The 72,089-nt window shown below is 33.6% G+C and overlaps 4 protein-coding genes across 5 annotated transcripts; all 4 read left to right on the top strand.

Annotated features, from left to right (window-relative positions):
* The first annotated feature begins 36,091 nt into the window (after nucleotides 1–36,091).
* On the top strand, nucleotides 36,092–38,830 carry LOC139840082 (ceramide synthase 1 LOH3-like). Its single transcript, XM_071830302.1, has 7 exons — nucleotides 36,092–36,243; nucleotides 36,770–36,999; nucleotides 37,097–37,252; nucleotides 37,629–37,814; nucleotides 37,989–38,173; nucleotides 38,264–38,339; nucleotides 38,485–38,830. Exons 1-6 carry the CDS (start codon nucleotides 36,103–36,105, stop codon nucleotides 38,296–38,298), a joined length of 933 nt encoding a protein of 310 aa, XP_071686403.1. The 5' UTR covers nucleotides 36,092–36,102; the 3' UTR covers nucleotides 38,299–38,339; nucleotides 38,485–38,830.
* Nucleotides 38,831–39,741: 911 nt separating this feature from the next.
* LOC139843882 (uncharacterized) lies at nucleotides 39,742–41,810 on the top strand. 2 transcript variants are annotated; one of them, XM_071834058.1, is made up of 2 exons: nucleotides 39,742–39,861; nucleotides 40,745–41,810. In XM_071834058.1, exon 2 carries the CDS (start codon nucleotides 40,767–40,769, stop codon nucleotides 41,553–41,555), a length of 789 nt encoding a protein of 262 aa, XP_071690159.1. In that variant the 5' UTR covers nucleotides 39,742–39,861; nucleotides 40,745–40,766; the 3' UTR covers nucleotides 41,556–41,810. The 2 variants fall into 2 exon arrangements, with proteins under 2 accessions (XP_071690159.1, XP_071690160.1); XM_071834059.1 differs by having other exon boundaries at nucleotides 39,802–39,880.
* A 1,168-nt stretch (nucleotides 41,811–42,978) lies between these two features.
* Nucleotides 42,979–45,379, top strand: LOC139845022 (peroxidase 11-like). Its single transcript, XM_071835239.1, has 4 exons — nucleotides 42,979–43,188; nucleotides 43,551–43,742; nucleotides 43,827–43,992; nucleotides 44,955–45,379. The coding sequence occupies exons 1-4, from the start codon at nucleotides 42,979–42,981 to the stop codon at nucleotides 45,377–45,379; spliced, it is 993 nt and encodes a 330-aa protein (XP_071691340.1).
* A 7,531-nt stretch (nucleotides 45,380–52,910) lies between these two features.
* Nucleotides 52,911–53,875, top strand: LOC139840952 (uncharacterized). Its single transcript, XM_071831193.1, has 2 exons — nucleotides 52,911–53,421; nucleotides 53,532–53,875. Exons 1-2 carry the CDS (start codon nucleotides 52,911–52,913, stop codon nucleotides 53,873–53,875), a joined length of 855 nt encoding a protein of 284 aa, XP_071687294.1.
* The last annotated feature ends 18,214 nt before the right edge of the window (nucleotides 53,876–72,089 follow it).

Here is a 72,089-nt window from a genome sequence, read left to right as displayed (position 1 = left end):
ATATGATTTTTGTTTTAAGATCTACTCCAATTTATTTATTTATTAGATTGTTTAGAATCGATTAAAGTAGATGTTAATTATTTAGTTAAATTTAAAATCAGAATTCAGAATAAAATCAGAAGATTAAGTAAATTATTCCACACAAAAAAAAAAAAAAAAACCACTGTAGCTACAGTGCGCTACAGTGCGCTACAGTAGCTACAGTGTTTTTTGGAGTATGTGGCGGGTTGTGGTTGGAGGGTGTTGTCCATATTTAGTCTTTGTTAGTTACTGTATTAATTTTAGTATACGATTTTTGTTTTAAGATCTACTCCAATTTATTTATTTATTAGATTGTTTAGAATCGATTAAAGTAGATGTTAATTATTTAGTTAAACTTAAAATCAGAATTCAGAATAAAATCAGAAGATTAAGTAAATTATTTCCAAAAAAAAAAAAAAAACCACTGTAGCTACAGTGCGCTACAGTGCGTTACAGTAGCTACAGTATTTTTTGGGGTATGTGGCGGGTTGTGGTTGGAGGGTGTTGTCCATAATTAGTATATAGTATAGAAGATTAAGTAAATTATTTCCAAAAAAAAAAAACCACTGTAGCTACAGTGCGCTACAGTGCGTTACAGTAGCTACAGTGTTTTTTGGGGTATGTGGCGGGTTGTGGTTGGAGGGTGTTGTCCATAATTAGTATATAGTATAATGATCAAAAGATTAATTGAGTTATAAAAGGATAAATGAAAACAAGATGATGGATGATTTAGATTAGGTCTTTGCATTCTTAAAGCCTCGTTTGGTTAAAAGAATGTTTTCAGAAGACAAGAGTTTAACAAATTGGTGTATACTCACATTTGTATGTGTTAGTTTAAAGTAGTTCTTATGGTGTTTATGTTAGGTGTATCAATGTATTTAGTGACGAATCTAGGATGAAAATTTAATGGAGTCCTAAAAAAGTTTTCAAGACTAGTTATATTTTAATGGTACTTTAGTGGTTTTTTTTTTTTTTTTTTTTGAACAGCTAGCGATTTTTTTGGCATCAGTAGATCATTTCTTTCAACGACCCTCATCATTTGCACGTAACACACACGTTCGGGCGAAAACCCGAACCCGATCGACGGTACCCGGGAACACATCCATTCGGGCAGTGGTTCCGGGTAGGGGCCCGTGAACGAATCCGGTAAAACCTCCCTACAGGGTCAATATATACCACAATTATTGGTGTTCAATTGATTTAAAGAAAATCATGTCATCCCTAAGGATCGAACTCATGACCTCTCCTTATCCCATGACACAAAGTACATGGGGGAACCGTTGGGCTATGCCCGCGAGTTCACTTTAGTGGTTGTTTACTTCCGAAAAAGTATATATTTTAAAAATATATAAGGTTCTATAGTTGAATTTAGTGGTGTTCTGTACAATTTGAAGTATACATTATATAAAATATTTTTTCACTAGTGAGGTCATAAGACCCCACCCGTAAGGTGTAAACTCGCTCCTGAATGTGTTAGTCTAAAGCATTGCCACTTATGATCTCGGTTGTAATACTTGATTATGGTGGTGATAATACCATAAGATTTCAAAAAGTAAAAGAAATGTGTCAAAAGAATTAAAATTTGAAGGAATTTGAATGGAATAATTTCCATGGAATGTTACTGATAATGTATATATAATAATAATAATATAAACTGCAAATTTACATTTTGCATTTCAATTTATGTTTCAGTTTTAAACTCACGTTTCTGCTTTCATTTATGAGATTCAGTTTTCAATTTTGTGTTTCGTGTCTAAGTTTTAATATTACATTTCATTTTCCAGTTTCATATTTCTGCATTTACCTTTGCGTTTCAATTTAATGTTTTAAGTTATTAATTTCGTGTTTTATGTTTTTTAATTTGTCGCTTCAATTTTCAATTTCGCGTTTCTATTTTTAGTTTTGTGTTACAATTTTAGTTTGCATTTCATTTTTCATTTACCAATCTTAGTTTCCGGTTTCATGTTACAATTTCAACTTCGCTTTTAATTTTCAATTTCGCATTTTCAGTTTTCTCTTTTGAATTGCATTTTTTAGTTTCTAGATAAGTTTTTGGTTTCACATTAATGTTTTTAGTTTCCGGTATTGCATTATGGATTCCAGTCTCGCATTTTCTAGATTCGAATTTCAGATACGTATTTCAATTTTCAAATTAGAGAAACTGAACACTGAAATGTCAAACAAAAAACTAAAAGCTGAAATGCAAAACATAAAACTAGAATGCGAAACTTGAAAACTTAAATTCAAATGCGAAAATAAAATACTTAAACGCAAACTATTAATCTTAAACGTGAAACTTAAAATTGTAACGAGAATTTGAAAGCTAAAAACTGAAATGATGAATGTTTAACAAAAAACTGAAATGTGAAATACGAAATTGAAAAATGAAAATGAAAGGTAAACTGAATTGCGAAACGTGAAACGCGAGACATAGATTAATCAACTTAAAAATGAAACACGTAATTGAAAATGAAATGTGAAATTGAAAACTAAAGCACGAAACCGAAATGTAAAATGCAATTTTGAAAACAAACTAAAAACCAAACGCGTAACCTAAAACATAAACACGAAATTGTAAACTGAAACACGTAAACGTGAAATTTTGAGAAAAGATATATTAATTTTAGAATAGTCTTTATGAGATTGAAGCAATCATACTTTTAACGTACTGACAATTTCATAGATGGTGGAACGTAAAAATTACTACGAAATTTAATTCCTTCAAATAATGTGAATCAACCATTTCATAAAATTGAATTCAGCGGAAACCATAAAAATGGGTAGGTGATGGCAATCGTGGATATATCTAGTAAAGAATGGTCAAAAGCAATAGAAGATATAACGTGAGGTTTGGTTTTAAGGTGTGGAGTGAACAGTAGATACGAAGCTGAGTATATAACGACTCTCATTTTTCCATTCTATATTTCTCATTTTTCCATTCATTACTTTTCCTTATTAAATGTCCAATAAAATAATTAAACTTAATAAGTAAACTTTAATCGATAAAGGTTAAGCGTTAAGAATTATAAAATACGATAATTAACTTTGTACAAGTTAATAACAATAATAAGCTAATAAACTTTTGTGAGTAAATAAATAACTATAAAGACTTGTGTATTTAAAATAAATAAACTTGGTGTTATAAAATATCTAGATTGTGTTATAAAATATCTAGATTGGATGTTAATTTTATTATTATTATATTTCTTGCATAGTAATATTTTATACTATAAATAGACATGTATGGTAACCATTTAAGGTGCACCATTTCTCTTGAAATATCAATATCAATATTTCTTCTCTCCTTCTTCTCTCTTTTTCTCTCTTTGTTCTTATAACCATTAAAGGTAGTTATAAGCCTACTGAATTATAACACGTTATCAGCACGAAAAGCTTAGTGTAATTAAAAGATATCTCAAACGATCACGAATCACTAATCAAGGTATGAAATTATTAATAATTTTCAGACTCGAATATATCAAATTTTGGACTACTAACATTTATATTTATGTTATTTAAGTTATATATGGTCGGTTATACCACCTGAATTATATTTCTGTAATCTAACTTTTACTAACTTCACTAACATTTATATTTATGTTATTTAAGTTATATATGGTCGGTTATACCACCTGAATTATATTTCTGTAATCTAACTTTTACTAACTTCACTAACATTTATATTTATGTTATTTAAGTTATATATGGTCGGTTATACCACCTGAATTATATTTTCTGTAATCTAACTCTTATTAACTTCACTAACATTTATATTTATGTTAATAAGACCTCATGATTGTACGCAACACGTCATTTGACAACACGGTACTTTATGTACGCAACACGTCATTTGACAACACGGTACCATGGGTCGAGATTAATTCCGATCAATACGAATACGACGGGGTCTTTATATGTTATCTAACATTTATGATTACTTATGCAATTAATCATTATTTATTTCATGCATACTAATGTTTATTCTTAAATTTATAATTTTAAAAGTTAAAATAAAAAAATAGTTTGTATTTTTATTAAAAGTAAATCTTAAAAGTTAAAATAAGAAAAAGTAGTTTGTACTTTTATTAAAAGTAAATCTTAAAAGTTAAAATACAAAAAGTAGTTTGTATTTTTATTAAAAGTAAATCTTAAAAGTTAAAATAAGAAAAAGTAGTTTGTATTTTTATTAAAAGTATATCTTAAAAGTTAAAGTAAGAAAAAAAAGGGGATGGTAAAATGGAATAGTTTTTTGTCAAAAATGAAGTATTGAAAATGAAGTGGTCTCCTTCTATAACTAAAAAAATATATATACTTTTATCAAATGAATTTTTTTGTGGCCGACAATTTCAAACACGAGTCCGTGTTTAGTTTATCAAGAATATCTCTTGCTTTGGTGAAAGGTCACGATCACGATATCAGGTGTTGTGAAAGAATTAAAAAATTGGTCAAGTGGCCTTTTAAAAACTAGAAAAAAAATTTAAACAAAATTTTTTTTTTTATATTTATAATTTACGGGTAACGTAAAAAAAAGGAAGTTTTTTTTAAAAAAAAAAACAAAGAAAGTGTTTAAATGAGTTTTACAAAAAGGGGGAAAGCAAAGTAAAAAAAAAAAACTTTTTTCCAAACAAAGGTAAATGAAAGTAGGACTTAATACAAGAAAAAAGTAAACATCTCCTAGACGTGATAAAATCTATCAATGATAAGTATTAGACTTGATGAGCTAAATGTGACAAAAATGTTTCAACATGTCTTATGTTAATTTTCTAAAATAAGTTATTATTATTCCGAGTTTAACACATATACATATGTTAATTAAAAACAACCTTTTTGTTCTTATGTAGTGTTGGGTTGCAATTTTGGTTGTATGCCATAATTCCATCCAGTAGAGTGACAATAGAAAACTTTTGATGATAATCAATAAAAAACTTTTTTCCAAACTTGTCAAATGTTTTGTTAAAAACGTGACCGTTGAAAAAAGGAGGTTGAATAATAAAACTTAAAAAACAAATTATTTTTTTAAGAGTGTGCATCAAAATGGCCCGTTTAATAATGGGGAGTAAAAATATAGTCAAATTGTTTCAACGAACAAGGGTTCAATTGAATGTCTCTTAAAAAAAATCTGCGGGTACGGGTGATGGATCCAATGGATCCGCATCCACGACCCGCGGGTGCTATCCCTAATTGTGACAAGTACAAATCAACTAAAAGTCTAAAAAATAAATGCTCTTATAGGGACCAAATGTTCACAATAATTGCCTAAGCTAGATATGAAACAAATAGTTCATAAAAAAAAAAAAGGTCGTTGTGCGTTTTCGGGATGATAGCCGAAATACACTTACAAAAGTAGGTCAGCCGTCAATTCTTTATGGCCATATCAACGTAGATCAATAAAATCATTTATGGTTTTGATAAAAGATTAATTAAAAATTAATTGTTTTTTGGTCTTGGATTCTCGGTAACAAAAGCAAAGGTTGTTTTTGATTGCCACAACAAACAAGACAGAGGTTGTTGACTTTTGTTGTTAAACATGGCACAAGTGAACAATAACAATAGATTATTGTTTTTGAAAAGAATAATGATGCGTTAATTTTATTGTATAAAATAAAATTAAAGAAAATGGTTTTCATTGATGACTATGAACAAACGCAAACAAAGTGTTTGTGGTATTTGGTGATTAAAAAAAAAGTGCATCTAAAGCTTCTACTGAAAATAATATGCATCTAAAGCTTCTACTGAAAATTAATGTGCAAGGTACAACGTATAACTATATGGTCAAATTCATTTGAGCCTTCGGAGTCACAAGTATATGATGTATATATATATTACTCAATTAACAAAATAGTAAATCTAAATTAATTCATATGAATAGTAAAATGAAATTAATTAATTTACTATTCACATAAAAAAGCACATATGATAAAAAGCGCATCGCATATGATAAGCGCATATGATAAAAAGCGAATATGATGAAAAGCACAACGCATATGATGAAAATCGCATATGATTAAAAGCGCATATGGTGAAAAACACAGCGCATATGATTAAAAGCGTATATGGTGAAAAGGATATATGATAAAATAAAAAAAAACACATATGGTGATTTATAAAAATAAAAAAAAACACATATGGTGATTAATGGAAAGCACATATGGTGATTAATGAAAAGTATATTGTGAAAAAGAATCACAAATGTTTCTTGAAAGAATTCAAGGTAAGATATATGAACCAATTCATCCATCATGTGAACCATTTTGATATTTCATGATTCTAATAGACGCATCTAGCAGATGGTCTCATATTTGTATGTTATCAAGCCGTAATATGGCATTTGCAAAGTTTCTTGCACAAATTATTAAATTGAGAACACATTATTCTGATTACACCATTAAAAGGATGAGACTTGATAATGCTGGTGAGTTAACATCTCAAGCATTTAATGATCATTATATATCTACAGGGATTGTTATTGAACATCCAGTTGCTCATGTGCATACACAAAATTGGTTTAGCTGAATCAATAGATAAACGCTTACAGCTAATAACTAGACAATTGATAATGAGTACAAATCTCTCAATATTTATATGTGGACATGTAAATTTACATGCTGCGACATTAATTCGCATTATACCATGTGGAAGTCGTAAATATTTTCACTTAATACTTGATTTTGGCCAAGAGCCAAATATTTTCTACCTTAAAACATTGGTTGTGCAGTGTATGTTCCAATTGTATCACCACAACACAATAAAATGGTTCTTCAAAGAAAGATGATAATATATTTTGGATATAAAACATCTTCAATCATAAGATATATTGAACCCATGATGGGTGATGTTTTTACAGCACGTTTTGCTGATTGTCATTTTAATAAAACATTGTTCCCTAGATTAGGGGGAGAAATAAAAATAAAAAATAAAATGATGCTTCATGATGTGAACATCAATTAAGGTATATTGAACTCGCACAAAAGAATGTGAAACGAAAGTTCAAAAATAATGCATATGCAAGAACTTGCAAATTAATTACTTTATGCATTTACAGATATAAAAAAGTGACTAAATCATATATACCAGCGATAAATGCTCCAGCTCGAACTGAAATTCCAAAAGCTGGCAATAATGTCACTGTTGAGTCTTTGCCACGCATCAAACGTGGAAGATCAATTGGTTCCGAAGATAAAAATCCTCGAAAAAGAAAATCAGCTGATAATGAGGTAAGAGAAAGTGTTCAAGAAGAACCACAAATCAATATTCCTTCTGCAGAGGATATTGATAAATGTAAATACTAAAATTGCGATAAATTATGCAATATTATGGAACCGAAATGAAACTAAAATCTCTATGAGATATTTTCATATAATGTTACAATGACATCATGAATAAAGATGATGATCTGGAACTAAAATCTGTCATTGAATATACAAAATGGACATGATTGAGCTCAATGGAAAGGAGCAATAAGAGCTGAATTAGAATCGCTCGATAAAAGAAAAGTTTTCGGATCAATCGTTATCACTTTTAAAGATGTGAAACGTATGGGATACAAATGAATTTTTATCCGAAAAGAAATGTGCAAATGAAGTTACAAGGCAAAACTAGACTTGTAACTCAATATTTTCCACAAAGACCAGAAATGAATTAGGAGGAAAAATTATCCTCCTGTAATGGATACAATTACTTATTAGATACTTAATCAACCTGGTAGTTATTTAAATGCATCTCATGAATGTTGTTACTACTTATCTGTATGGATCACTTAATAGTGATATATATGAATATACCTAAAGGGTTAAGGTATCATAAGCATCTAATGTAAAACCCAAGGGAATATATTCCATTAAATCACAAAGATTTCTAAGTGGGTTTATACAAACGGGACGTATGTGGTATAACCGATTAAATGACTACTTGATAAAAAAAAGGGTATAAATATAAACTTATTTTGCACGTATGTTTTATAAAAACAATGTTCGGATATGAGATCGTAGTTGTTTATGTCAATGTTCTTAACATCATATGAACAAATAAAGAGATCTATGAAATCATTCAACTTCTAAAGAATTATTTTGAAATGAAAGATCTTGAAAAAACCAAGTATTACCTTGGATTGCAAATTGAGCATATGCCTAATGGTTTACTTGTACATCAAACAACTTATACCGAAAAGATTTTAAAACATTTTTTTAAAGACAAACTCATTGTTGTTAGATCACTCAATATTGACACTGATCTATTTCATCCCTGCGAAGATCATGAAAATTTTAACAGATCGGAAGTTCTATATTTTAGTGCAATTGGGGTTCTTATGTATCTTATAGATTAGACAAGATCTGACATTTCTTTTGCAGTTAATTTGTTGACAAGGTTCAGCTCAACCCCTACCAAAAGACATTGGAATGGGATCAAACAAATAGTTTGATACCTTCGGGGAACTACTGATTTATAATTATTTTATTCTAACAACTCGAAACAAGATTTGTTTGGTTATACAGATGCAGATTATTTATCCGATCTACATAAAGCTAAATCTCAAACTGGATATGTATTCCTAAATGGAGGCACCGCAATATCATGACGTTCTCAAAACAAACACTTGTTGCAACATCATCAAATCATGCCGAAGTGATTGCATTACATGAAGCTACTCGGGAATGATTTTAGTTAAGATCAATGATACAAATCATTATTGATTCTTGTGGACTAGAACGCTATAAAAGCGTAACAACTATCTATGAAGATAATACAGCTTACATAATACAAATGAAAGAAGAGTATCAAAAATGACAGAACAAAACATAAATGCTGACGAGGCGCTAAAGCTATAAACGGTCTTAACGGTCATAAGTTTGATGGAAAAGAATGGTATATTGGTAAGGCTCAGAAAAAGACTGAAAGGGAATAGGAACTGAAACAACGGTTTGAACAAACCATGAAGGAGACTGTAGACAAATCACGAGGGCCAAACTTGTACATAAAAGATTTAGATGATACAGTTTCAGATGAAAACCTCAGATTTTTCTCATATACTCAAGATATCGTAAAAGACAACCAGATTAAAATGAGATACGTTCAATCAACAACTCTACTGATCTTTATACCAAAGCACTGCTAACTGCTATTTTCAGAACACACGTTCATAATATTGGCATGAGGCATGTTCAGAAGATGTAACAACTCAGGCGTTGCCTACTTGAGGGGGAGTCAACTTTATGCTGCACTCTTTTTCCCTTAGCTAAAGTTTTATCCCAATGAGTTTTCTTTAGCAAGGTTTTTAACGAGGCAGTACTAGTTATTCTCTAATAAAATTGTCATCCAAGGGGGAGTGTTATAAAATATCTAGATTGTGTTATAAAATATCTAGATTGGATGTTAATTTTATTATTATTATATTTCTTGCATAGTAATATTTTATACTATAAATAGACATGTATGGTAACCATTTAAGGTGCACCATTTCTCTTGAAATATCAATATCAATATTTCTTCTCTCCTTCTTCTCTCTTTTTCTCTCTTTGTTCTTATAACCATTAAAGGTAGTTATAAGCCTACTGAATTATAACACTTGGATAATTAAGGAGTAATTAAGCTAAACTAAAGTACAAGGTTTAAAGTGAAAAATGTAAACCCTAATCTCCCTAAACCCTAGCCGATTTTTAGAGGGTAAAATTACCCTCATACCCTCCAAATTTTCGGCACCCATCACCACCATAACCTCCTCATCAAGCCTACTTGTTCCCTAAGTAATTCCTTATTAAAACCTAATTCTAGAATCCTCCTATCCTCCCTATAAATAGAGACCTAGGCTAAACCATTCCATGTACCAAATCACAATCAAATCCCTCACTCAAAAATCTCTCTCTCCCTCTCTAGATTTCGGCCAAAACCGAAATCCACCACCACCCATCGAAATCCTTGAGGGTTTCCAAGAAATCTTCAAGTGTTCTTCGCGTTCTTCGTGTTCTTCAAGAATCTTCAAGGTGTTCTTCAAGATATACAAGGCTTTGATCTTCCATCTTCATCAAGTTCTTCTTTTCTTTGTTAATCTTCTTGGATCTTCAAATGTATAACATAAACCCTAAACTATTTTCATAAACTTTGATCTTTGTTAATTCGTATGCATATTATAAACATGTTATACATAAGTAATTACATAAACACCTAGATCTATACATGTAAAAAAAATATATATATAAATATATACATATGTATGTATAATGTCGACTAGAAAAAAAAAGGGGAAACTTTGATTTTAAAAACCCTAGATACAACTAGAAGATTTGTTAATGGTTAATTAAGGAAACAAAATAAACTTATATATACATGCATATAAATCGACATATATATATATATATATATATATATATATATATATATATATATATATATATATATATATATATATATATATATATTTACATGTAAAAAAATAAATTTTTATATACATATATACATATACACGACATTATATACATATATACACTAAAACCCTAAACCCTAATTTGAATTATACTACTTTAATCAAAACCCTAGTTTTATTAATTAAAAACCTAATTAATTATTAAACCCTAATTCATTAAACCTAACCATAATTAATTAATACTACTTTAATTATTAAACCCTAATCATTACTACATTAAATAAAACCCTAATTTACTAAACCCTAATTTATGAAACCCTAGGACATTAATTACTAAACCCTAGTTAGTTAAATACTACTTTAAATAACTAACTTTAATTAATGAAACCCTAATACTACTTATACTATTAATTAACATATATACACTGTTACTATTATTAGCACCTATAACCTACTACTTATATTGTAGCACATAAAAACCTTTTTGGGATATGTATTAGAGATGTATAGATCTTCGAACTTTCTTGACGAATGGTTTCTACGAGACTCTAGGCAGAGGGTTTGGATTTCCGATTTAAAGGGTCCTATGGCTCAAGCCCCTAGATCTGAAAAGGCCATTCGAAGGGAAAGAGGTGATTGGAAGCTTATCTAATACGACAAGTATCCTAAAATGGAAAACACTCTTTAAGTAGAAACTTTCTAAGTATAAAAACTTACTAAAATAGGGAATCTACTAAAAATAGGAAACTTTCTAAAAATGGAAACTTTCTAAAAATAGAAATTTACTAGGAATAGAAACTTAGTGAAACAAACTATACATAAACACGTACTTAAACTCAAACATGGGCAAAACACTTAACTACTCTTAAATGTCATAGGTTGACTTTCCTGCTCACTCGTTCAACTCTCTATTCCGAGGAATAACTCTCTCTCTACTTACTAAGGTGAATTCATAGCCCCTTTTTACTGCTAGCAAACTTACTTACTTTACTTGGGGTGAGACACATGCTGTTTTTACTTTTTACACTTTAGACACAAGTACCAAACTGTTAAACTATGCTATACCCGGCTATGTCCGACTAAGTTCCTACAGTGATATTTTTAAGTGTTGCGGCATGCTTAATTATTGGGGGTAGGCCTATAGGGAGTAACGTCCCCGATACATTTGACTCAGTCTTTGTATTACTTGATAATGAAATTTAAACCGACAAGGATAGACACAACTTGTCATGGGGCAAACTTAAACGTTTAGTCTAAATATCACACTTTGGCATAACTTTAGATCCTGCGGGAGATCAACTTTACAAACTAAATCTTGTGGTCTAAAACAACGGTCAAACTTTTGTTAAACCTATGAACTTCACTCAACCTTTTTGGTTGACACTTTAGCATGTTTTGTCTCAGGTGCTGTCTGATTCAAGCTTACTTATCTACTGCTTATGTGATGCTACTTGGACATAGGATCAAGAGATTATCGCATATTTTACTTTTTCATTTAAACATTTACTTTATTTCCTTTGTAACGACATTTCATTTTCCGCTGCGTACTCATCAAAGTTAATTTTCTCATTTAGTATTGTTCTTGTTATTATAATATGTTGGTATATTTTGGTATTAAGTCACATTTCGCCCAGGCCCTAACTGGGGGTGTGATAGATTGGTATCAGGGCATAACCAGGCTATTATAGAGAACCAGGATTGCATCTTTATGTGTGCCTTATTTTCTAGCTAGGGTGCCTTAGCAATCTAGGAAACTATAACCTTTCCTACCTTAGACTTTAAAGCACTTAGGATTGCCCTATAATCTTAACAATTATGCTTTCCTAAACTTGACTAAAAGATTCTAATCAAAGTCTCTTTCCTAATGATAGGATGTCAAGCTCAAGCGTTAACAAGCCCATTAAGGTAACTCACAACCCTTAAACCGAAGTAGGTGTTGGACACTCTGAAACATCAAAACCTGTTCGAAGTCCTTCTTACAGTCCTGCTTCACCAAACTATAGTCCAAATACTCTACGAAATTCACAAAGGTCTCCTCAATATTATCCAACTTCGAGAATCGAAGATAAAGGAAAACGTCATGAAGAAGCCGGTCCATCAAGGAAGAGAGCCCGGACTCCTTCTTACAATGATGCTGCTAAGTATGAGGGTTTGCTTCGCCACATGGCGAGAGTGGAGGTCCGTATGGATGAGAAGGACCACGAAATTAAGAAGTTGGTGGAGGAAAATGTTGAACTAAGAAAGGAATTAAGGCTCCTGAAGTACAAGGAAGAACGCAACACTCGTTGGGGAAAGCAATCACTTGCTCATCTCCAGGAGGATGTTAACTTCCAAATGAAAATGGAGAGAAGCTGAGTCAACAAACAACTTACCCTAAGGGAATACGACACCAATGCCGTTAACAGTCGTGTTACCAACCTTTACGAAAATCTCGAATATCTCTACGAAAAGCAAAAAGGGAAGAATGAGCGATATGATAAGTTTATCCAAGAGTCTCTCGAATCTCAAACCGAAAGGCTAGAGGAACTTGTGAAGGATAACATGGAAAAAGTGATGAAGCAGTTTGAGGATGAGAAGAAGAAATATGAAGATTATTTCAATCTTAATATTCTTTAGTTATCTTTCCTGTTTTTCCATCTATGTAAAGGCTATGCCTTAAAACTATTTCTAATTCCGAATCGTGTATTAAGGCTTATTTAATGCCTCATTCCTTAATAAAATAAAGTGTTTTATTTATATCATGTGATATTAATACTTTATCTTATTCCTACTTGTAATTGCTCAACCCTATAATTTGTTAACTTATCCGACTTATGTTCACTTATGTAGCGACATCATGGTTCGTCCAGCTGCACCTACTGTTAACAATATCGTCTTGACTACTGAGCAATTCCAATAACTACTCACTGCCGTACAAAGCAACAATCAAGCTAACAATGTTAATCCTCAACCGAAACCTTGTTCCTACAAGGATTTTTCAAACTGTCACCCTCCTGCGTTCAAAGGAAATGAGGAAGCTATCGAACTAGTTCGTTGGTTTGAGAAGATGGAATCTATTTTCCGTATTTGCAACTGTGGTGATGACGATCGAGTAAACTATGTCACTAGCTCATTGGGTGGTAATGCTTTAACTTGGTGGACTACTCATGCCAAGTCCGTAGGAATTGATAATGCTAATGCAATTCCATGGGACGAACTCAAAAGCATGATGGTCAACAAATTTTGCCCGAGGAGTCAAGTTCAGAAACTTGAAGCTGAGTTCTGGGAACTCAAGGTCAAGGGTACTGATATTGAGAACAACACCAATCGTTATCTGGAACTTTCTACTCTATGTCCTGAGATGTTTCCTACCGAAGCTAGAAGAATTGAGCGATATATTGAAGGTCTTCCCGAGGATGTTCAGGGGAATGTTATAGCTGCCGAGAAGGTTACTCTGGATGCTGTGATTCTTATGGCACAAAATCTGATGTTGGCCAAGAGAAGAAGAGCGTCGGCCAATAAGTAGGTTGAAACCAAGGGTAATGATGGTAAGAGGAAGTTTGAGTCATCTCAAGGTTCGGCGCAGAATGATAATAAGAAGCCTGCGGATAACACAAGGTTGAATTATAAGGGTACTTACCCTTCTGTATTCATTGTGAGAGGCATCACCTGGGGAAGTGTACTGCGGTTTGTGCGTTGTGTAAGAAAGTGGGACACGTTGCTAAGATGTGTAAGACTCTTCCAAAGGATAAGGCTATTGTTCCAACCAAAGCTCCTCCAACCTGCTATACTTGTGGAGAAAAGGGACACATTAGTCCTAATTGTCCTAAGAAGAAGGATAATCCCTCTACTGGAGCTAATGCTACTGCTGCGAAGGGTCGTGCGTTTGTTATCACTGCTGCTGAAGTCCGAGATGAGGATGAGGTCATCACGGGTACGTATCTTGTCAATAATTGTTATGCAACTATTTTATTGAATACTGGTGCCGACCGAAGTTATGTGTCTAGTGATTTTTGTACCCTATTTACTGAAAAGCCTCAACCCTTAGAAACTAAATGATTAGTAGAAGTAGCCAATGGAAAGATCATGCAAGTCGATAAAATCTATAAAAACTGCAACTTAATCTTAGCCGATAAGGAATTTAAGATAGACCTTTTGCCGGTCGAACTAGGAAGTTTTGACATTGTAGTCGGAATGGATTGGTTACGTCCATCACATGCTGCTATCATGTGTTACGATAAAACTGTTCATGTTCCATTGGGAAATGGAGATACTCTCATCATCCAAGGTGAAAAGAGTGGTTCAAATCTCAACATCATCTCCTATATTAAAACTCGCAAATACCTTATGAAAGGTTATCCAGCTATTTTAGCTCACGTTAAGATGATTGAATCGAAAGAGAAGCGTATTGAAGATGTTCCTGTGGTTAAAGACTTTCCCGATGTGTTTCCCGAAGATCTTCCTGGTCTTCCACCTCCTCGACAAGTTGAATTTCAAATTGATTTAACTCCTGGTGCTGCTCCTATTGCTAAAGCGCCGTATCGTTTAGCACCCTCCGAGATGAAGGAATTATCCAACCAGCTCCAAGAACTATTGGATAAAGGTTTCATTTGTCCTAGCTCGTCCCCATGGGGAGCTCCTATTCTGTTTGTTAAGAAGAAAGATGGTACGTTAAGGATGTGTATAGATTATTGCGAACTTAACAAGCTTACTATCAAGAACCGTTATCCATTGCCACGTATTGATGATCTATTTGACCAACTTCAAGGGTCAAGCATCTATTCAAAAATTGATTTGAGATCTGGTTATCACCAACTCCAAGTCAAGGAATTCGATATTCCTAAGACTGCTTTTCGTACTCGATATGGACATTATGAATTTTGTGTCATGCCTTTTGGTTTGACCAATGCTCCTGCTGTATTCATGGATCTTATGAATCGTGTCTGCAAGCCTTATCTCGATAAATTCGTCATTGTGTTCATTGATGATATTTTGATCTATTCCAAGAGTGAGAAAGAACATGAGCAACATTTGCGTATGATTCTTGAACTCCTAAGAAAGGAACAACTCTATGCTAAATTTTCTAAGTGCGAGTTTTGGCTCAAAACCGTACAATTCCTTGGACATGTTGTTGATAGAGACGGAATACATGTCGATCCAGCTAAGATCACTGCTATTCGGAACTGGGAGATACCAAAGACTGCGAAGCATATTCGCCAGTTTTTGGGACTTGCCGGTTACTATCGAAGGTTCGTAAAAGATTTTTCTCTCATTGCTAAACCTCTTACGAAGCTAACTCAAAAAGGGAAGAAATTTGAGTGGTCCGAAGAACAGGGATCTGCTTTCAAGATTCTGAAAGAGAAATTGACCACAGCCCCGATTCTATCTTTACCTGAAGGTACTGAAGATTTTGTTGTTTACTACAATGCTTCGAAGCAAGGCTTTGGTTGTGTTTTAATGCAACGAGAAAAGGTTATTGCCTACGCATCTAGGCAGATGAAGAAACATGAAGAGAACTATACCACACATGACCTTGAGTTAGGTGCTGTGGTATTTGCATTAAAGATATGGATACATTATCGGTATGGTACCCATTTTATGGTATACACTGATCATAAAAGTCTTCGACACATCTTTTATCAAAAACAGCTGAACATGAGGCAAAGCCGATGGCTCGAGTTATTGAACGATTATCACTGTGAGCTGAAATATCATCCTGGCAAGACGAATGTAGTTGCCGATGCCCTTAGTCGGAAAGACGATGTTAAACGTGTTCGTGCTCTAAACCTGAAAATCAAATCAAATCTTATCTCACGAATCTGTGAAGCTCAATTGGAAGCCATTAAACCGACACTTATCGAAGGTGAAGGACCCATTGGTTTTGAGAATCAACTTCAAGTGAAAGCTAATGATACACAGTATTTTGGCAACAGAATTTGGGTTCCTCGTTTCGGTAATCTCCGTGAACTAGTCTTGGATGAAGCTCATAAGACTAGATATTCTATTCATCCCGGTTCCAGTAAAATGTATTACTATGTGAAGCAATTCTACTGGTGGCCTAACATGAAAGCTGACATTGCTACTTATGTTAGTAAGTGTCTTACTTGTTTGAAGGTCAAGGCCGAGCATCAAAAGCCTTCTGGTCTGTTGACACAACCCGATATTCCGTAGTGGAAATGGGAATGTATCACTATGGACTTTGTTACTAAGTTACCTAAGACTACAAACGGTAACGATACTATTTGGGTCATAGTTGATCGTCTTACTAAATCTGCACATTTCATACCGATCAAGGAAACCGACAAGATGGAGAGATTAGCACAACTTTATATTAAAGAAATCGTCTCACGTCATGGTGTTCCTATTTCGATTATTTCTGATCGCGACAGTCGATTCGTATCCAGATTTTGGAAAAATTTACAATCTGCTCTTGGAACTCAACTCGACATGAGTACAGCTTATCATTCTCAAATTGATGGTCAAAGTGAACGGACTATTCAAACCATGGAAGATATGCTACGTGCTTGTGCAATCGATTTCGGCAAAGGTTGGGATAGACACCTACCTTTGGTTGAATTTTCTTACAATAACAGTTATCACTCTAGCATTAAAGCTGCACCTTTTGAAGCTTTATATGGACGAAAGTGTAGATCCCCTCTGTGTTGGGATGAACTTGAGGACAGACATTTAACTGGTCCTGAAATTATCCACGAAACTACCGAAAAGATCGTTCAGATTAAGCAACGTTTAGAAACTGCCCGTAGCCGACAGAAGAGCTATGCCGATAAGAAACGAAAAGACATCGAATACCAAGTTGGAGATAAAGTCATGTTGAAAGTATCCCCTTGGAAAGGTGTTGTTCGCTTCAGTAAGCGAAGTAAAATCAGTCCACGATATGTAGGACCTTTCACAATCACTGAAAGGGTCGGTCCTGTGGCGTATCGATTAGAACTACCAAACGAACTCAGTCAAGTACATGATGTGTTTCATGTCTCAAATCTTAAATGGTGTCTTGCTGAGGACACACTCGTTATTCCTCTGGATGAAGTTCGCATTAATGAGCAAATGTATTTCGTTGAAGAACCTATAGAAATCATGGAAGGAGAAGTCAAACAAACGCGTAAAAGCAACATACCTATGGTTAAAGTCCGGTGGAATTAGCGTAGAGGCCCCGAATATACCAGGGAACGCAAAGACCACATGAAACGGAAATATCCCCATCTCTTCTCAACTGCTGATGCAAACAAGGAAACTACCTAAAAACTTCGGGACGAAGTTTTCAATAACGGGGAGGTACTATAACGACTCTCATTTTTCCATTCTATATTTCTCATTTTTCCATTCAATACTTTTCCTTATTAAATGCCCAATAAAATAATTAAACTTAATAAGTAAACTTTAATCAATAAAGGTTAAGCGTTAACAATTATAAAATACGATAATTAACTTTGTACCAGTTAATAACAATAATAAGCTAATAAACTTTTGTGAGTAAATAAATAACTATAAAGACTTGTGTATTTAAAATAAATAAACTTGGATAATTAAGGAGTAATTAAGCTAAACTAAAGTACAAGGTTTAAAGTGAAAAATGTAAACCCTAATCTCCCTAAACCCTAGCCGATTTTTAGAGGGTAAAATTACCCTCATACCCTCCAAATTTTCGGCACCCATCACCACCATAACCTCCTCATCAAGCCTACTTGTTCCCTAAGTAATTCCTTATTAAAACCTAATTCTAGAATCCTCATATCCTCCCTATAAATAGAGACCTAGGCTAAACCATTCCATGTACCAAATCACAATCAAATCCCTCACTCAAAAATCTCTCTCTCCCTCTCTAGATTTCGGCCAAAACCGAAATCCACCACCACCCATCGAAATCCTTGAGGGTTTCCAAGAAATCTTCAAGTGTTCTTCGCGTTCTTCGTGTTCTTCAAGAATCTTCAAGGTGTTCTTCAAGATATACAAGGCTTTGATCTTCCATCTTCATCAAGTTCTTCTTTTCTTTGTTAATCTTCTTGGATCTTCAAAGGTATAACATAAACCCTAAACTATTTTCATAAACTTTGATCTTTGTTAATTCGTATGCATATTATAAACATGTTATACATAAGTAATTACATAAACACCTAGATCTATACATGTAAAAAAATAAATAAATATATACATATATATGTATGTATAATGTCGACTAGAAAAAAAAGGGGAAACTTTGATTTTAAAAACCCTAGATACAATTAGAAGATTTGTTAATGGTTAATTAATGAAACAAAATAAACTTATATATACATGCATATAAATCGACATATATATATATATATATATATATATATATATATATATATATATATATATATATATATATATATATACATGTAAAAAAATAAATTTTTATATACATATACACGACATTATATACATATATACACTAAAACCCTAAACCCTAATTTGAATTATACTACTTTAATCAAAACCCTAGTTTTATTAAAAACCTAATTAATTATTAAACCCTAATTCATTAAACCTAACCCTAATTAACTAATACTACTTTAATTATTAAACCCAAATCATTACCTAATCATTACTACATTAAATAAAACCCTAATTTACTAAACCCTAATTTATGAAACCCTAGGACATTAATTACTAAACCCTAGTTAGTTAAATACTACTTTAAATAACTAACTTAAATTAATGAAACCCTAATACTACTTATACTATTAATTAAAATGTATACACTGTTACTATTATTAGCACCTATAACCTACTACTTATATTGTAACACATAAAAACTTTTTTTGGGATATGTATTAGAGATGTAAAGATCTTTGAACTTTCTTGACGAATGGTTTCTACGAGACTCAAGGCAGAGGGTATGGATTTCCGATTTAAAGGGTCCTATGGCTCAAGCCCCTAGATCTGAAAAGGCCATTCGAAGGGAAAGGGGTGATTGGAAGCTTATCTAATACGACAAGTATCCTAAAATGGAGAACACTCTTTAAGTAGAAACTTTCTAAGTATAGAAACTTACTAAAATAGGGAATATACTAAAAATAGGAAACTTTCTAAAAATGGAAACTTTTTAAAAATAGAAACTTACTAGGAATAGAAACTTAGTGAAACAAACTATACATAAACACGTACTTAAACTCAAACATGGGCAAAACACTTAACTACTCTTAAATGTCATAGGTTGACTCTACGCTATTATTAATCATTGTAAGTTATATTCAACCTTTTTAAATTATTGTCTCGTAGTTAAGTTATTATTATGCTTATTTAATGCCGAAGTAATCGTGATGTTAGGCTAAATATTAAATTTGGGTAATTGGGTTTTGGACCATAATTGAGGTTTGGATAAAAGAACGACACTTGTGGAAATTAGACTATGGGCTATTAATGGGTTTTATATTAACTTAACAATACCTCGTTAATTTAATATAAAGGTTATAATTTGACGTATCTATAAATAACCACATACGCTTAATCGGGTACGGTGGGCGGGATATCTATAAATACCAATAATTGTTCATTTTACCGGACACGGAACTGGATTAATAGTTAATGGACTAGTTGAAACAGGGGTGGATTACATTCAAGGGTAATTGGTGTAATTGTTAACAAAGTAATAAAACCTTGGATTACACACAGTAGATAACCTGGTGTATTCATTAAACAAAGTATTAAGACCTTGTTACAATTCGAATCCCCAATTAGTTGAAATATTTGACTTCGGGTGTAAGGATAATTTGACGAAGACTCTCGCACTTAATATTTATGACTGATGGACTATTATGGACAAAACCGTATGGACATATCTAATAATCCAGGACAAAGGACAATTAACCCATGGTGATAAATTAAAATCAACACGTCAAACATCATGATTATGGAAGTTTAAATAAGCATAATTCCTTTATTTCATATTTCATCGCACTTTTATTTACTGTCATTATATTTAATTGCACTTTTAATTATCGTACTTTTTAATTATCGCAATTTTATTTATTGTCATTTTATTTATCGCATTTTAATTTATCGCACTTTAATTATTGTCATTTACTTTACGCTTTAAATTAAGTCTTTTATATATTTAATATTTTACATTAGGTTTTAACTGCGACTAAAGTTTTAAAATCGACAAACCGGTCATTAAACGGTAAAAACCCCCTTTTATAATAATAATAATAATACTTCTTATATTTATATATATATATTTATATACAAATTTAGTTTTAAAAATATAGCGTTAAACTTGGCTAGTTCCCTGTGGACGAACCGGATTTACTAAAAACTACACTACTGTACGATTAGGTACACTGCCTATAAGTGTTGTAGCAAGGTTTAGGTTTATCCACTCTGTAAATAAATAAATAACTTGTGTAAAATTGTATCGTATTTAATAGTATTTCCTAGTAAAATATTATAGTATTTAGTACCCCTTCGCTTTAACATCAAGTATTTTTGGCGCCGCTGCCGGGGAACAACACTTAATGCCGAAGCGAGATGCTATTATTAAAAAAAAATTAGTTTTTAAGTTATTTTTGTAAAAATATATTTACATAAGTTTTTAAATATCATAAATATAAAAATATAAAATATATATATATATATATATATATCTTTAAGTCTTTAAAAAAAGTATTTTTAGTTATAAAATATTAATAAGTAATTTTTATTCAAAATATAAGTTTTAGTTATATTATAAAACATTTTCTATAAAATAAAAACTGAAAATTAAAAACAAAACAAAAAAAAGTAAAAAAATAAAAATAAAAAATATAACTGAACCTGTAATATTTCGACCTGCACTTCAACTGAACCTGCATCCTCCGCACTCGCGGGGCTTTTGAACAGAATATATCCGCACTCGCGGAGCTACCCTGACAGGTTCAACCTGGTACTGCAATTAATTACGGAGTATTATTAATAATTATTATTATTAAACTCTAATTAGGGTTTGAATTAATTATTAGTATTATTATTTAACCTAGTTTAGTTTTAATTTATATTTTGTGTATTTTAGTTTAAATTAGTTTTATTAATATATAAAATTAATACTTTTATAAAATAAAATATAAAAATTGTATTTTTTTTACAACTTTAAGTTTTATTTTTATTTCGTACCTTTTTAGTCGTTTAATCGTAATATTTGTATTTTTCGCTCATATTTAGTTTTAAGCCATAGTTTTTGCCGTAGTTATTTTGATTTCTAGATATTTTTTTTTAGGCCTTGCCGTAAAATCCCTTAAGTGCTTTGTCTTTAGACTAAGATTTAAGTGCTTTAGAATTTTGCGACGCCGTTTTAATATATTTTAGTACCCTTTTTAAGTTATTACCGTTTTGGATATAGAATTCCTTTTAAGCTTTAATACCTTTAGACGTAACTTTTAATTTTTAGTCTTTAGACTTTTTAAGTTTCGACGCGCTACGTTCTTTTTATTATTTTTCAACCTTTTATTTTTTGACGTTTTTCGACGCACTCTTTTTCTTTCTTGTTTTTTCGACGCTCTAGTTTTTAGGACATAGAATTTTCTATTTCTTCTCTAAAATTTCTTTAAATTTCGACGAAAAATTATTTTAAGCGGTTAAATTGATAGACATCCAAAATTTTCTGGTCCGTAGTAATAGTTGGATTTGTTAGTGGCGAGTTGTGGGCTTCCGATTTAAAGGGTCCTGGCTACCTGCTGCATCTATTGGTTATTCGAAACGTGGGCAAAATCAGAAAAGTCTATTAATTTGATAACTTATATAATTTTTATTTTTATAATTAATAGGATATTCAGTGAATGCACCGAGCAAAACGTTCACCACTTTTCATACGTTCACCACCTGTAACTCGATCAAGACATCTACCCAATATTGTCGCCGTTGATTTTTCTTTAGAATCTTCATCAAGTCGACCAAGTACTCCAATTCAAATTTCTGATAATCCATTTTTTGAACCCAACCTCACAATTGAGAATCTGGAAGATATTCAGGGACAATTCAGAGATCCTGAACCATTAATCTTTCCTCTGGAACCACCAATCATTTAAACAGAGATTGTCGAGGAACAAACCATTAAATCAGAATCCTCTAGTGATTCAGATTCAACAAATTCAATCATGGAAAATCTGGAACCTCTAAGTATGGAAGATCGAATGAGAGCTAAACGCACTGGCCAAGGTCACGCAATTACTCAACCAGACATTAATGCGCCAGATTATGAAATCAAAGGACAAATCCTACACATGGTAACTAATCAATGCCAATTTAGTGGTGCACCGAAGGAAGATCCAAACGAACATCTTCGAACCTTTAATAGGATATGTACTCTATTTAAAATCCGAGAAGTGGAGGATGAACAGATATATCTCATGTTATTTCCCTGGACTTTAAAGGGAGAAGCCAAAGATTGGTTAGAATCGTTACCTGAAGGAGCGATTGATACATGGGACGTTTTAGTTGAAAAATTTCTTAAACAATTCTTTCCGGCATCTAAAGCCGTAAGACTTCAAGGAGAAATTGTTACGTTCACACAAAAGCCAAATGAAACTCTATATGAAGCGTGGACAAGATTTGGAAAGTTATTAAGAGGATGTCCGCAACATGGTTTAGACATTTATCAAATAGTACAAATATTCTACCAAGGATGCGACATCACTACACGAAAAGACATCGATATAGCAGCTGGTGGTTCCATTATGAAGAAAACCGCAAGTGACGCTTACAAAATTATTGATAACACTGCTTCCCACTCACATGAGTGGCACCAAGAAAAAGATATCGTTAGATCATCTAAAGCAGCTAGAGCCGATTCTAGCCATGACTTTGATTCAACTTCCGCAAAAATAGATGCTGTCGAGAGACGAATGGAAAAGATGACTAAAGATATTCACTCAATACGAATTAGTTGTGAGCAGTGTGGAGGACTACATTTGACAAAAGATTGTCTCAGTATTGAACAAACAATTGAACAAAGAGAAAATGTTTCATACATGAACCAAAGGCATGGAAATAATTATCAGAATAATTATCAACCGCCAAGACCAATCTACAATCAAAATCAGAATTATAATCGAAATGTTCCATACAACAACCAACAAGGTCCTAGCAATCAACAAGTATCCAACAATACTTACAATCAGCAAATACCTATTTTTCAAAATAAACCACCACAAACCGATGATAAAAAGCCAAATTTAGAAGATATGATGTCAAAGCTATTTGAATCTCAAACTCAATTTTTCACATCTCAGAAACAAACTAATGAACAAAATGCTCAAGCATTTAGAAATCAACAAGCTTCTATTCAAAATTTGGAATAAGAAGTAAGCAACCTAGCAAGGTTGATAGCTGAAAGAAAACCGGGAAGTTTACCTAGTGATACAAATGCTAACCCACGGAATAAAACGGCTAAAGCCATTACCACAAGAAGTGGTATTACACTTAAACCACCTGAAATACCTATAATTTCTGATGACGCTATTCCTATTCCACAAGAACCACAATATGAACAAGATAAGGAAAAAGAACCGGTAGTTGAAAAGGTTAATGAAGATAACACAGTTAAGGCAAAACCTTATGTTAAACCATACCAACCACCACTTCCTTACCCGAGTAAAATGAGAAAAGAGAGACTTGAAGCCGAGCAATCCAAATTCTTGGATATGTTTAAACAAATAAATGTAAATCTTCCTTTCATTGATGTGATTTCAGGAATGCCTAGATATGCTAAATTTTTGAAAGATCTAATCACAAATAGAAAGAAAATGGAAGAACTCTCGGCTGTTACTATGAATGCTAATTGTTCTGCAGTGCTGTTGAATAAGATACCAGAAAAATTATCAGATCCAGGAAGTTTCACGACTCCATGTTTTCTGGGTAGTCTTAGTTCAATAGAAGCATTGGCAGATTTAGGTGCTAGTATAAATTTAATGCCATATTCATTATACACTAAACTAGACCTTGGAGAATTGAAACCAACAAGAATAAGTATACAACTAGCCGATCGATCAGTAAAATATCCTAGAGGGATAATGGAGAACATGCTAGTTAAAGTTGGTACTTTAGTATTTCCAGTAGATTTTGTTATTCTAGACATGGAAGAAGATTCTCGAGTTCCTCTCATATTAGGAAGACCATTCTTAAACACAGCTAAAGTAATAATAGACGTGTTCGGTAAGAAATTGACCCTAAGTATAGAGGACGAGAGTGTTACCTTTTCAGTTGATAAAGCAATGCAACAACTGCAATCTGCAGATGATACATGTTATTATATTCAAACTATAGATTCACATGCAGAATTGTTAGAAGAATTTCCAGAATTGCAAGGAACAGGAGAATGTTCTTTAGGAGAAGGAACTGAATCAATTGATAAAACTGAAATGTTAGCCGCACTTATGGCTAATGGATATGAACCAACAATAGAAGAAATTCAAATGCTAAAAGAGGAAGACGGATATCGATATAAATCATCGATAGAAGAATCACCGACATTAGAGTTAAAGCCACTTCCAAACCATTTGGAATATGCTTATTTACATGGTAAATCTGAATTACCTGTAATAATATCGTCTTCTCTTACGGAAAATGAAAAATCTCAACTCATTTTTGTGCTAAAGGCTCATAAACCAGCTATTGCATGGAAGATTCATGATATTAAAGGCATAAGTCCTTCGTATTGCACACATAAAATCCTAATAGAAGAAGGTCATAAAACGTATGTGCAACGCCAACGAAGACTAAATCCTAATATGCAAGATGTTGTTAAGAAAGAAATTATTAAACTGCTAGATGCAGGTTTAATTTATCCAATTTCTGATAGTCCATGGGTAAGCCCAGTTCAATGCGTACCTAAGAAGGGTGGCATGACTGTCATCACAAATAAAAAAAATGAGCTTATTCCTACTAGGACTGTAACAGGATGGCATGTTTGTATTGATTATAGAAAATTAAATGATGCCACCAGAAAAGATCACTTTTCCTTACCTTTCATTGATCAAATGTTGGAAAGATTAGCTAAAAATAGTTACTATTGTTTTCTTGACGGTTTCTCCGGATACTTTCAAATTCCAATAGCACCCGAGGACCAAGAGAAAACCACATTCACGTGCCCTTATGGTACTTTTACTTACAAACGCATGCTATTTGGACTTTGCAACGCCCCTGCAACCTTTCAAAGGTGCATGATGGTGATTTTTCACGACATGATAGAAGAATGCATGGAAGTTTTCATGGATGACTTTTCAGTCTTCGGTGATACTTTTGAAACATGTCTAGCTAATCTTGAACGAATGCTTATTAGATGCGAACAATCAAATCTAGTACTTAATTGGGAGAAATGCCATTTCATGGTTAAAGAAGACATCGTTCTTGGTCATAAAATTTCAAAGGAAGGAATTGAAGTGGATAGAGCTAAAGTAGATGTAATTGCTAAACTTCCACATCCCACCAATGTTAGAGGAGTTAGGAGTTTTCTAGGGCATGCCGGTTTTTACCGACGTTTCATAAAAGATTTTTCCAAAATTGCCACTCCTATGAATAAACTTCTAGAAAAGGATGCTCCATTCATCTTTTCGGATGAATGCATCAAATCTTTTAATATTCTTAAAGAAAAATTCACTAACGCACCGATCATGATAACTCCAAATTGGAATCTACCATTTGAACTTATGTGCGATGCAAGTGATTTTGCAATGGGAGCTGTTTTAGGACAAAGGATTGAAAAACTATTTCAACCTATTTATTACGCTAGTAAAACGTTACAAGGAGCACAAACGAATTACACAACTACTGAAAAAGAACTCCTTACTATTGTCTTTGCTTTTGACAAATTTCGTTCATATCTCGTTCTATCTAAAACGGTGGTCTATACCGACCATTCTGCTCTTAGATACCTATTTTCGAAACAAGATGCCAAACCACAATTAATCTGTTGGATCTTACTCTTACAAGAGTTTGATATTGAAATCCGAGATAAAAAGGGAGCAAAAAATCTCGCAGCTGATCATCTTTCTCGTCTTGAAAATCCTGAATTAGAAGTTCTAAATGAATCGACCATACAAGATAACTTTCCTGATGAATATCTATTGAAGATAGATTATAGTGAAATTCCATGGTTTGCAGACTATGCAAACTACTTAGTATGTGGATTCCTTGAAAAAAGGTTGTCGTACCAAAAACAAAAGAAATTCTTTAGTGATATAAAACACTATTTCTGGGAAGATCCACATTTGTTTAAAAGTTATCCCGATGGAATAATACGCCGATGTGTATTCGGGGATGAAGCTAGTCAAATCTTAAACCATTGTCACACAGGACCAACAGGAGGGCATTATGGGCCTCAACTCACAGCAAGAAAAGTTTACGATGCTGGATTCTATTGGCCTACAATTTTCAAAGACGCACACCTTCTTTGCAAATCCTGTGATGCATGTCAAAGGGCCAGAAAAATAAGTCAACGTGATGAAATTCCACAAAATGTCATTCAAGTATGTGAAGTATTTGACGTTTGGGGTATTGACTTTATGGGTCCATTTCCAAAATCTCATAATAATCTCTACATTCTCGTTGCCATTGATTATATATCTAAATGGGCGGAAGCACAAGCTCTCCCAACTAATGATGCACGAGTTGTAGTTAACTTCTTAAAACGTCTTTTTGCAAGGTTCGGAACACCGAAAGCTTTAATAAGTGATCGGGGTACTCATTTTTGTAATAATCAACTTGAGAAAGTTCTCAAAAGATATGGAGTAACTCATAAAATCTCAACCGCTTATCATCCACAAACAAGTGGACAAGTTGAAAATACTAACCGAGCATTAACACGTATTCTAGAGAAAATTGTAGGATCAAATCCGAAGGAATGGTCCATTAAATTAGAGGATGCACTATGGGCTTTTAGAACAGCCTATAAAACTCCAATTGGAACCACACCTTTTAAACTCGTTTACGGAAAAGCATGTCACCTTCCAGTAGAAATTGAACACAAAGCATTTTGGGCTTTGAAGACATGTAATCTTGATTTACATGAAGCCGGACGTCTACGATTAAGTCAACTAAACGAATTAGAAGAATTAAGACTTGAGGCATATGAAAATTCCTTAATCTATAAGGAAAGAATGGAGAAATGGCATGATAAAAGAATCAGAAGTTCAAAAGAATTTAAGGAAGGAGATAAAGTTCTTCTTTTCAATTCACGATTCAAGCTATTTCTTGGAAAATTGAAATCAAGATGGTCTGGACCATTTATAGTCAAAAGAGTTTTCCCATACGGAACAATAGAGTTAATAAATTCAAATGGGATTGAATTTAAAGTTAATGGTCACAGAGTTAAACATTACATACATGGTCCGATGGAAGTTGACAATGAAGTCAATCATAATTTCACCACCCAAGAAAACCTTGAAAATGAAAACATAAATATGTTATCAACAACATATGAAAAATCAAAATTGAAAAATGGGGAGGATTCAAATTGGAGTGATGAAGAAGAATTTCTATACAAACCTCCCATTCCAAGAAATGAAGAAAAAGAAGTTCAAATAGAAGTGAAAGAACCAAGAAAAGAACACCCGAATAAGGTTAACAAACCAACTCGACTTACTAAAGTAGGAGACCCGGGTGAATTTATCATTTCTTGCTTGCTTAATGATGGTGCTATATATAATGGACTCGCAGATTTAGGAGCAAGTGCAAATATTATGCCTCTTTCCTTATACAAAAGATTAGGTATGGGTAAATTAAAACCAACCAAAATAGGTGTTCAATCATTTGACCTAACCATTAAACACCCGGTTGGAATAGCAAATAATTTACTTGTTAAAGTGGAAAGTTTGACCTTTGTTGCAAACTTCATAGTTATTAATATGGAGGAAAACCTTGATATTCCTCTAATTTTAGGTCGCCCATTTTTAGCAACCACCGAAGCATTCATTGATGTAAGAGAAGGTTGAATGACACTTAGGGATGGTGATAAATCGGTCACCTTTGTGAACCGAAAGTTTAGATCTCCACCAACCAAAACTGTTAAACCAATAAAAACGCATAAGTGTGGGGAAGATGAAGAAAACTTAATGATGATCCGATAACAAAGAACCCTATTGATGATACGAAATTAGATGAACCCGTTTTTAACAGTTCAATGAAGAAACTTTATAAACGGATTCACGATGCTAGGATTAAGGGAAACTTTAAGTCATGTAACCGATTAGTATCCAATTTATCACCAAAAGAAAAGGTGATGTTAGTTGAATTTGTGAAAGTTACGGGGGAAATCAACAAATGGATTGAAGCAAAAGTCAGAGATATACAAGTTGTTGATGAACCAATTGACAATGAATTTAATCACAAATTTGTTACCACAGCTAACTAAGTGTAGGGAGAATCAAATCTTTTAAGGGTAATATGTATTTATGTTAGAGTTAGATTTTCTGTTTTCGTGTAGTTTCGAAAATAGAATCCGTATGGTCTTTCCCTAGCAGACCCTAAAGAACTAGTCTTCTCCCTCCATTCTGAATTTTTATTTTTTTAGGTTTTACGAGATGAAGAATTCCTTTGATCTGAACCATGGTCTAATGCTACACACTATGATTACTAAACGTAATAATGACACACTTCCGAGTGAACTGGTATCATTTATAAGAGGAAAAATGGACGGAGTAAGAAAAGAACTCAGGAAAGATCATCATAAGATACATTTTGGTAAAGGAAAATCAAAATCCGCAACAAAAAGAAGAGCACGACACCTTGAAAGATGTTATAAATGCGAAAAATGGTCACACGAAGGTAAATGTTCAAATAATCAAACATGTTCAAATAATCAATGTTCAAATACCGAATTTGTTACTCTATGCAGAGAAGGACCGTTCATATGTTTAGAAGAAAAGATATTGAAGAATCGAGGTTACGCTTATGTAGCTATGGAAAATCAAATCACACGACTCTCCTATGAGTCGGCTAAAGCAGGTCTCTGAGAATTCTATCTCATAGGTAGGTATGTACAGTTTTTATTTTTATTTTATTACTTTTAACCTTTTGATAATAAACGCTGAATCGTTCGCTATAAAGTATTAAATTGGTATTCAATAAAATTAGGTATGCGTAACCGAAATTATTGATATCATACAAAAATTTATTACATCACTGTGAAATTTATCGTTTATTCTTAAGGTATAAATATCTTTAATCAATCAACCCAAAATATTTCAAAAATTCGTCAGGAGTAAAACTAGGTTATGGAATCGAAATTACTTTACCGAAAAGAGGGGCGTATATTTTTGATAATATTTGATTGATTAAAGTGGGATAAAAGACCAAAAAGATTTTTAATTTTATTTTTTTACCATGTTTTTAAAATTAATATATAAATATTAAATTAATATTGTAAATCTTTTTAAATCAAAATATTTAAGTTTTTAAATATTTTTAAAAATTAATATTTTCAATATAAGTTTGTAAAATTAATGTATAAAAATATTAATAATATTTATATGAATTTTTAATTTTATGCATTTTAAATTTAAGTTTGGTGTGAATTTAAAAACAAAAATTTACTTTATTTCATTGAGTTAAAAAAATGATTTCTAAAATTCGTCATGAGTTGAAGACTAGGTCGTTGAACCGAAATTGCTTTACTCGAGGGCGGGACGAGAAATTTTATTATCATTATTTTTAATCTTATTGATCTAAAGTATGCCAAAAATATTTATAAAAAAAAAACAAAAAACAAACGCCAATATGTTTGGAAACTTTGGTAAAATTTAATCATTTTTCTACACTAATCACCCTCAATAATTTAAACTGTACTGATCTCTTGCAAATGAGGGCATTGCAAGATCTTAAGTGTGGGACGGGGTTAAATTTTTTCGGATTTTTAAAATTGTTAAATTCTTTCGGATTTTTAAAATATTTGACTTATACACTTGGTTACCATTAAAAATACTAGTAACGCAGTAGTTGTATTAGAATCTAGTGCTCTCTGATAATAAAGAACAACCCTAGTCTTATATACTGACTACCCAATTCTAGTAAAAATTTTCAAAATTTTCAAATAAATGAATTCAAAATCATGTTTATACATATTTATGAACGATAAAACTAGGTGTTAACACCGAAATTATTGTTACCTCGGAAAGGACATAAATTGAGAAACAACCCAAAATGTTAGAATTCATTTAAAATGGAATAGAGGACAATAAAAAGGCAAAGAAAGGAAAATAAAAGTCAAGTGTGGGAAAAATTTACCAAGTTATTTAGAACATATATCACATATTTTTGTACAAATAATTGAAAATACTTTTGTTTTGGACGATATTAATCAGTTTTACCCAGTTTATTGTAATTTAAAAGGAAGTAAAGTCTTCCGAGAGAAAAAGACACGCACTTCTTGATTTAGATCAGGAAGTTGTCGTCCAGACCAGTTGTAGAGTCTACGAAAAACCTTGAAAAGTTTTCTCGAAAATCAACTGGAAATCCACGGACCTCAGCATCAAACAGGGTCGCCAAGTGGTCAGACTTATCCTAACCATGAGAGGATCTGTCTCGTACAATGGGGGGCACCGTGCAAATTAGCTTATAAGACTAATGAATCAGATCTCCAGAAAGGATAATCTCCTTAAAGATCAAAAATCAGCTTTTAAGACTGATATTACTCAATCCTTGAGATTAACTTTTAAAGATTGAGAATTACAAACTCATGGAATTCGATGATATCTAAACTCGAGCTTGAACGAGAAAATATTTTGATCAAAATTTCAAACCGATTTGTTTTCTGAAAACCCATTTTTAATGCGTTCATCACCATTGAACGTAAAATCCTAATAATTCACCTGGAATTCATTAGGTCACCTGAACCAAATCGGGTGTCAACCGTAAGAACGGTGGTTGCATAGCATGGTCGAAGACAGGACCTTGTGCCAGACCGAAAAACTATAGGGTGATCTTTACTATTGCTCCTACAAAGGATAGTAATTGCATCCGACACGATATAGACCATAATTAAAAGCATATCACGGGACATTGTCTTAACAGTTGCTTGTTCAACGCTTTCCTTTACAACCGGACGGTAGTTTATCAAAAGGTAATATACGGAGCAAGTATATTGGACGTGTTGCTTTCCCAATACAAGGTTAGCAAGTGGGTGACACAAAACCGAAAGTTTTGAGCTAAAATTTTCAAATCTGAAACCCACACAACCCACAAAAACATTTTGCAAACACCGGTGAAGGGTTATTCCGGAAAACTTATCTAGGGTAAAAGCTAGATTAAATTTTGAAAAGATCAAAGGTTTTCATAAAGATCCAATTTCCTTAAGGATCTAAATTTTCATAGTCATGTGGGACTGTAAACCACATCGTTACTATCATTGTTCATACCGCCGTATTGAAATCACTGATGTACAAAGTGTGAAGAATAAAGAAGTGATTCAAGTATGTTTTTATTCAAAGTACTATATTGCTTGAGGACAAGCAACGCTCAAGTGTGGAAATATTTGATAATGCTAAAAACGAACATATATTTCATAGCATTATCCCTCAAGAAAGACAAGCTTTTAGTTGCAATTGTCCTATTTACAAGTGATATTCGTTTAAATAATAAAAAGTGAAGACAAAAGGCAGATTCGACGAATTGAAGACGCAAACAACCAAAAAGCTAAAAAGTACAAAGTACAATCAAAGAGGTTCAAATTATTGATGAGAAACGTCTAAAAATTATAAGAGTACGAGCCGCAAAACGCAAAGTACAAGATATCTACGCGTACGAAAGGACGTTCGAAAATCCGGAACCGGGACATAAACCGGGCGTAAATGCGCGACGCAACGGACCTAAAATTACAAGTCAACTATGCACAAGAATAAAATATAATATATAAATAATTATATAAATTATTTATATATTATATATATATAATAAATATGTCGACAAAGCTAGGATCCAAAATTTGGTGAGCTGGAATCCGAAGCTCCGCACTCGCGGAGCTGCACAGTAAAATGTGGGCCTATAAAAGGCAACGAATTCTGCACAACGAAAACACATCTTTTTCTAGTTCACTCTCTATCTCTCAATATATATATTTATATTTATAATTTATAATTTTAATTTTAATTTAATTTTAATAATAAGGGTATGTTAGCGAATGTTTTAAGCTTATAAGTCAAAATTTTGTCCGTGTAACGCTACACTATTATTAATCATTGTAAGTTATGTTCAACCTTTTTAAATTAATGTCTCCTAGCTAAGTTATTATTATGCTTATTTAATGCCGAAGTAATCGTGATGTTGGGCTAAATATTAAATTTGGATAATTGGGCTTTGGACCATAATTGGGGTTTGGATAAAAGAACGACACTTGTGGAAATTAGACTATGGGCTATTAATGGGTTTTATATTAACTTAACGATACCTCGTTAATTTAATATAAAGGTTATAATTTGATGTATCTATAAATAACCACATACGCTTAATCGGGTACGGTGGGCGGGATATCTATAAATACCAATAATTGTTCATTTTACCGGACACGTAACTGGATTAATAGTTAATGGACTAGTTGAGACAGGGGTGGATTACATTCAAGGGTAATTGGTGTAATTGTTAACAAAGTAATAAAACCTTGGATTACACGCAGTCGATAACCTGGTGTATTCATTAAACAAAGTATTAAGACCTTGTTACAATTCGAATCCCGAATTAGTTGGAATATTTGACTTTGGGTGTAAGGATAATTTGATGAAGACTCTCGCACTTTATATTTATGACTGATGGACTATTATGGACAAAACCGTATGAACATATCGAATAATCCAGGACAAAGGACAATTAACCCATGGTAATAAATTAAAATCAACACGTCAAACATCATGATTATGGAAGTTTAAATAAGCATAATTCCTTTATTTCATATTTCATCGCACTTTTATTTACTGTCATTATATTTAATTGCACTTTTAATTATCGTACTTTTTAATTATTGCAATTTTATTTATTGTCATTTTATTTATCGCATTTTAATTTATCGCACTTTAATTATTGTTATTTACTTTACGCTTTAAATTAAGTCTTTTATATATTTAATATTTTACATTAGGTTTTAACTGCGACTAAAGTTTTAAAATCGACAAACCGGTCATTAAACGGTAAAAACCCCCTTTTATAATAATAATAATAATAATAATACTTCTTATATTTATATATATATTTATATTCAAATTTAGTTTTAAAAATATAGCGTTAAACTTGGCTAGTTCCGTGTGGACGAACCGGACTTACTAAAAACTACACTACTGTACGATTAGGTACACTGCCTATAAGTGTTGTAGCAAGGTTTAGGTATATCCACTCTATAAATAAATAAATAACTTGTGTAAAATTGTATCGTATTTAATAGTATTTCCTAGTAAAATATTATAGTATTTAGTACCCCTTCGCTTTAACATCACCTGCTCACTCATTCAACTCTCTATTCCGAGGAATAACTCTCTCTCTACTTACTAAGGTGAATTCATAGCCCCTCTTTATTGCTAGCAAACTTACTTACTTTACTTGGGGTGAGACACATGCTGTTTTTACTTTTTACACTTTAAACACAAGTACCAAACTGTTAAACTACGCTATACCCGGCTATGTCCGACTAAGTCCCTACAGTGATATTTTTAAGTGCTGCGGCATGCTTAATTATTGGGGGTAGGCCTATCGGGAGTAACGTCCTCGATACATTTGACTCAGTCTTTGTATTACTTGATAATGAAATTTAAACCGACAAGGACAGACACAACTTGTCATGGGGCAAACTTAAACGTTTAGTCTAAATATCACGCTTTGGCATAACTTTAGATCCTGCGGGAGATCAACTTTACAAACTAAATCTTGTGGTCTAAAACAACGGTCAAACTTTTGTTAAACCTATGAACTTCACTCAACCTTTTTGGTTGACACTTTAGCATGTTTTGTCTCAGGTGCTGTCTGATTCAAGCTTACTTATCTACTGCTTATGTGATGCTACTTGGACATAGGATCAAGAGATTATCGCATATTTTACTTTTGCATTTAAACATTTCCTTTGTAACGACATTTCATTTTCCGCTGCGTACTCATCAAAGTTAATTTTCTCATTTAGTATTGTTCTCGTTATTATAATATGTTGGTATATTTTGGTATTAAGTCACATTTCGCCCAGGCCCTAACTGGGGGTGTGATAGAGTAGCCACTCCTAATCTCTTGAACCAATCTGAACCTAAGGAAAGGAAAGGAAGAAATAAAGTGAGGTTTGATACTGATGTGTGCAGTGAACAATAGATACGAAGCTGAGTAGCCAATCATAGTCTCTCGAACCAAGCTCTCAACCTATTCCCAAACCATTACTTTTTATAATATAAATAACTCTATTTTTTTGACAAAAATAACGCAAACTTGAATATAAACGAAAACGATTCCCGAAAGAAAACGTTCTCAATCGAGAAATACAAAACGATAGCATAGAGACTCGAACCTAAAAAGTGTGAAACAAACAACGCTATAACTATCTATCACGAGTCTATGACTATATAAAAAAAAAATTAACGTAACAAGATAATAAGAACCTAACCATAACCAGACCATAACTACATAAAACGAGCCACCGAAACAAACAAAAAAACACACAAAGTCAGGTGAACTAGGGGACCGTCTTCTTTATCTTCCCGTTAATGGTCTCCCGATCAATTCTTTTTCCTTTTCGATTAACAATCTTATAAGTCAACACATTTGAAGATCCATCACCAACTAAGATAGCCTCGAACGAAGCACTAACACCACGATCTTATAAACCCTTGAGAAATTTTTTCTCAATCAGTTTGTTCCCCGCCTCTAACCCATCGATCGGGAACACTCACAAATCTCCCCGAATTGATCAACAAACATCCTTTGAACTGTGTCACCGAAATAGATATCATCAACATTATCATGTAAATTGAAAGATCTCGAAACGACCCTTTGCTTATTCAACTTTCTAAATTTGACTTAGCCAAAATTTCTTCTTGAAGCTTCTTCGACCAGCCATTTAAAATATACTACTCCATACAAAAACCCTCGCACTTTGGATCTAAACAATCGCAATACCTCCTACCTCCCTGACCGAACTCCACCGGTTTGTAAACATTATCATTAACTAGATTAGAAGCTTTGTTAGCATCTGATACGAAGATATTTTTTACCGCTTTTCTTAGGCCTCAATTTAAGTTTGATGTCACCGAAATTGTTAACGGGCTCCTTAACCGCCATACATTGCGACCCAAAATCATCCTCCAGGGCCCATTATCCTGACCCACACCAGCCTCAACCGCCCATATATAATTCCAATTAAAAAAAAGAAATTTCTTTAATTACTTCACGGTTCTATATAATTTTCCCACGTGGATCTAACTTTTAAGAAAGACACCAACATGGCTTTTAATAGATGAACAACAAAAAGTCACATGGAGATTTCTTAAATTAAGTAGTTTTGTTATATTGCGTCCTCTTATATCATTTTGTAGTTTTGTTAACCTTTATACAAATACAAAAATGGTATTAAAACTTAGACAAATTAAGTAAATTTCTTTACAATCATTAAATGGAAATAACAAAAGTCTGGGGACTAATTTTAAAATTGTGATTGGACCTCGAATAAATCTCCCCCACTTGCAAAAACTTCAAAAAAAGAATACATTCACGTTCTGTTCTGTGTGTGTACACACACATACAACTCTGCTCTAAATCTATATCTATATCTATAGGTTTAAATGATGGAAATTGTAGAAACAATTAAATCAATTGACTTTGAACAAGAATCGTACCCAACATATGGAGATTTCACTGTTCTTCCAATATTTGCTATCTTCTTCCCAACTGTTAGGTTTTTTCTCGATAGATTCCTTTTTGAGGTAATTTTGATTTTTTTTTTTTTTTAATAATCTGTATAATTGGTTGTAAAATAGTGTTGAATTAGAATTAGATCGAATTAATGTGTTTATTCAATAAAATATCAAGTAATTGGATCATGGAAAGTCAACAGGTCAGTTAGTTTGACTTATTGGTTGTTTACCTTTTAAGAATGTAAATATGAGCTCATAAGCATGTAATTTTGCATCAAAAGGTTATTTATTAAAAAAATTTAAGTGGATACTTTTTATAATTTGCCTACATTGTTTAGGGCTTGTGGTGTTGGTTATTAGAGATAGAATGTTGTTGTATTTGATCTTTAGTCGAATCTAAAGTAATTAGGGATACAGGTAAATTCATTCATTTAAGAAATACTGATAAATGGATAGACACACTCTTGAGTCTTGACGGATTAATAGTTTAATACACGACCTACTCTGCATTTTTATATGAATAGTGATAAGAGTATTCCTAGTTTATTATGAGAAGAAGTTATATGGTTGGTTACATTTGAGTCACGTGTTGCAGCATGTAGGTAGGTGGTTGATATTTGAAAAAGGGCAGCAGAAGTTGGATGTTGAGACAGATGATCGGAATAAAAAAATACGGAAATTTAAAGAATCGGCGTGGAAATGCGTTTATTTTCTGTCAGCAGAAATTTTAGCCCTGGTTGTAACCTATAATGAACCGTATTTTACAAACACTAATTATTTTTGGATTGGTCCTGGTGATCAGAGATGGCCTGACCAGAAAATGAAGTAAGTTTTTATTTTTTTTTATTTTAATAATACTCTACAAAAATTGATAATTATCGTTAATAATGGATTAACTTTTTGTTGATAAATAAACATGCAGGTTAAAATTGAAAGGTCTATACATGTATACGGGTGGATTCTACACGTATTCCATCTTTGCTTTGATTTTCTGGGAAACAAGGAGATCGGATTTTGGTGTGTCAATGGGACATCATGTTGCAACTGCTATTCTCATTGCAATGTCCTATATATGCAGGTTTACTTGTGCTCTTTTTCTATCAAGAAACTAAGGGCATGTTTGGTAAAACTAGCTAATAGCTGGTAGCTGGTAGCATTTTAGATGTACTTAGGCGTTTGACAGAGTAGCTGGAGCTGTTATAAAATGACAAAAAGCTTGGAACTTTTTCTCAAACGCTAGTTCTAGGAGCTTCTAGGTTTTTTCCCTCCATTTAAACTTTAAGTTTTTTTTTTTTTTAACTAAACAAAACTTTTTATTAGATGAGAGTTATTCATAAAAGCTAAAAGCTCCTAACACCTCCAAAAATCTCCTTACCAAACATACCCTAAGGAAGGATGAACGTGTTTTGTAGAAAATAAAGATGAATGTAGTTTTGCGTTTCTATTTTGTGTAGGTTTGCTCGTGCGGGTTCGATAATTTTAGCTCTTCATGATGCGAGTGATGTATTTCTTGAAGTAGGAAAGATGTCTAAATACAGTGGTGCAGAAGCACTTGCAAGTTTTTCATTTGTTCTGTTTGTATTGTCGTGGGTGATTCTTCGTCTTATTTATTACCCATTTTGGATCCTTTGGAGTACAAGGTTAGAATCGTAAATAATAATTTACAAATCAGTTATGTAATTTATGCTCTCAGCTGTTAGCATCCTTTTTGGTCAAATTCGTATCGCAACATGCCAAGTTTGAATTTTAATTGCGTAGTACTTCTTTTGAACATATTTTAATAAAAAAATTCTGTTTTTTCATTTAAATTGCAGTTATGAAGTGGTTATGACATTGGATAAGGAGAAGCAAATTAAGGAGGCCCCACTATACTATTATGTGTTCAACACCCTTCTCTATTGTTTGCTTGTTCTTCACATATATTGGTGGGTGCTTATGTATCGCATGCTTGTTAAACAGATTCAAGATAGAGGGAAACTTAGTGACGATGTTCGTTCTGGTAAGTTAAAATGATAGTGTATATTTTTTTCTATATTATCTTTTTATTATTTAATTATATTTGGTAATGAGTATTATGTCATATTTGTAGATTCTGATGATAGTGATAAAGAACATGAGGATTGATTACTTGTTTCTGGTAGGGCTGTTAGGGAAGTCACTATAAGGTAAGTTTAATTGATTACGATCATAAAATGGTCATGTATAATGTCACCATGAGAATCTGATACTTGACTTTTGAAGCTTTTACTAATTGTACACTTTTAGTTCGATTGAAGGAGATGGCATGTTTTAATGTTCCTTTATTTGCAGGTGGGGGGAGATGTTTTTTTGTATCGACCTTAAATTTTATGTAAGAAATGAGATTTAACAGACTGGTATACGTAGAGCGTCAAATAGCTATACAAATTCAGCTTTCACCATTGAATGCTGGTTCATTGTTGTTTCATTTTTGGTTTGTTGATAATTTTTTTGCTTTAACTGTACTTATTATTATCATCAAGGAACTTTGGTGTTATTGTTGGATCAACAGAGTCACGTATCATTGTATCTTTCAGTTCAATATATGATGTAATTGATTTAAGGTTGTCTTTTTTTTTTTTTTTCCCCCTCCTCGAAAGGGAATGTCTCACAGTGTAGCTTGTGGGGATGTGTCTCCTTTAACTTGTGGATTTGATACTTTCTATTCATATCATTATCTTCATCATACGTATCAGCTGTTGGATTATGGGTCATGTTGGCCTTCTAAATTTCTACTAGATTGTGTGAAATTTGGTATACAGCATTGTATTTTTGGTTGCAATATACGTCATCTAATTTCTATGCGGTCCCCTTTTGCCATGTATAAACTTGAAGATAGGTGTAAATTTTAGAAGAATATACTTTGTGATTAATATTGATTAGTATTAGTATTATAAATTAAGAAGTAAAAATAAAAAAGATACGTGTTTAGGGATATACTTTTTTAAAATGCATGAGTTTGGTAAATATGTTTTACAAACACTTGTATTTCCTCATAAACTCAAAGTTTTTACATAGAATAACCAACCAAATTTTAATCTTAAATTTATTTATTTACTTAAGTATTCGACTCTTCATTGTCTTTTTATCATCAAATGAAGTGAAACATCTCAAAATAGTTATCAGTTCAAAATCAACTAGTGTCCTTCAACGCGTAACTTACATTTATGATTATCATGTAAAGAAATTTATGGTACTTTTTACTTATTTTACAGTTTTACTTATTTATTAATATTATCACCTATTTTGTATTAAAAGTGTACAATAACTTTACCCTTTTATTTTATCTATTTATCGTAGTTATTATAAAATTGAAACAACAAATATTACACAATTAAATTGAGATGGTGGGAGTAACATTTTTATTTCATCAATAAAATAAAATATTCATTTCATGCAAAAGAATTATAAATAAAAGCAAATGTGAGGAGGGGTTCATTTATAAAACAAATAATTTCAGGGTACCACCTTAAATACCTTGGATAGATAAGGAGCATTCTGTACAAACCTCATATACATTAGGGACCAAAAGAAACAAAAATCATCATCATCATCATCATCATAAAAGAGCACAAAAAGAATTGAAGTCGAACAGGGAAATCAAATTTCAGTAGCTAAATCAGATCTTCAGCCGACACAAATTGCCCCAATTTTGAGCAGTATCCGCCGGTAATCTTATGCTCAGAATGTAATTTTTATGTGTTTAACGCAGAATTACGTGTTTCTTTCTGCTCAAGAAATGTGTAAATTAGCTGTTAATTGTAGTTTTGTCTGGCTTACGTCATAAATTAATTGTAAATAGGGCAGGTTATTGATGAGTTCAGGCTGAAAGTATAAGTTTTCTCTTCTAACTATATTGTAATATATTTGTATTTTATTGTTTTGATTGAACCGTTAGGGTTTAACAATTGTTCATCTGTATATGTCCTTTGACTTAACTAATTTGGTCTTTTCATCCAATAAAGGTTTGATACTGCCTTATATTGAATATCAGTAATCATTATACAACATGTATGTTAGTATTAAGAGCAATATCAAAAGTTATGAATCTGAATCATGTAACTAGATGTTATACGGAGTAATATTTATAAAATTGAATTTTTTGTATCTCATGTGTACATATAAGTACATCGTCCATGTGTAAGTTGAAAAGTTGTAGATGCACATATTCTTAAATGTTGGCTTCAACATTTTAGTATACACTTCTGTAGTATAGGGACATGAAACTTTAAATCAAATTAGATTTTTCAACTCATATGATTCAATTTGAAAAAGGTCAAGTGTTTAACTGTCTTTTTTGGAAGTGTACTTGCATGATCCTTCCTCTGATTGTTGAAGTCACAACCATATAAAGATTATCAATCTTAAATTAACACTTGTTACTTTAGCATAGTCATAATCATAAACAAACTACAAATCACTATATTTTTTTGCATTGGCAATGTACTAGCTCTTGTAGTTTATCTGACATCTTTTTATTATTACCGAGGTAAATTAGCTCTTGTACTCATTTTATCATTTTACGTATGGTTATTGTGCTTGAATTTTGAAGGTAATAATAATCAAGAACAAAAATGGAAGATGTATTAACCGAATTACCACCTCCCTCACGGTTTTTCCTCGAAGATCTAAACAACTTCACTCCACCCTCAAATCCCCTCCCATCACCATTCGTATTACTCTCATCTCCAAATTCAAAATTACCACTTCGACCCAATCTTCTCATAATTGCACTTTCCACCCCGTCTCTATACTTACTACACAACTTATCTTCAAAAACACTTATCGGAACCCTAATTCTACCCGAAATATCACCCTCTGGTAACTCAATCAACCCTTCTCTTAAAGACAAATCATGCAATCTTTACACCATCGATCATCCTACCGAATCCATAATTCTTGCCAACTTTCAATACTCTGTTTCTTCAGAACGAGCCCATATGATCTCCAAAACCCTAATCGGTAACCAAATTATCCCCGAAAGGGTTTTGATTCTTGATTCTATTCAAGCCCGTAACTTTCGTGGTAGGATCTCAACGGACGATACGTTTGCAATGAAACTGGAAACATCAAGTGAAAGGAAAAGTGTGCCTTTGTTGAAAAGTTTGACTTATTTTCCATCAGGAAGTGTTATTGAAGGGTTGGGTGCTGCTTTATTGAGTTACTGTCAAATGAAGAATATAAAGGGAAGTTTGTGCGTCTTGTGGCCTGAAGTCGGTAATTCGGTAACGTCGATGGTCAAAGATTTATTGGTCAAAGAAGTGTTGCCTGGCATGGAACTTAAGTTTGATGCCAATGGTGAAGATGAAGGCTTGAGGTTTGGTCTTAAAAACCATTACCTGGATTCAGAACTATATACCTGATTTTGAGTCTGTGTTTGATACGTTTTGTGGGCAGACATTGCATTTGTTCCTGTTTTTGTGTATCTGTACTGTTTAAATGAGTGACTACTTTTTGTGATCGCTGCTTCTTTTTTTAGTTGTGTCATGTTCAGGTCTGATAAGATGAATTCTTGACTGACCCGAAACCTAATTCTTAGTATTGAATATAGTTTTTCGGGAACCAGTTCCAACTTTGAATTGCTCCATATAAAAAGTTAATGATAGTATTTGTTTTTACATATGTCCTTTTATTTACATTCTCCTAAAACCTGTAGTTGTGTTGTTTAAGAGTTGGTACATACGTGAAGTGCACGCACATATATCACGATCTTGGTTTCTTATAAGCCAAATTTCTGATTGCTAATTTGCGTGAGCAAAACTGACCCAAAGTGGGTGGACCTAGCTGCAAGTGCTTGTGAATTTTTAAACAAGATAGAAAAATTTAAGTTGCAACTCTTTGGGTCTGCCTGCCCCAGCCTAAAATCACAAATTATGGAGGTTTGGTGTTTTGCCTGGTTATGTGGGTGTATGCCTTGTGGGGTGTCGATCGATCCCCCTGTATTTGTGTCGGGTTAGTTTGAAACTATCATTTTTTTAAAAGCGAAACAAAGAATTTTTTTCCCATGAAAGTTTGGTCTGCTGTGGTCAGCCTAAGATGGGAATGAATGAGTCTACAATGTGATGCATTTGTTGTTGAAAGTTGGTAATCAATTTATAAATTAATTCAATTTCATGTCCTTTTTTAACTACAGAAAATTAAACATAATCCTTACCATATGATGTAACACTTTTCTTAGTCCAAAATTGTACACTCTGTATCATAATATATTTCAAAATAATAAATTGCATCATGGTAATTGCTTTAGTCAAAGCTAAACTTTTCTAGAAACTAAAACAACTATATACTGCTTCATAACCATACTATGCCAAAATGGATGATAATAAATCAGTAATTTTTTATAAATTCACCACATGTATGCATTAATAACTTGCATAATACAATTTGTTGATGCATATACGTGGTGGACAATGATAAATCCACAATAACTGTTGATCAATAACTGCTTCATATTGTACAAACGTTTCAAGAATCTACAAAAACCACTAGTACAAAATTGCAAGTAGTAAAAACAAAAGATTTAAATAGTAAAGGTAATGAGAGATTATAATTTGGTAACTTGCCTTGCCCAATTCTTGTTTTCTTACACACAACTTGAAATTATTTGGTTAAAGAATGCCCACCAACTTACCCAAGAGTGGTTCCATCTTCTCTTGACTAAAAACACAATTTCACATAACAAAGCAACACATGTGCATCCAAATTTCTCTACTAATATAGCCTCAGTCACACCCATTATCATTAATTATCATCCAAGAAACCTATCAAAATCAAACAAACAACACAATGGAAATTAAATCAACCATCTTCATTCTTTCAGTTTTCATCCTCAGATTCTTGCATGCAGCTGACCCTCCTTTAACTTTAGATCACTACAAATCAACTTGCCCAAATGCAGAAGCCATTGTTAGAAAAGAAATGGAGTGTGCTGTACAATCTGATCTTCGAAATGCCGCACTCATCTTACGCTTACATTTCCATGACTGCTTTGTACAGGTACGGTCATTAAATATTCACTACAACAAAAATGGTCATTTGTGACAACTAAAAAAGACAAATTATTATTTTGTCACTAATAATATTATTTAGTTGTCTTTAAAAATGCCGTCACTTAAATTTGGTCACTATACAATATTAGTTTTATTAGTAACCAAACAAATGGTCACTATACCAATTATAGTATTTTGGTCACTAATGGTTTGTGACGGATCTATAGGGACATGACCAGTTTTGTGTTGTTAGTCATGAAATAACATTTGTCACTAAAGCTGTTTTTTCTTGTAGTGATTTATATCTTCAAATCTTTTTAATTATGTATGAAAGCTTTCTCATTATTTGCTTATCTTGATTTGATTTAGGGTTGTGATGGATCGGTGTTGCTAGATGATACATTCACTCAGCAAGGAGAAAAGAAAGCTCCTACTAATTTGAACGCTTTGAAAGGTTTCGAAATCATCGATAGGATAAAGAACAAGCTTGAATCTGAGTGTCCCAGCACTGTTTCGTGTGCCGATGTTCTTACCATTGCTGCAAGAGACGCAGTGGTGTTAGTAAGTCAATATTTTAGTAATCTGGCTATATAAATTGTTTCTTTTTAACAGTTATAGCTAGTATTATGTTACTACTGGGTACAGGTTGGTGGACCCTACTGGGATGTTCCAGTTGGACGCAAAGACTCGAAAACTGCAAGTTCTGCACTGGTGGAATCAAACATTCCAGGTGCAAACGACGGGCTTCTTTCGATGATCTCGAAGTTTATGTACCAAAGCTTATCTGTTACTGATATGGTTGCACTTTCTGGTAAGAAAGCTAGATGCTTTATTATAAATGTTTTATGTTTTATAATAAGGCTTTTGCTAACGTATGCCTTCGTGACCAGTGGCGGATGTTTGTAGAGACAGGTAAGGGCATCCGCCCCATCTGGATTTTTTTTTTTTAAATTTCTCCCCTTAAAAGCAGTGTTGCAAAAGTCGGCCGACTTGACTGACGCGTCGTTTTTTAGGCACGGCAGACGCGTCGTGGCTTAAAAAAGGTCAACGGTAAAAAGGCGGTCAAAGTCGGAAAAAGTTAGAAAAAATCGGCAAAAGTCGGTCAAATTCGATCAAAGTCAGTCAAATTCGGTCAAAGTCGGTTAAAGTAAAAAATATTACATTTTTATTTTGTAATATTGTTAATAATTATAATTATATTAATTGTTCATGTTTATTGTAAATATAGTTTATATTTTAAGATTCAATTTCTATAAATATTAAATATAAATATATATTTAATAAAACTAATTTAAAAGTCAACGTTGGTCAACGCCCGACGCGTCCCCGTCTCGACCGACTCGTCCCTCCAAGGTCCCGACCGACGCGTCCCCGACTCGCGTCTTTTACAACCTTGCTTAAAAGCGAAAAAATTTACTAAAAAATAAGGTTTTTATTAGTGTTTACCCCCGCGAAAAATGAAAAATTTATTAAGTTTTTGCACCCGCCTCATGTGTATTTGGGTTCAAGTTCCGCCACTGCTCGAGGCATACGTTAAGCTACATTTAATAAATTCATAATTTCCCTAAGCATCAGAAATATAATTAATGCTTACATAAAAATGGTATATATCATATTGAATTAATTAATATTAAATACACATGATAATTAAAACCCTTAGAATAAATATTGTGGCATGGATTCCATTTTTGTTTGTGATATACAAATTTTTCAACATTTTTTCATTGCTAAATTGAACCACTCTATGCAATTAAACAATTAATTATGTAACAGGTGCTCACACGATTGGAATGGCTCGTTGTACAAATTATCGAGCAAGAATCTATGGAGACTATCAAGCAACTGCAACTACGAGCACAATCGCGGAGTCAAATCTCAAAACTTTAAAGTCAACGTGCCCAGCTGCTGGAGGAGGAGAAAATAATGAATCTGCAATGGATTATATTTCACCTAATCTTTTCGACAACACGTATTATCACATTCTACTTAGAGGAGAAGGTCTTCTTAATTCGGATCAAGAACTTTATTCAAGTGTTGTTGGAGTTGAAACCAGCAAGCTTGTTAAGAGATACGCAGAAGATGGGATAGCGTTTTTCGAACAGTTTTCTAAGTCTATGGTGAGACTGGGAAATATTACAAATCCTGATACTTATGTTAATGGTGAGGTCAGGAAGAATTGTAGATTTGTGAACACATGAAAATGGTGGTTTGTGTTGTTGTTCATGTATTCATGATTATATTTGAATTTGTTTTGTTTCAATGATGTATAAGAAGTGAGAACACAGACTATTTCATAACATACAAGGTTTTGATTATATTATATAATTATATTCATGTTCAAGTGCTAAGGTGGCCAAATTTAATATTTGTAATTTTTGTTTATTAAAAATTATACTGTACTGTTATTGAAATTTAGTGTCTATTTTTAATACAACTGCAGTCAAATCATATTACTAATATTTAAGATTTGAATTGTAAGCAAATCATCTAACTTCAACTATATGTTTGTAGCTAAGGTGAATTAGCCGAGAAATCTCTACATGACCACCCTGGGACGAGGAGATAAATTTAGTGTTTTTGGTTAGAGAGAAAAGATTTTGACGTGACAGTGTTAAATTTTGAAGTTTTGTTTTGGTGAAAGTCGAATTTGAGCGTCAAATTGTGGCGAGAAGGTTTTGGGTGATGTAGCAAAATACGATTGAGAGTTTGATAAAAAAAAAATTACAGTAAATTAATACAGAATAATAAATAAGTGAGTTGTCAATTTTTAATTGGGTGTCAGATATAGTTTTTGCACGTCATGGTGACTGATGGCTCGAAGACGTTATAATTGAAGTATCAAAATGGGCGTTTATTTTTGTCAAAAAAGAGCCATGTCAATTTGACGCCTAATTTGAAGCTTGTAACATATGGTCTACCTATAGCAGGATTCTCCCACACCTACATATATTTCTTGAAAGGAAAACTCACGCTAACTCAAAATTATCCTAATATACTATTTCCTAAAATTGCCTACTGCCCTCTGTGAGTTACTGGTTCCATTGGATTGAATTGTCTTGTTACATATTTGTTGAGGGTATCTTCGTCATTTTGTATCCTTTTTATGCTTCATATCTACATTTTTTTCACCAAAGGATCAACTATCTCCTTATCTTTACTCTCACAAGCAACTTAGTTACTTCATCCTTATTTTTATTCAACTCAAAGACATCATGTATGTAGATGGAAGTTAAATCTCTTCTTTACATATGCTACTCACATATTGTACTTATACACTAGGATTTATATGCTAATTGCTACCATAGTTTTGTCGTTTGAGCATAAGAAACAACTTCACACCATCTTTGTTATTTATTTACTTATTTATTTTTGAGTAATTTTCAACAATCGCCTAAACTTTATTATTTTTTATTTTTGGTATTATTACCATCATTAATCATTATTCAATTTGGTACCAATCGTCGATGTGATTTAGACGAAACCATTTACCATGACTTCTTTAAAAATGTTTCCTTTTTTTACATACAATTGTTTCAACTTTTTTTTTTTTTTTTTTCATACAATTGTTTCAACTTTATTTTTTTAAGCTTTAGTGGAATCTATATGTATTTTTTCACTTTTCACATTTTTTTTATTAATCGTCGATGTACAAATTATAGTTATACATATATGAAGTGAAATCATTTCCCACCGTAACGGGTAAGCTATCTCCGACACTCGTTGTTTCCATTATAATAATAACGATATCGGCAACACTGGATGTTTACATAAAAGATCTCAGATCCCTTTAAACTTCATTTATTACTATTTCTGAGTGACCCAGTGTTAGGATTATTTGGTGGGAAATTCCCCAAAATACACTTTTAGAAAAAAAATTGTCTATTTACACCATTAAGTCGACCACCCGTTGGGTCGACTACCTCTATACCCGGTCGACCACACCAAATTTCAATGTGGTCGACCACCGTTTATAACTGGCAAGGTCGATTTCTGTTGGCTATCGGTCGACCACTGTATTCGACCCCAAAAAACACGGGCGACCTTAATGATGGTCGAGTATACAAAAAGACACCGAAATAGCGAGTTGGGATAACAAAATTCAAATTTCAACTCTAACAAAAATTCGCTCCACAAGCCCTAGTTACGAACCCTGATTCATCAACCCTCATTCATTGCAGATTCAATCAAGTGATCACTTCAATAGTTTGTAGATAAACCCTAATTCCATCGTCAGTGTATCTATTTCGTCCTTAGATTCAATCAAGAGTTCCCTTCAAAGATGACAGATATTGAGGTAAAACCTATTTCTTTGTTGTATGTATATGTTAGTTTATCTGTATGTGTATATATGTGTATATATGTATATCTATGTATTGGTCCCTGTATTTATATCTATGTGTGTATGGATGTATTTGTATGTGTGTACATGTCAGTATATGTATAGGTATAGGTATATGTATATGTATATGTATATGTATATGTATATGTATATGTATATGTATATGTATATGTATATGTATATGTATATGTAACTATAGATATACAATTATTCCATTGTTTTTGCTAAAGTGTATATATCTGTATATGGTTATGGGGATGCCTTAGGTCAGAAGATCACTTGCATACTCGACCATTCAAAGGGTCGACTGCCAAAAACATACACTATAGTCGACCCCATTTTGGGTCGCCTATAGTTGAATAAAACTGTAGTCGACCAGAAAGAAGGTCGACTATAGTGTATTTGCTTTTCAATTGTATGTACCTGTATGTGTATGTATATTAACATTCATGTATAATGACATTATCATTGTCTGATTACAGGTTTGGTTCGAGGCCAAGGTCACCATTCGAAGCAAGATGTCTCTTATAAGGGAGATTAAGAACAAACTCGCTCCGGCTCAGACAAAGATTTTCAGAGAGACGTGTTTCGGTCATTGGTTAGATATAAAGTGTGATGACAATGATCCGGGATACATACATTGCTTATTAATGAATCAGACTGACCGTCCGAAAAAGTTTGTAATCAACGGACGCGAAATATGTGAGGAGCCAGAAGAGCTATGGTTTTGAGTTACCTGAGACCATGTCATTAGGTGTGGTAGACGTGAGTTTTGCTTGGTTACCGGGATGCGGTTTGGTCCAGTTACATCTTTTATAGATTGGATAGGTCAAGAGAGGTCGGATTTTGACCACTCGGTTTCATCTCGTGTTTTTATTAAACGACATAGTGGTCAACGTCATCTTTCGGAGTTTCACGACGCCTTTTTTAAAGATGAGTTGAAAGGAACTGACAAGGATAAGGTCATAGTCGCCATTGCGTTGATAATTAACTTATGCTTCCTTGGGAAGCAGTTGCGGGATAGCGTAAACGATGACATGCTTCTTTTATTAGAGGACTTTGAGTTGATGAACAAGTATCCGTGGGGTTCTTTCTTATGGACCAAACTTTACAATAGTTTGCATCACGTGTTAGTACCTTATAAGGAGAGGGTAGCAGATAAAACTCGGAAGGGGGTAATGACATACCATTTGAGCGGCTTCACTTGGGCGTTTAAGGTAGTAATCCGTACTTATAAATTTTAAGCAATTAACATGTTTCATATTTAACCAAATTTGGTTTTTGTTTGTAGATGTGGATATGGAGGCATACAAACACCAAATAGAAGCATATGCTTTCAAGCCGGAAAGTGAAGGCATACCTCGTGGAATCCACTGGAAACGAAAGAAGAAAGTCATGGGCTGGAATGCGTACGTTGAGTTGATGCAACTCCCGGTGAGTATAATTATACCAAAATATTTATGTATGTGTTATGTTTATATGTATGTGTATATCTATATGTATATGTAACTGTATATGTATATGTAACTGTATATGTATATGTATATGTATCTGTATATGTATATGTAACTGTATATGTATCTGTATATGTAACTGTAACTGTATATGTATATGTATATGTATATGTATATGTATATGTATATGTATATGTATATGTATATGTATATGTATATGTATATGTATATGTATATGTATATGTATATGTATATGTATATGTATATGAATATGTGTATGACAGGATGATATCCCGGACGAAGAACGACCTCTCAATCGTTTGAGGCCCACCAAGACAGAGGTTAAGTGTGAGTGGTGGGTTGCTAGTGTAAACTATTTCAAGAACCCCGATGCTAAATTACCGGTGAAGAAAGTTGATGATCCGAAGAAATTTGATGATGAGACGAAGAAGGAGTTGACGGATATGATTAAGAATTTGACAAAGAGATTAAATGACCAGGAAAACAAACATGCCAAGGAGATTAAGGAGATGAGTGATCGGGTTGAGGCTGGCATCCGTGTTACACGTGAGACACTAAAGATAGTGCAGAGTTTATATGTTTCTAGAGGCGTCCATCGGACAAGTATTTTAAAACTCCATTCTATGATACAAAACCTACAACAACATATCCGTCAACAAGAGCAGGTAATTTCTTATTATATAATTCATTTATGCAAGTTGGTAAGTTATATAAACTGTCCAGTGTGCAGATGAGTAGTCGACCCTTCATTGGATCGACTATCACCATGTTTACATTGTAGTCGACCATTACCTAGGTCGACTATATTAAATTTAAACTATATTCGATCCTTGTCAAGGTCGACTATATATCTGACTTTCTGATGACTTATTGTTGTGTGTTTCTGTGACAGGATGATGGTGGTTTCATTGGTGGATATGTGTCAGATGTTGAAGTTCAGACAACCAAGAAAGATATGTTTGATAATGTGAAGGTTGCTTCACCGGTTTATGTGAGGAGAAGCAAAAGGGACCGTCGGGTTGCACGGGCAAGGATGTCTCCCTTCGTTACACCGTCACAAATGATCAAAAAGGGTGCTAAAAGAAAGCCTGACATGCCAGAGAAAGAAATCCCGATAAAACAACAGAAGACAAGGAGACTGAGTGCTCCGTTAGTGCCTAATAATGTTATTCTAGAAATCATTGACGATTTAATTCATAAGTCTGGACTTATCTATCCCGGCCCTTCCACATTATATGATGATGAAAGGAATCTGGACGGCCCTAAGACACCGGAAGAGATGATGACTCCACATTACGAGTGCTTATCGGTATTTGTTCGGGGCCTATCCGACGGATTTATATTCATCACTGACGAGTTTTGGGAGCGGATCTCAACAAATTTGAAGGCGGTTACTTAGATAACTTTGTAAGTGTTTTATAAACTTATTATTAAAGTGGTCGACATTTAACTTCGCTAACTTGAGATTGACTAAGTGATTGTTAATTTCAGAATATTAATGGTTGGGGATCTATGTTGTTGTGGTGGAGCTACCGTTTAGATCAAATGGATTTTCAGCCACTAAAGGACCGCCAAAGATGTACGATCATGCCGGTCGACATGATTAAGTGGATGGGGATTTTTAAAACGGGTGTAACACTTGACCCGAATTACACCAATCCCAATATTACTTGTTATGCAGACGGATCGAGACTCCCTTTTCCACATTGGTCGAAGTGTCAGAAGGTTACAATATCAAATACATATACATATACAGTTTAAATATACATAGACATATACATTCAGATTAGAGTTATCTGTATAACTTTCTAACTTTAATTGTAGGTCCTATTCCCAACATGTTTGGAAGATGCGGATCACTGGGTGCTTATTGTGCTTGATCTTAAGGACTTCACCGTCGTCATTTACGATAGTTTTGTCAAGCACAACTCAATTGACCACCGCGCTTATTATGTTTCCGAGTTGGGTAAGTGTCTGCCAGAGTTTTTGAGGGCAATTAACTACACTCCTCCACCACACGTCTCGATGCCATCTACATTTACGTATATCGACTCACCTCAGCAGTCAGGATATTATGGTGACTGTGGTGTATGGGTTTGCATAAACATGGAGCGTGTATTTTGTGAGCTAACCTACCCATTCGAGAAAGATACTGCGAAGGTTGCATTAGAATACAGACATAGGATGGGGAAGACATTCTTTAGATCTCGAATCGAAGTACATAAAAGGTAGCTCTAATGTTTGTGTTGGTATTGTATTTTGAACAGGCTCCACTGTAAAAGGTAGCTCTAATGTTTGTGTTGGCATATTAAGTCAGCAGGTTGAACAGGCTCCACTGTAATCTTTTGACAGCCACCGTTTGCCTGGTTGACCACTGGTGTAAAATGTGGTCGACCACTGCTTAAATACACTGTGGTCGACCCTGATGTGGGTTGACCACTTAATAAAAATGACTTAGTCGACCATAATCTATGAAGTAGTTGACCACAGTGGACTTTCATGATTAAAAAGGCAACCTAGGTCCCACATTTAGATAACATTTCTTATCATTATTAGCTACGGATAGGAAATCCACCTTTCATGAATTTAATTGGATAACGGTAGATCCTTTTATTCCTGTTATCCATTTGTACTCTATAAGTAATGGGATCCCATAAGTAATTCCCATATTTAATAAATACCATACTTGATCGATATTCAAACACACCAGATTCATATTCACAATAACTTAGTCGTTGAAGTTAACTCTTTGCGCAGTTTGATGTCATCACTTATTGGTGAGTAATCCCTACTTTTATATGTCTTTACATTTATAGTGATGAGTAAGTTAAAGATATATATTTGTTCAGGAGGTTATTTTGAACATGCCAATAGTCATATAGTTTATATGCCACTTAATTGTCCCAGAGTACCTTTGAAACTTACAATCGCGCCAAACAAACCCTTAAATCGTACGCTTTTGTTAAAATATGTGTTAAAAAAAATCGATGTTTCACAAGATTTAGTTATATCTATGAAATACGTTGTCGATAACTGTGTCTTGGATATCACTGATGATGAAGATGATTTTAATGATTTTATGAATTTCGCCATCTCAAATCAACCCGTTCACATATATCTAGAAGTTATTATGAATTCAATGCATGTTTTAGGTCGAAACCTTACTAATCCTAATGATCAGTTCAGCCTACAACAACAATACAATAATCGGTTAAACCTACAACATCCGACCAATAATCAGTTCAACCTACAAAATCCTTACAATAATCAGTACAACTTTAATCATCCATCCAATAATCGGTTCAACCTACCTCAGCAATCCAATAATCAGTTCAACCTACATCATCCATACAATAATCAGTTCAACCGACAACAGTCATCCATCAATCAGTTCAACCTACAACAGTCAACCATCAATCAGTACGACCTAGAACACCAAAGTAACAACCAGTTCAACCTACACCACCCATACACTGATCAGTACAACCAACCACATCCATACACAAATAATTCGAACCTACAAAATCAATCTGTAAATCAGTTCAACTTACAAACTCAAACCACAGATGAAATCAACCAACAAATACAATACACCAATTTGTTGAATGATAAACAACCACCTTTTGAAGGTAACGAAGATCCTTACATCATTGACCTACCTACATCTGATCAAAGTGGATCTGAGCATGATGATATGGAAAATGTGAATCCAATCAAACCAACAAAACACCCTTTTTCTAACTACATAGTTGATGAGGATGATGTTCCTGATAGTGATGATGAATACGAAGATGAATACGTCGACCAAACACAACTTATGACCAGCCAATTAAGTATAATCCCCAATCAGATGATATATTTTGGAACATGCCACCGTTACTGTCGAACAACCAACCCGAAATGAAACCTAGATCAATGACAATATATGAAACCTCGGATCTAGTTAAATTGAATCAGACTTTCGAAAACAAGGAAGATTTTCTTATGCAATTACGTACAAAGTGTGGTACTGAAGGGTTCCAGATAAAACCAAAGTACTCAGACAAGTCAAGGTATACAGCTACATGCATATCACCAAATTGTTCATGGCAAATTACTGCTAGGTGTATACAAGATAGCAACAACTTTCAAGTACGGAAGTTGAATGATCTACACACGTGCTCAAATACCCAAATTCTTCCGAACAATAAGCATGCCACCAAGAAGGTCCTAGGGAATATACTGAAAGAGGTGATGAAACAAGAAGGTCGTGTCTATCGACCGAATGATATAAGGACTGATATGTCGGCGCGATTTAAAATAAGTCTATCATACCACCAAGCATGGAAAGCCAAATGTTACGCAATTGAGATGTTGAGGGGTAGTCTTGAAGATTCCTTTCAAATACTACCTAATTATCTATATAATCTTAGATTGTCTAACCCAGGTAGTATAACCAACATTCGAACGGACAACAAAGGCAGATTTGTTATGAGTTTCATGTCCATTGGTGCAGCGGTATGTTTAATGCTCTCTTTATTTACTATGCATGACCAGTAATCATAGTCGATGGGGCTCATTTAAAAAGTCATTACTTGGGGACTAACTTGATTGCTGTCGCTATGGATGCTAACAATGGAATCCTTCCATTAGCCTACGGTATTGGAGCAGGAGAGACCACCAATCATTGGACATGGTTTTATGGTAATCTAAGAGACTCTCTACAGTCTTCGGGATGTTGTATTGTTAATCTTACCATTATATCTGATAGGGCACCTGCAATAGCTGCTGGCATATCAAACGTATTTCCAGAAGTATTTCATGCACTATGTGCTAGACATTTGTTGGGAAACCTCAAAAGTGTGTCTAAAAGGGTTAAAAGTTACGAGTGGCACTACTAGAAAATGTGCAAAGCGTATAGAAAATCTGATTTTGATCACCACTATGGTATACTAGCACGACGTATCCCAGACAGTGCACGTATCCCAGACAGTGCACGTATCCCAAACGAACATGTCTGCATATTAAAGTATTGAAACATTATTTTGAAATACGAGTTAAATTAATAAGTAAATAAAGAGAGCATTAAACATACCGCTGCACCAATGGACATGTAACTCATAACAAATCTGCCTTTGTTGTCCGTTCGAATGTTGGTTACACTACCTGGGTTAGACAATCTAAGAATATATAGATAATTAGGTAGTATTTGAAAGGAATCTTCAAGACTACCCCTCAACATCTCAATTGTGTAACATTTGGCTTTCCATGCTTGGTGGTATGATAGACTTATTTTAAATCGCGCCAACATATCAGTCCTTATATCATTCGGTCGATAGACACGACCTTCTTGTTTCATCACCTCTTTCAGTATATTCCCTAGGACCTTCTTGGTGGCATGCTTATTGTTCGGAAGAATTTGGGTATTTGAGCACGTGTGTAGATCATTCAACTTCCGTACTTGAAAGTTGTTGCTATCTTGTATACACCTAGCAGTAATTTGCCATGAACAATTTGGTGATATGCATGTAGCTGTATACCTTGACTTGTCTGAGTACTTTGGTTTTATCTGGAACCCTTCAGTACCACACTTTGTACGTAATTGCATAAGAAAATCTTCCTTGTTTTCGAAAGTCTGATTCAATTTAACTAGATCCGAGGTTTCATATATTATCATTGATCTAGGTTTCATTTTGGGTTGGGTGTTCGACAGTAACGGTGGCATGTTCCAAAATATATCATCTGGTTGGGGATTATACTTAATTGGCTAGTCATAAGTTTGTGTTTGGTCGACGTATTCATCTTCGTATTCATCATCACTATCAGGAACATCATCCTCATCAACTATGTAGTTAGAAAAAGGGTGTTTTGTTGGTTTGATTGGATTCACATTTTCCATATCATCATGCTCAGATCCGCTTTGATCAGATGTAGGTAGGTCAACGATGTAAGGATCTTCGTTACCTTCAAAAGGTGGTTATTTATCATTCAACAAATTGGTGTATTGTATTTGTTGGTTGATTTCATCTTTGGTTTGAGTTTGTAAGTTGAACTGATTTACAGATTGATTTTGTAGGTTCGAATTATTTATGTATGGATGTGGTTGGTTGTACTGATCAGTGTTTGGGTGGTGTAGGTTGAACTGATTGTTACTTTGGTGTTCTAGGTCGTACTGATTAATGGTTGACAGATGTAGGTTGAACTGATTGATGGATGACTGTTGTCGGTTGAACTGATTATTGTATGGATGATGTAGGTTGAACTGATTATTGGATTGCTGAGGTAGGTTGAACTGATTATTGGATGGATGATTAAGGTTGTACTGATTATTGTAAGGATTTTGTAGGTTGAACTGATTATTGGTCGGATGTTGTAGGTTTAACCGATTATTGTATTGTTATTGTAGGTTGAACTGATCATTAGGATTAGTAAGGTTTCGACCTAAAACATGCATTGAATTCATAATATCTTCTAGATATATGTGAACGGGTTGATTTGAGATGGCGAAATTCATAAAATCATTAAAATCATCTTCATCATCAGTGATATCCAAGACACAGTTATCGACAACGTATTTCATAGATATAACTAAATCTTGTGAAACATCGATTTTTTTAACACATATTTTAACAAAAGCGTACGATTTAAGGGTTTGTTTGGCGCGATTGTAAGTTTCAAAGGTACTCTGGGACAATTAAGTGGCATATAAACTATATGACTATTGGCATGTTCAAAATAACCTCCTGAACAAATATATATCTTTAACTTACTCATCACTATAAATGTAAAGACATATAAAAGTAGGGATTACTCACCAATAAGTGATGACCTCAAACTGCGCAAAGAGTTAACTTCAACTACTAAGTTGTTGTGAATATGAATCTGGTGTGTTTGAATATCGATCAAGTATGCTATTTATTAAATATGGGAATTACTTATGGGATCCCATTACTTATAGAGTACAAATGGATAACAGGAATAAAAGAATCTACCGTTATCCAATTAAATTCATGAAAGGTGGATTTCCTATCCGTAGCTAATAAGGATAAGAAATGTTATCTAAATGTGGGACCTAGGTTGCCTTTTTAATCATGAAAGTCCACTGTGGTCGACTACTTCATAGATTGTGGTTGACTAAGTCATTTTTATTAAGTGCTCGACCCACATCAGGGTCGACCACAGTGTATTTAAGCAGTGGTCGACCACATTTTACACCAGTGGTCGACCAGGCAAATGGTGACTGTCAAAAGATTACAGTGGAGCCTGTTCAACCTGCTGACTTAATATGCCAACACAAACATTAGAGCTACCTTTTACAGTGGAGCCTGTTCAAAATACAATACCAACACAAACATTAGAGCTACCTTTTACGTACTTCGATTCGAGATCTAAAGAATGTCTTCCCCATCCTATGTCTGTATTCTAATGCAACCTTCACATTATCTTTCTCGAATGGGTAGGTTAGCTCACAAAATACATGCTCCATGTTTATACAAACCCATACACCACAGTCACCGTAATATCTTGACTGCTGAGGTGAGTCGATATACGTAAATGTAGATGGCATCGAGACGTGTGGTGGAGGAGTGTAGTTAATTGCCCTCAAAAACTCTGGCAGACACGTATCCAACTCGGAAACATAATAAGCACGGTGGTCAATTGAGTTGTGCTTGACAAAACTATCGTAAATGACGACGGTGAAGTCCTTAAGATCAAGCACAATAAGCACCCAGTGATCCGCATCTTCCAAACATGTTGGGAATAGGACCTACAATTAAAGTTAGAAAGTTATACAAATAACTATAATCTGAATGTATATGTCTATGTATATTTAAACTGTATATGTATATGTATTTGATATTGTAACTGTAACGACCCGTCAAAATCGCTATTGACGCGGCACGTTAATCATTGATTCCACAGTGAGGTTTTGACCTCTATATGATACGTTTTGATAAAATATTGCATTCATTAAAATAAGTGACTTTCTAAACATAGAAAGTTATAAACATGTGGGCGAGTGCTTAGGTATAAGCAAAACCCCGAAATACATAAGTCTTTAATTTACAGGTTGACATCACAAGAGATATCATATGTCGTATCTATTCCTTCTGCTTTAGCATAATTGTTCCACCAAGTAAGTGCACCGTCTTGCAACGTGCACGAAGCATACTTTGACTTGTCTCCATTCGCACAATTACTGATTTTGAAAACGGACTCCATCTTTGCAAACCATCGGGTTAGACCGACTGGTCCCTCGGTTCCACTAAACGTCTGTGGTTTGCATCCTTGAAAAGTTTTGTATGAGCATCCGTTTCGTGAGTTTGTGTTTACGGCTGCTGCTTTGGCTGCTGCTTTGGCTGTTGCTTTTACTGCCTCGGCTGCAGCAATTCTTTCATTCACACGTTTCTCGACTAGTTGCTCAAACTCAGCATCCGATATTTGAGACATGTTTCTTCAATAAACACAACAGAGATAATTTAATCATATAGAATATTACAGGTAAAATGAGTTGTCAATAGTTAATCGTAGCATATTAATAATATGAACCAATTATTATAAAAGCCTTTTCTTCTTATTAGCATTTTATAATTATTTCTAGGGTATTACCTACCCGTTAAGTTCATACATAATAGCTAGTACAAGGAATTAACTACTAAAATCCTAATAATATTCCACTATGAAGAATTATAGCGAGTTACTACATTATTATGTAATAATAATAATAAGAAGTAGTAATAATACAAATAATCATTCCATGCATTTATTATTAATAAACCAAAATAATACAATACCATACAATACTGATATTTTACATATGCTTATTTTACATAACAAGATAGAGTAGCACACATAAGCAATAGAATAGCGCATGGAAGATTTATGGTTACGAGGTCGTTTATTCAGAACTATCAGAAACTTCTTTCCATTTGGTTCTCTCTGCCAATTGTTTGTGTGCACATGGTCCGACAGACATTCTGGCAGTGTATTTTATTTTTAGTTGGGGTTTTGAGGTACCCGTTGCCTCAATGGGTTTAATACAATAAGGGTGGTTACGGATCGAATGGTCCTGTTCCTTTTTAATAATTAAGGACATTTTATTATTGTGGTTGTTTTTATTATCTATAGCAAGTTGGAATTTCTCCTTAGTGATCTCTTTTATTTCATTAGCGAAATCCTTCTCTTTACTGATCTCGTCTGATGACGAACTGTCTGAGTCATGTGTAGGAGAATATGATGACGAACTGCGAGAATATGTACCGGTGGTCATGAACCGAAATCTTTCAGGCGTAATCGGCACAACCCGACCGTCGGTGGTATATCTGGACCAATGTCCATATTTGTTTAGAAATGGACGATCCTCGTTTACTCCAGGGATCATGGGTCCATGCCAACGATACTGTGGCTCCGGAAAACTAAAGCTGGGTGGAGCTGGAACCTCCTCTGGGTTTACCGGGAGTTGAGATTCCCCGGCTAACACAATTTCTTCTTTAATAGGTATTGGAACACCTTTTTCAGTTGTGGATAGAATAGATTCAGTGTCCGATTCCAAGTCGTACAAAATGATAGGATTAGAAGAAGTCATCTATCACATAATTGAAACAACAATTACGTTAGCATATAAATATATCACATATAATGTTTTTGACCAAATAATAAGCAAAAATCAGTAAAAACAGATATGGTCATAGTCCAGACTCACTAATGCATCCTAACAATTACCAGTTAAACACACTAATGTAATTTCTGGTTCCCTATGACCTCAAGCTCGGATACCAACTGTAACGACCCGTCAAAATCGCTATTGACGCGGCACGTTAATCATTGATTCCACAGTGAGGTTTTGACCTCTATATGATACGTTTTGATAAAATATTGCATTCATTAAAATAAGTGACTTTCTAAACATAGAAAGTTATAAACATGTGGGCGAGTGCTTAGGTATAAGCAAAACCCCGAAATACATAAGTCTTTAATTTACAGGTTGACATCACAGTCCAATTATTTATTATACAACGCAGTTTTATTTTGAATGCAATAAACTTTGTAGAAAGCATGAGAGACTCCATGCAGGCAACAAGCACATCACAGCGGAAGCATTCTAAGGACCTGAGAATAAAACATGCTAAAAAGTCAACACGAATGTTGGTGAGTTATAGGTTTAATTGCTCGAGTCATAAACATATATAAAGATAGACCACAGGATTTCATCAAAAGTTTATCAATAGATTCTACGTAATAGAGCACCCTGGTAACTAAACTTAATGCTATAGTGATAATTACCCCATTCGTTTTAATATACGCAAACCAACGTGTCTTAAACTCAAATAACATACGTCCGTTAAAAGGCTAGCGCTCTAGCTCGGACGGGGATGTCAAGCCCTATGGATCCATATACAATTATTCGCGCCCACCAGTCCATATCCTATGTACTGGCAGCTACTAGTTACCAAAGCTAAGGGATTTTCGGTTTAACTCAGTGTAGAATTTAGTATGTACTTGTGTCTTATCGCGTTTAAAATAAATTGCATGTATTCTCAGCCCAAAAATATTTAAAGTATTTAAAAAGGGAGACTATAAACTCACTGTTCAATATTGAGACTCAATATTGTAGGCAAATTGCGTAGGCGTAATGATGGTAGACGACTGTATAGTTGGCCTTGGATTCAAGAACAATACCCCGAACAATACCCAATACTTCCTTAGCTTAAACCGGTTTGAAACCCGAATTAAAAACACCCTTGTATATACCTTATTATTATTAAACTTAAATTTAAAATTATAATTATAATATAAATATAAATATTGATTAAAGAAAAAAAAATGTAAATAATACGTCGAGTAAACTGGCCTTTTATAGGCATGTTTCCTGATTTTGGTCCCCATGCGATCGCATGGGTTTTCAGTGCTTTTGCCATGCGATCGCATGGCCGCCTGAACCCCTTTTGTTTGCTAGTTTGTCGACATCAAATAGTGTTTATTGTAGCTCATGCGATCGCATGAGTTTTCAGTGTTTTTGCCATGCGATCGCATGGCCGTCTTTTCCATTTTTATTTGCTAGTTCGTCGACATCAAATAGTGTTTACTGTAGCAATAGTGTTACTGTAGCAAATAGCTGTAGCAAAGTCGTTTTCACTGTAGCACTGTAGCAAAATACGGTTTCACTGTAGCAAATAGTGTTTTACTGCAGCAAAGTCATTTTTACTGTAGCAAATAGTGTTTTACTGTAGGAAAGTCATTTTTACTTGTACATCTTATAATATATATATACATACATACATATATGTATATTTACATAATATTAAATCATATAGAGAATTGGTTTAAATCAGTCGAAATTTTTCGGGTCATCATAGTACCTCCCCGTTAAAGAAAATTTCGTCCCGAAATTTTGAGTAGTACCTGTTTCATGAGCGATATCAGTGAACAAATGTGGATACTTTTGCTTCATTTGATCTTCACGTTCCCAAGTAAACTCGGGTCCCCGTCTTGCGTTCCAACGAACTCTAACTATCGGTATTTTGCTTTGTTTTAATTGTTTGACCTCACGGTCCATGATTTCAACAGGTTCTTCGACAAAATGGAGTTTATCATTAATTCGTATTTCATCAAGAGGAATTACGACATCCTCTTCAGCTAAACATTTCTTCAAATTTGACACGTGAAATGTGTCGTGAACACTACTAAGTTCTTGCGGTAGCTTTAATCGATAAGCAACTGCTCCAATTCTTTCGGTGATTTCAAAGGGTCCTACATACCTAGGACTTAGCTTTCCTCGTTTACTGAATCGTACAACACCTTTCCAGGGTGACACTTTCAACATGACTTTGTCGCCTACTTGAAATTCTAGTGGTTTTCTTCTTACATCAGCATAACTCTTTTGGCGACTCATGGCCATTTTCAATCGCTGTTGTATTTGAATGATCTTGTCGGTGGTTTCATGAATAATTTCTGGTCCAGTAAGTTGTATTTCTCCTACTTCACTCCAACAGATAAGAGATCTGCACTTTCTACCGTAAAGTGCTTCAAATGGCGCTGCGTTGATGCTCGTATGATAGCTGTTATTGTATGAAAATTCTGCCAACAGTAAGTGTCGATCCTAACTGGTTCCAAAGTCAATCACGCATGCCCGTAACATGTCTTCCAATGTTTGTATTGTTCTTTCACTTTGACCATCTGTCTGTGGGTGATAAGCGGTGCTCATATCTAATTGAGTTTCCAATGCTTTTTGTAATGACTGCCAGAAACATGATGTGAATCGGGTGTCGCGATCAGATATGATGGAGATAGGTACACCATGCCTGGAAACTACTTCCTTCAAATATAGGCGTGCTAATTTCTTGATACTGTCTGTCTCCTTTATTGGTAGAAAGTGAGCTGATTTAGTTAGACGATCAACTATCACCCAAATAGTATCATGACTACTTGTAGTCCTTGGCAATTTTGTAATGAAATCCATGGTTATTCTTTCCCATTTCCACTGCAGAATTTCTGATTGCTGCAGTAATCCTGACGGCTTTTGGTGCTCAGCTTTGACCTTTGCACACGTCAAACATTTGCTTACATAAGTAGCAATTTCTGTCTTCATATTAGGCCACCAATAAAACTTCTTGAGATCGTGGTACATTTTCCCGTTTCCTGGGTGAATTGAGTACCTCGTTTTGTGTGCTTCATCCAGTACTAGTTGCCTTAGGTTACCATGTTTTAGTACCCATATCCTACCAGCAAAATACAGGGTTCCATCGGCTTTTACTTCAAGTTATTTTTCTAACCCTTTGCTCATTTCGCCTTTTTTGTTTTCTTCTTTTAAAGCTTCTAACTGTGCTGCTTGAATTTGCTTTGTGAGATCAGTACGAATTGTAATATTCAAAGCTCGGACCCTAAGAGGTTTTACTCATTCTTTTCGACTTAAGGCATCAGCTACAACATTAGCCTTTCCGGGGTAGTAACGGATTTCACAATCGTAATCATTTAACAACTCTACCCAGAAACGTTGCCTCATATTGAGTTGTTTTTGATCAAAAATATGTTGAAGACTTTTATGGTCAGTGTACACTGTACACTTGGTGCCATATAGATAGTGTCTCCATATTTTGAGTGCAAAAACTACTGCTCCAAGTTCTAAATCATGCGTCGTATAGTTCTTTTCATGAATTTTTAGTTGTCGTGAGGCATATGCGATAACTTTTGTGCATTGCGTTAATACACATCCTAAACCTTGGCGCGAAGCGTCACAATAGATCACGAAATCATCATTTCCTTCTGGTAATGACAAAATGGGTGCAGACGTTAACTTCTTCTTTAATAACTGGAATGAGGATTCCTGTTCCGTGGACCAATCATACTTCTTTCCCTTTTGAGTCAATGCAGTTAAAGGTTTGGCGATTCTAGAGAAATCTTGAATGAATCTTCGGTAGTAACCAGCAAGACCTAAGAATTGGCGAATTTGTGTTGGAGTCTTCGGTGTTTCCCATTTACTAATGGCTTCGATCTTGGCAGGGTCAACTTTAATTCCATGTTTACTGACAACATGGCCCAAAAATTGTACTTCTTATAACCAGAAATCACACTTCAAAAATTTTGCGTACAGTTCTTCTTTCTTGAGTACCTCCAGTACCAGTCTTAAGTGTTGTTCATGTTCTTCCTTATTCTTCGAGTAAATCAATATGTCGTCGATAAAAACAATGACAAATTTGTCTAAATACGGTCTACAGATGTGATTCATTAGATCCATGAATACTGCTGGAGCATTAGTCGATCCAAAAGGCATGACTAAAAATTCATAGTGACCGTAACGGATTCTGAACGCGGTTTTAGGAACATCTTCTTCCTTCACTCTCAGCTGATGATATTCGGAGCGTAGATCAATCTTGGAATAAACACTTGATCCTTGTAATTGATCAAACAAATCATCAATCCTCGGTAATGGGTACCGATTCTTGATCGTTAATTTGTTTAATTCTCGGTAATCTATGCACATTCTCATGGATCCATCCTTCTTCTTGACGAACAGAATAGGAGCACCCCAAGGTGAAAAACTAGGACGAATAAATCCACGGTCCGATAATTCTTGCAACTGGTCTTGTAATTCTTGCATTTCTGAAGGTGCAAGTCTATATGGAGATCGGGCTACAGGTGCAGCTCCTGGTATGAGATCAATCTGGAATTCTACACATCTGTGTGAAGGTAGCCCCGGTAATTCTTCTGGAAATACTCCGGGATATTCTCTTACAACCGACATGTCATTAATGCTTCTTTCTTCAGTATCGATCTTCTTTACGTGTGCCAGAATAGCATAACAACCTTTTCTTATAAGTTTTTGGGCCTTCATACAGCTGATAAAGTTCAGCTTTGAGTTGCTCTTCTCCCCATAAATCATTAATGACGTTTCATCCTTACGAGGGATGCGGATTGCTTTCTCAGCGCAAACAACTTCCGCTCTTATTTTGGACATCCAGTCCATGCCAACGATTACGTCAAAACTTCCTAATTCTACGGGTATCAAATCGATTTTGAAGGTTTCACCAGCGAGATTCATTTCGCAACCATGGCAAATTTTATCGGTTTTTATCAGTTTACCATTAGCTAATTCAATAGTATATTTATCGTCTAGAGGTAATGATGTACATTTTAGTTTAAAACTAAAGTCTTTACACATATAACTTCTATCAACACCCGTATCAAACATAATAGAAGCTAGTTGATTATTAACGGTAAATGTACCCGTGATAAGATTAGGATCCTCACGTGCTTTACTGGCACTAACATTAAATGCCCTCCCAAGTGCGGGTTCTTTGTTCTTCTTCTTATCAGGGCATTGATTTATAAAGTGACCAGACTTCCCGCATCCATAACATTTCTTGACATCGGTCGATTTTGTCTTTACTTCAGAAACGGTGGCATAACAATCTTTCGCCACATGTCCTTTCTTGTTGCACTTGTCACAGACCACTTGGCAATAACCTGCATGATGTGTGTAACATCTTTTGCAGAACGGATGGGGTCCCTTATAGTTTGGACTTGCAGTTGCCCCATCTTGTTTACCTTTAAAAGTTTCTTGTTTCTTCAGTTGAGTACTTTTGCCCTTATAGTCTTCCCATTTCCTCTTTCCTTCAGTTGTCTTGACTTCGGTAATTGGTGCCTTAATCGAACTCTCTGTGATCTGGTCCATTAGTTGGTGTGCCATTGTCATGGCTTCTTGCATCGTATTCGGTTTGGACGATGTAACATTTCCTTTGATATTGATCGATAAACCGTCAATATACATTTCTATCTTTCGTTTCTCGTTTGGCACCAATTCGGGACACAACAAGGCTAGTTCCATGAAACGCTTTTCATAGTTATTGAGATTCGCGCCGATAACCTTCAGATTACGTAACTCAAATTCCATTTTTCTGATCTCGTTTCGAGGACAGTACTCCTCGATTAGCATCTTTTTCAGTTCTTCCCAAGAGATATCATATGTCGTATCTATTCCTTCTGCTTTAGCATAATTGTTCCACCAAGTAAGTGCACCGTCTTGCAACGTGCACGAAGCATACTTTGACTTGTCTCCATTCGCACAATTACTGATTTTGAAAACGGACTCCATCTTTGCAAACCATCGGGTTAGACCGACTGGTCCCTCGGTTCCACTAAACGTCTGTGGTTTGCATCCTTGAAAAGTTTTGTATGAGCATCCGTTTCGTGAGTTTGTGTTTACGGCTGCTGCTTTGGCTGCTGCTTTGGCTGTTGCTTTTACTGCCTCGGCTGCAGCAATTCTTTCATTCACACGTTTCTCGACTAGTTGCTCAAACTCAGCATCCGATATTTGAGATATGTTTCTTCAATAAACACAACAGAGATAATTTAATCATATAGAATATTACAGGTAAAATGAGTTGTCAATAGTTAATCGTAGCATATTAATAATATGAACCAATTATTATAAAAGCCTTTTCTTCTTATTAGCATTTTATAATTATTTCTAGGGTATTACCTACCCGTTAAGTTCATACATAATAGCTAGTACAAGGAATTAACTACTAAAATCCTAATAATATTCCACTATGAAGAATTATAGCGAGTTACTACATTATTATGTAATAATAATAATAAGAAGTAGTAATAATACAAATAATCATTCCATGCATTTATTATTAATAAACCAAAATAATACAATACCATACAATACTGATATTTTACATATGCTTATTTTACATAACAAGATAGAGTAGCACACATAAGCAATAGAATAGCGCATAGAAGATTTATGGTTACGAGGTCGTTTATTCAGAACTATCAGAAACTTCTTTCCATTTGGTTCTCTCTGCCAATTGTTTGTGTGCACATGGTCCGACAGACATTCTGGCAGTGTATTTTATTTTTAGTTGGGGTTTTGAGGTACCCGTTGCCTCAATGGGTTTAATACAATAAGGGTGGTTACGGATCGAATGGTCCTGTTCCTTTTTAATAATTAAGGACATTTTATTATTGTGGTTGTTTTTATTATCTATAGCAAGTTGGAATTTCTCCTTAGTGATCTCTTTTATTTCATTAACGAAATCCTTCTCTTTACTGATCTCGTCTGATGACGAACTGTCTGAGTCATGTGTAGGAGAATATGATGACGAACTGCGAGAATATGTACCGGTGGTCATGAACCGAAATCTTCCAGGCGTAATCGGCACAACCCGCCCGTCGGTGGTATATCTGGACCAATGTCCATATTTGTTTAGAAATGGACGATCCTCGTTTACTCCAGGGATCATGGGTCCATGCCAACGATACTGTGGCTCCGGAAAACTAAAGCTGGGTGGAGCTGGAACCTCCTCTGGGTTTACCGGGAGTTGAGATTCCCCGGCTAACACAATTTCTTCTTTAATAGGTATTGGAACACCTTTTTCAGTTGTGGATAGAATAGATTCAGTGTCCGATTCCAAGTCGTACAAAATGATAGGATTAGAAGAAGTCATCTATCACATAATTGAAACAACAATTACGTTAGCATATAAATATATCACATATAATGTTTTTGACCAAATAATAAGCAAAAATCAGTAAAAACAGATATGGTCATAGTCCAGACTCACTAATGCATCCTAACAATTACCAGTTAAACACACTAATGTAATTTCTGGTTCCCTATGACCTCAAGCTCGGATACCAACTGTAACGACCCGTCAAAATCGCTATTGACGCGGCACGTTAATCATTGATTCCACGGTGAGGTTTTGACCTCTATATGATACGTTTTGATAAAATATTGCATTCATTAAAATAAGTGACTTTCTAAACATAGAAAGTTATAAACATGTGGGCGAGTGCTTAGGTATAAGCAAAACCCCGAAATACATAAGTCTTTAATTTACAGGTTGACATCACAGTCCAATTATTTATTACACAACGCAGTTTTATTTTGAATGCAATAAACTTTGTACAAAGCATGAGAGACTCCATGCAGGCAACAAGCACATCACAGCGGAAGCATTCTAAGGACCTGAGAATAAAACATGCTAAAAAGTCAACACGAATGTTGGTGAGTTATAGGTTTAATTGCTCGAGTCATAAACATATATAAAGATAGACCACAAGATTTCATCAAAAGTTTATCAATAGATTCTACGTAATAGAGCACCCTGGTAACTAAACTTAATGCTATAGTGATAATTACCCCATTCGTTTTAATATACGCAAACCAACGTGTCTTAAACTCAAATAACATACGTCCGTTAAAAGGCTAGCGCTCTAGCTCGGACGGGGATGTCAAGCCCTATGGATCCATATACAATTATTCGCGCCCACCAGTCCATATCCTATGTACTGGCAGCTACTAGTTACCAAAGCTAAGGGATTTTCGGTTTAACTCAGTGTAGAATTTAGTATGTACTTGTGTCTTATCGCGTTTAAAATAAATTGCATGTATTCTCAGCTCAAAAATATTTAAAGTATTTAAAAAGGGAGACTATAAACTCACTGTTCAATATTGAGACTCAATATTGTAGGCAAATTGCGTAGACGTAATGATGGTAGACGACTGTATAGTTGGCCTTGGATTCAAGAACAATACCCCGAACAATACCCAATACTTCCTTAGCTTAAATCGGTTTGAAATCCGAATTAAAAACACCCTTGTATATACCTTATTATTATTAAACTTAAATTTAAAATTATAATTATAATATAAATATAAATATTGATTAAAGAAAAAAAAATGTAAATAATACGTCGAGTAAACTGGCCTTTTATAGGCATATTTCCTGATTTTGGTCCCCATGCGATCGCATGGGTTTTCAGTGCTTTTGCCATGCGATCGCATGGCCGCCTGAACCCCTTTTGTTTGCTAGTTTGTCGACATCAAATAGTGTTTACTGTAGCCCATACGATCGCATGAGTTTTCAGTGTTTTTGCCATGCGATCGCATGGCCGTCTTTTCCGTTTTTATTTGCTAGTTCGTCGACATCAAATAGTGTTTACTGTAGCAAATAGTGTTAAATAGCTGTAGCAAGTCGTTTTCACTGTAGCACTGTAGCAAAATACGGTTTCACTGTAGCAAATAGTGTTTTACTGTAGCAAAGTCATTTTTACTGTAGCAAATAGTGTTTTACTGTAGGAAAGTCGTTTTTACTTGTACATCTTATAATATATATATATATATATATATACATACATACATATATGTATATTTACATAATATTAAATCATATAGAGAATTGGTTTAAATTAGTCGAAATTTTTCGGGTCATCATAGTAACCTTCTGACACTTCGACTAATGTGGAAAAGGGAGTCTCGATCCGTCTGCATAACAAGTAATATTGGGATTGGTGTAATTCGGGTCAAGTGTTACACCCATTTTAAAAATCCCCATCCACTTAATCATGTCGACCGGCATGATCGTACATCTTTGGCGGTCCGTTAGTGGCTGAAAATCCATTTGATCTAAACGGTAGCTCCACCACAACAACATAGATCCCCAACCATTAATATTCTGAAATTAACAATCACTTAGTCAATCTCAAGTTAGCGAAGTTAAATGTCGACCACTTTAATAATAAGTTTATAAAACACTTACAAAGTTATCTAAGTAACCGCCTTCAAATTTGTTGTAGATCCGCTCCCAAAACTCGTCAGTGATGAATATAAATCCGTCGGATAGACCCCGAACAAATACCGATAAGCACTCATAATGTGGAGTCATCATCTCTTCCGGTGTCTTAGGGCCGTCCAGATTCCTTTCATCATCATATAATGTGGAAGGGCCGGGATAGATAAGTCCAGACTTATGAATCAAATCGTCAATGATTTCTAGAATAACATTATCAGGCACTACCGGAGCACTCAGTCTCCCCGTCTTCTGTTGTTTTATCGGGATTTATTTCTCTGGCATGTCAGGCTTTCTTTTAGCACCCTTTTTGATCATTTGTGACGGTGTAACGAAGGGAGACATCCTTGCCCGTGCAACCCGACGGTCCCTTTTGCTTCTCCTCACATAAACCGGTGAAGCAACCTTCACATTATCAAACATATCTTTCTTGGTTGTCTGAACTTCAACATCTGACACATATCCACCAATGAAACCACCATCATCCTGTCACAGAAACACACAGCAATAAGTCATCAGAAAGTCAGATATATAATCGACCTTGACAAGGGTCGACTATAGTTTAAATTTAATATAGTCGACCTAGGTAATGGTCGACTACAATGTAAACATGGTGATAGTCGATCCAATGAAGGGTCGACTACTCATCTGCACACTGGACAGTTTATATAACTTATCAACTTGCATAAATGAATTATATAATAAGAAATTACCTGCTCTTTTTGACGGATATGTTGTTGTAGGTTTTGTATCATAGAATGGAGTTTTAAAATACTTGTCTGATGGACGCCTCTAGAAACATATAAACTCTGCACTATCTTTAGTGTCTCACGTGTAACATGGATGCCAGCCTCAACCCGATCACTCATCTCCTTAATCTCCTTGGCATGTTTGTTTTCCTGGTCATCTAATCTCTTTGTCAAATTCCTAATCATATCCGTCAACTCCTTCTTCGTCTCATCATCAAATTTCTTCGGATCATCAACTTTCTTCACCGGTACTTTAGCATCGGGGTTCTTGAAATAGTTTACACTAGCAACCCACCGCTCACACTTAACCTCTGTCTTGGTGGGCCTCAAATGATTGAGAGGTCGTTCTTCGTCCGGGATATCATCTTGTCATACACATATTCATATACATATATGTGATGACCCGGGAATTTCCGACCAAAATTAAACTTAATCTTAATTGATTTCGACACGTTAAGCAAAGCCTGTTATATTGAGTCTTGAAAACTATATTCATGTATGTAATTACTATTCGACCATTACCGACGATTCACGAACAAATTGTTACAAATAAATAAATATATATATATATATATATATATATATATATATATATATATATATATATACATAAATAAGTGTGTGTGTATATATATATATATATATATATATATATATATATATATATATATATATATATATATATATATAAATATAAATAAAAGTATATATATATATATATAATAATTTAAATTAATAGAATACATTTAATCAATTAGAATTAAAAATGTAAAAATAATAATTTAAGTAACTAAATTACTATTAAAAGAAATTTATGTATGATATTATCATGACTTTATATGATTTTTAATTATTGTAACATATGTATAATGTATAAATAAGGAAAAATTTAATAAAAAGTTATTATTATGATTATTAAATATTCTTACTTTCATTTCTATTAGAATAAATATCAATATTAATAATATTATGATATAAATATGAAATTCGATATGTGCAAACTAGTATAGTATTACTATTATCATTTTATATAAGTTATATTATTTAATAATACGAATTACTATCCTTATCAGTAGTAATATTAATTATGTCATTACAATTAACTTTATCATTAAAATAATACTAATATCAACAATTTTTTTTTATGTTTATCAGAAACATTATTATTTATTGTTATTAATAGTAGCATTATTATTATTAAGATAATTAAAATTAATACTATTATTAGAATTGTTAATATTATTGTTAATATTATTATGTTATTATTAATAATATTCAGTATTGTTCTTATTATTTATTAATAGGATTATTATTATTAAAAATTAAGTTTTATATTTAAAATTAAATCCAATCTGTTATACTTAGCTGTCTAACTGTTATATATGTGACTTATTATCTCTGATTGTTTACAAATGATTCCAAACACTGAGATAATCCAAAACCTGTCACAATTACACATCTGCTTTATTTATTTATTTTTTTTATTTATTTCTCTGATTATGATTCTGTCGACCTTTTTAAGACTATATGACTCAATCAAATTTAGAGTAAACAACACCAGACCACCTACAATATCAATTAACAACTTCAATTATTCTTTTACAGCTTTCAAATCATCGGTTTTAATCAGAAAATGGGAAGAACAGCAGTACCTGCTCTGTTCTTGTTCCATTTATTAAACAGCTCGAATTCGAAATAGATTTCAAAATGTGTAAACGTGGTTTTGTTAGGAATATTTTGTTTAAACTATCTGCAAAATATAAGCTTCCAATTCTTTTTATTCACTTCGAATTTAAGGGTCAAAGTTTTAAAATCATAAAGTCAACGATTGTTCTTCAGCCAAATTCGAGCTTTCTGTTTAAATATAGATTAAATTGATAGTTCCAATAGTTTCCAGGAGGGTTTTGAAACATTTTTCATTTTATGATCGTGACCTAAAACAACCTCTAAACTTGAATTTGATTTTGAGTTCCAACGGGTCTATTTTCTTCCTGATTAGCAGCTTTTAATTAATTAATCTGTTGTTTTAATTAGCATAATCTATCACTGATAGTTTCTGCGTTCTAAAACTAATTGTGTAAAGTAATACTAGTGTGAATCGATCCCTGGTCTGGTCAATTGGGAATTGAGGTGAAGAAGAAAGGGATATCAGTAGATTAGTGTTAAGTATAATTGAAATCCAATATATTTGAGAAAAAGAACAGACAGAAAGATGGTTAAGCAATAGGTTGTGGAACGAGAGGTCTCGGGTTCGAGCCTGGTCTCGGGCTATTTTTTTTACAAAGTGCTTTTAAAGGGTATATTCTTATTACTCTTATTTCAATTATTATTATTATTATTATTATTATTATTATTATTATTATTATTATTATTATTATTATTATTTTTATTATTATTATTATTATGATTATGATTATGATTATGATTATTATTATTATTGTTGTTGTTATTAATAGTGTTATAAGAATTATAATAACTATTAGTTTTATCATAATTATAAGTATTAAGTATTATAACAATTATTATTATTATAAGCATCATTAATGTTATTATTATTATTAAAATTGTCATTGTAGTATTATTATCATTTTTATGATTATGATTATTAATATTATAATTATTATGAAAATAATATAATTCATTATTGTTTTCATAAATATTAAACATAGTGTCATTTTAGTACCATTATGGTTATTAGTAGTAACATAAATATTATTATAAGTATGATCATTATTATTATCAATATGACTATCATATTAGTATTGTTATTATTAAAAAGTGTTATCATTATTATCATTTTTGTTAAAAAATTATTATTTTACTCTTATTAAAACTAACATTATTATTATTATCAGTATTATCTATATTCTTTTTTTTATAAAATAATTATGATTACTAAAATAAAAGATTTAACGAAGCTATTAGGGTTATAATTATAAAAATAAAGATCTTATATATACTTAGTACACCTAACTTAACTATATTAACATTTATATATATAAAATGAAAATATAAATAAATAATGACACTTATAAATTATTAATATAACAAATACATCATTAATAATAAATGTATTTATTCGATCACAAGTATATGTTTTAATACATATATAAATGATATAGGTTCGTGAATCCGAGGCCAACGCTGCATTGTTCAGTTATTCAATATTGTCATATGTATTTTTACTACAAAATACAATAGGTGAGTTTCATTTACCTTTTTACCCTTTATATTTTTGGGCTGAGAATACATGCGCAATTTTTATAAATGTTTTTACGAAATAG

The sequence above is a fragment of the Rutidosis leptorrhynchoides genome, chromosome 4, assembly GCF_046630445.1.
Source record: "Rutidosis leptorrhynchoides isolate AG116_Rl617_1_P2 chromosome 4, CSIRO_AGI_Rlap_v1, whole genome shotgun sequence".
Classification (NCBI taxonomy): domain Eukaryota; kingdom Viridiplantae; phylum Streptophyta; class Magnoliopsida; order Asterales; family Asteraceae; genus Rutidosis; species Rutidosis leptorrhynchoides.
Note: the sequence above shows the minus strand (reverse complement) of the source record. Positions and strands in the feature narration are given on the sequence as shown.

Excerpts from the sequence above, each read along its gene's own strand:
- LOC139840082 (XM_071830302.1), top strand. The coding sequence starts at position 36,103 with ATGATGGAAATTGTAGAAACAATTAAATCAATTGACTTTGAACAAGAA. Across the intron at positions 37,253-37,628 it reads GCAATGTCCTATATATGCAG|GTTTGCTCGTGCGGGTTCGA; the intron begins GTTTACTTGTGC and ends TATTTTGTGTAG. Across the intron at positions 37,815-37,988 it reads TGGATCCTTTGGAGTACAAG|TTATGAAGTGGTTATGACAT; the intron begins GTTAGAATCGTA and ends TTTAAATTGCAG.
- LOC139840952 (XM_071831193.1), top strand. The coding sequence starts at position 52,911 with ATGACAATATATGAAACCTCGGATCTAGTTAAATTGAATCAGACTTTC. Across the intron at positions 53,422-53,531 it reads TCTTAGATTGTCTAACCCAG|TAATCATAGTCGATGGGGCT; the intron begins GTAGTATAACCA and ends ATGCATGACCAG.
- LOC139843882 (XM_071834058.1), top strand. The coding sequence starts at position 40,767 with ATGGAAGATGTATTAACCGAATTACCACCTCCCTCACGGTTTTTCCTC.
- LOC139845022 (XM_071835239.1), top strand. The coding sequence starts at position 42,979 with ATGGAAATTAAATCAACCATCTTCATTCTTTCAGTTTTCATCCTCAGA. Across the intron at positions 43,189-43,550 it reads TCCATGACTGCTTTGTACAG|GGTTGTGATGGATCGGTGTT; the intron begins GTACGGTCATTA and ends GATTTGATTTAG. Across the intron at positions 43,993-44,954 it reads TGATATGGTTGCACTTTCTG|GTGCTCACACGATTGGAATG; the intron begins GTAAGAAAGCTA and ends ATTATGTAACAG.